This window comes from Patagioenas fasciata, chromosome 3, assembly GCF_037038585.1.
Source record: "Patagioenas fasciata isolate bPatFas1 chromosome 3, bPatFas1.hap1, whole genome shotgun sequence".
NCBI lineage: Eukaryota > Metazoa > Chordata > Aves > Columbiformes > Columbidae > Patagioenas > Patagioenas fasciata.
Window position 1 is genome coordinate 34,971,368 of NC_092522.1, and position 72,089 is coordinate 35,043,456.

The 72,089-nt window shown below is 40.8% G+C and overlaps 1 protein-coding gene and 1 long non-coding RNA gene across 2 annotated transcripts; one reads left to right on the forward strand and one right to left on the reverse strand.

Annotated features, from left to right (window-relative positions):
* The first annotated feature begins 15,140 nt into the window (after positions 1–15,140).
* LOC139827545 (uncharacterized) lies at positions 15,141–24,511 on the forward strand. The gene is made up of 2 exons (XR_011738263.1): positions 15,141–15,225; positions 22,198–24,511. It is a non-coding gene; the product is annotated as an uncharacterized lncRNA (long non-coding RNA).
* Positions 24,512–29,591: 5,080 nt separating this feature from the next.
* On the reverse strand, positions 29,592–58,936 carry PPP1CB (protein phosphatase 1 catalytic subunit beta). The gene is made up of 8 exons (XM_065833640.2): positions 58,653–58,936; positions 46,528–46,659; positions 42,859–43,089; positions 42,408–42,512; positions 37,538–37,609; positions 34,280–34,431; positions 32,565–32,699; positions 29,592–31,952 (listed from the first exon to the last, which is right to left on the reverse strand). Exons 1-8 carry the CDS (start codon positions 58,702–58,704, stop codon positions 31,848–31,850), a joined length of 984 nt encoding a protein of 327 aa, XP_065689712.1. The 5' UTR covers positions 58,705–58,936; the 3' UTR covers positions 29,592–31,847.
* Positions 58,937–72,089: the final 13,153 nt, after the last annotated feature.

The following is a 72,089-nucleotide window of genomic DNA, read 5'->3' on the forward strand; positions in this document are numbered from 1 at the left end:
TTTCACGTGAGCTTCTGGGACACTGGCTGCAGCTCAGCAGAGCAGATAGACATGTTTAACTTTAAACATGAGAACAGCCCTTGGGAATCAAAGCAGTGACATTGCCTACTCACCTACCTAAATGCTTAACTGCATCAGAGCTGATGTGACCTAGCTTTGGCTCTGGATTTAAATGCCAGAGGCTGGGTTTTTCACTTGCTGCTTTAAAGGAACATAGCAAGCCTCCTCTTTCAGATATTGAACTCCAGCATATTTAGCTAATGCCAGGGGAAATCATGAGTCTTTTGGAAGTCTTTGAAATTTAGCCATATAATGTGTAAAGGAAGATTGTACAAACAATGCAAAGTAAATTTTGGCAATAAAGCAGTCATTTGCTAAGGAAACAGCATACAGGGAAAAGGAATTAACTGGGAAGTTGTCTTTTGTAAAATTATTTGCCCAATTTCCATGTAAGCTATCAGCAAATCTCAGAGATTACCTTGGAGATTTCCAGTCACTGAAGCACTGTTGCCAGCTCTCAATTTCCATGCCACAGAGATATCAAAGACCCACTGAACAATCCTCCCCTGCTTCCACACTGCTTTTAGGCAACTTTTCCGCTGTTTTCTCTGTGGTGACGTTTTTACACAATAAGAAAGTTCCAGCTGGCATGACACACTGTCCCTCTCCCTCTTTCAATTTCTGAAGCACTGGAGGATCTGTGATTCACCATTGCTATGTGCACAGAGCAAAGAGGGGCTGCAGACTGGCTCCAGAAAAAAAAAAAAAAAAAAAGGAAGACATCCAAATCCACTACTTTGAAACGCAAAGCCAACACCAGTAGCTCTGCACAGCCATTGCAGCACACAGTCATGAAGGCTTGAAGACAGACCCTAGAAAGCTGCATTTATGCCAGTCCTCCTGAGAGTCACTGGAGCAGGATCACGAAGGTAGGTCACTATTTATTTCCACGTTAACTCCACTGAATAAGAGTGGGCCAGGGACAAGCAGTAACTCAAGAATAATCCTAGACTTTAAGCCAAGCCCTGACACTAGACAGAAGCATGAAAATGTAATAGTAAATACCTTTTTTAAAAAGGTTCCATTTCCTTTGAATATATGGATGCACTTATCTCCAGGGTTGCAGCTGTCAGCCAAAATCTATCCATCTCCAGAGATGAATAGGTAGTGAGATTATGAGATCATATCCTCTGAAATGAATTCCCTGGTATTCAGTTTCTCCAGCTTCAATTCATGAATTCTGCACAAAATGTTTCAGGGAACACAGTGCATCTCGGCTAAAGATGACTTGTTAATAAACAAGATTATTTTATGAACACAGAAATTGGAGAAGGTCAATAAACAAACCCTATTTTAATAACATCTTTTGCATTTTTCCCCAAGAGAACCAGAGCAGCAAGTGAATTTGTGTTTGTATGAAAACTCCAGCTCCACATACTCTGCTGCTGTTAATTCTTAATTGCTCTGGGGCAAGTCTGTTTGCATCAGCTGAGGATGAGGCCTCCCCTGCATTTGATTCACCATTGGGCATCAAAAATAACTATGCTAAAATGAGCAATAGTAATACTGATACCAAACCAAAATAAGGTGCAGGAGAACATGGCCCTCTCCAAAGAGTGCAGAGTGCATTTTGTGCAGGCAGGTTTTGTGGTTTTAGAATTAGGTCCTAATTAAACTATTTATCACTCAGTGGGTGAATGATCAGTTTTGGGGGTTGAGCAATAAGCAGGAGAGCTTAATAATCTGTTAAAACATCTTATCCTCTGCATGGCCATTTTCAGCCCATCTATCTATGGCCTGCCTTTTGAGGTATCACTGCATTAAAAATGTTCTTCCCTGAAGGTATTTCCACACTGCAGCAGACGTCACTGACTTGGCACTGTTTGAAGGGTCTATTAAAAGTAATGCAATTAATTACTTGGGTTGTCATCACAGCACTGCTTTTGAGATATTTAAAATGGTTTATTATTGATAGCCTGATCCTGGAAAGTGCTGAGCACCTTCACACTCAACCATGGACACGGAGACAAGGGCCAGTGTAGGCTCCAGAGTCACCGGGCATCCTCAGGTCCACTCCTGATGCTCCTGCTCTGCATCCATCCAGCACAGGGTGCAATGCCACCACTGTTAGGGGACCTGACCCAGCAGCAGGCACTGTGGCCAGCCCTGGGTATTCAGAGCACCGAATCCTGCATTAGTTGATGATTTGAGAAAGCAATATTCACTGCAGCCTGGGGAAGACCCGCACTGGAGCAGCGGAGCACGACAAGAAGGGAGCAGCAGAGAGGAGCTGCCAGGTCCTGACCATAACCCCGCTCCTTGCTGGAGGGACTGATCATAGGTAACCTGTGGTGATAACAAGGGGGTAGAGAGGAAGGTAGGGGGTAGGGAGTGAAAGAGCCAAGTTGAGCCTGGGAAAAGGAAAAGGAAAGGTGATTTCTCTAAGTGTTTTGGTTGTTCATCTTCTTGCTTTCCAATACCCAAATCAGAAATTAAATACGCAGATAGTAACTGGCAATATATTAAGCTAATTTTCCTCACGTCTAAGCCTGTTCTGCCCATGATGGTAATTGATCTCCATGTCTTCACCTCAACACATGAGCTTTCTCATTCCTGTTCTTCCTCTTCTCTCTCCCCTTCCTGCTGAGGTAAGGGAGTGAGCAAGCAGCTGGTGGGAGTTTGGCTGCCAGCCATGGCCATCCCACCCCACTTAGATATCAAACATCTCACATGAACAAATGTTAAATCACGTGCAGGGGAATGGGAACTACAGCACCTATGGAAACCCCAGTGAAAGGCAGTGGCTCCTGCTGCCCACTGAGCTCAGCCAGAGCTAGACTACTAACTTCGCTAAACTGTCTGGCTGCCTCTTATTTCTTCATGAAGAAGTGCCTCTTGGGGTCTGCTAAAATTCTGCCAACACATTTGACTTCCATCTTGGGATGGAAAACGCAATATAGCAAAGCATCCTTGAAAAATTGCTGAGCTCTGCTCTGTGGCAGTAATGACAGCATCTATTGCCAATAAAACAAAAAGGAACAAATTCTGAGAAGCAAAAAAAAAAAAAAATCTATAGGCATACAGAGGATAAGAGAAATCTACAACCTTGGTCTCTAAAGCACAAATCTTTGGTTAATTTCTGTTGCTGATATTGCTGTTGTTTGTTTCATTTTAGAGTATCACCAGTGAACAAAAAGGAAGCATCAGATACGGGGTTAGATTATAGAAGATAATTTAAACACAGCTTCCTCTCAAAATGGATTCAAACAATCTCAGATACGAGCCATGTCATGCAAACTAATATTTCTCTAAATACTGTAAACAGAGAAAGAATAAATATTAATTTGAAATATGAAAAGAGGGGTATGTCTCCAGGCATCTTTTTCAGCATCCTCAGTGATACAGAAGACAGAGTCATTGGCACATTAAAGACAGTAACATACAGTATTAAACAGGAACTTTTCTCAAGTGCTACTAAGGGCTAAGAAACACTACAAGGGAAGTAATCTAAGTGTGGTTAAAGTAAAAGGAAAATGCAGCGCAGGCAGTTTTAGGATCTCACCTGAAATCTACTGGATTCAGGGTAGAAAGCCTTTGACTCAGTGATGCTTTAGATCTTTCTTGAGTGGGAAGAATTCAAACTAGCATTTTCTCTGTAGGAAACAAAGCTGCAGATACTCCTCTAAGACCAGAGACAAATGTGGAAAGCAACAATAATGAAAGAACTAGAAGTGAAAGCAGGGGAGCTAGCTGGGTTTGACTACGTCATGCAGTTTGGTAGCTATGCAAGCTAATATATTTTGGGTTGCAAACACATACATATATGAAGTGATGCTGTGCCAAGGGACTCAAACTAGCTCTGAAAGAGGTAGTTGTGTTACCAAAACCTCTATGTCTGTGTTTGCTTGACACCCCATTTGGCCTCTGAGGAGTAGGATGAGTAGCAGGCAGCATCAGAGCAGCGCATGAGCGTGGCCAGCAGAGCTACATGCTGGCAAAACCCAGGCTGACTAATTTTCAGCTATAATGCAGGTCTCAAATCTATGGAAGTTTTCCCAGTTATTGAAAGAAGGGCTATGGGATTAAAAAAAAAAAAAAAACAAACACAAACCACAACCCACAACATGAAACCAAAAACCACACAACACCCAAGAATCATCTATACAGACCGTCACAGCTGGCTGCACTCCCTTGAAGAGCTGAAGTGTTCCTTGTAGCTGCTGGAAGATCTGTCAGAGGCTGTCCTCTGGCCATGGGAGTGTTCCCCACAGGGTGAATTCTCTCCTTTGGAATAGGAAAAGGCTGTACTTGATGCCAAAGTAGAGACTGTGGATAAACAGGTTAAAATTAACTCTGTTTGAACTCCATGAAATTACATGACAAGTTCACCATTTGAGTGCCACTCTATTCTGCAGTGATTTCTTTCCCTCCCCCTCTTTCTGTGAGTTGAAAGAAATGGATTAACTGAAATTCAGTTGACCTTCTGTTGTTTAAGACTGAATCTTAGTTGTTACGGTCATACAAGTTGGCCCAGAACTAAGCAGACATCTAACCTAGACAGGCAGGTTTTTATGTTATGTAAAGCATAAGCAGATTTCAAAGTAAAGCTACTATTAACCTCTGCCTTATTTCTTCTAAAAGGATTTTTTAGGAATTTGAAAGCGGGGCAATGTGAAAGCTGTGTTTCAGAGTAAGGCCTGTTAAGCAAAGGCCAGTGATATACTACATGACTCCAGCATTCTGCAATGCTTTCTTTCAGCTGTCTTTCCATTTAGGTTGAATCTTTTACCATCAGGTGGCCCCTCATGCTCTATATACTGCACACCTTGACACTATGAACCCTTGATCCCTGGGGCATCTCTCTATTTATGCAATAGTAATAATCATAAGTATTCTGAGATAGCAGAGGTTGTTACTCCAGGGAAGATTAGCTCATGGTGAAGGTCTTAAGAATTTACTACTTAGTTTGGGAAACATCTGCTGAATACAAAGAAGCTTTGTACTGCTACTTTCTTCTTTGTTAATCATGTGCTAGAAGCTTTCTATTAAGGATATTGAAGTGACCTGTGTGACAAATTACTCCCTCAGTGCTTCTCCTTATGGGCACTGCCACAATTGTTCTGTCACAGATCCAGCTAGTAACATTACAACCTGATCTCTGCAGGGACATTGCAGCACCCGGCCAGGAAACAGACCCGAAAATGAACTAGGACACACACTTTACTTCTCAGTTTAGTCCCCAGACAATGACACAGCCAGATACAACACCCAAATCCTTTCCATTTGTGCCCAGAAGGAGGAACCGGGTAACCACTCCTGTTTTTCCCTTGCTATTTCATTGCCTACCACTCTGACTGTGGCTCTCAGACACTGGAAACCAGAAGATGCATCAGGTAATGCATCACATCTCTTGTTTTATAACAACAGGATGATTTCTTCTAGGTTACCGTATTCTAAGCATATATAATTAAGCTAACATCATCATATTATCTGGTGCTCTAGTATTGTCAAGTTATTTTCCCTGTATTTGGATTAATCCTGTCTTTTTTGAACCCTCTTTGAACCTTTCCTCACATTTCTGTATCAGTGACAGCTGATCAAAACTCAAACCTTCCATAACGTGGGGAAGTCCAATGATGATGGAGTCCCAAGACTCTGCACTAGGATTTTTAACATTTCTAACAGCACTCTGGTTCAGATTCAGCTACAGGTTGGCAGATTGACAACAGCCATCCATTAAAGTCTGACCAAGGTTAAAACAGGTCATGCAGTTTTAGTATCTATTTTCTCTTAATTCCTGCAATCAAACTCCTCCACCATACTATGTAGGGTGCTGACTTCACATCTGCATAACATACTAACGAACCTCAGCAGCACTGACTTCAAAATAGACTTTCCATCCTCGCTGGAAGATGTCTAAATGCTCAAGTTTGATTTATAATTAAAAATACAAAAAATTGCAAAATAAAATTCTGAAATTGCCTTTCAAAGTACTTTGTACTGACTCACATCGTATGCAACATCTAAAATTATAATTGGAATGAGATGCTTTTGGTTTGTCAAATTAAAAAAAGGTTCAAAAGCTTTCCTTGAAATTTTAGACAGAATGTGTCTGTGTATGTGAAACACTTCCATTTTACTAGATCAGCAATTTCCAATACCAAACTTGTTTGCTTGGAAATTTTCAACTGTTTTGCTTTAGTAATTTTTCTCTTGTCCTCTGAACAGCTGATTATTTCCATCATTTTCTGCTAATAAGCAGCACATAGTTAAACATAAGCAAGGTACCACTGGAGCATGACTTGGTAGGAGGCAAGATACCTCACTGGTACCACGCAGCATTTGCAGGATTCTGAATTAGATAAAAATAAAGTTGTTTAGCTTTCCCCTCAAAGTTTCAGTGATTCTGGTCTCCCCTAAAAAGACATGAACAGAGCCAGTGCAGGTATTCACACCAAAAATCTGCACTGACAAAACAGAAACTTCAAATTTAAATGCAAACTTTCCCTTTAATCAGCTATGGTTTTTGTCTTTGTAGTCCTGGTACATCATACATGAGGAATCATTCTGTTCTGATGCCCACAGAAGAAAGCAGCCCTTTGACACCCATCTGCCCAAGAGGCTGGGCTGAGAACAGACTTCCATTCCAAGCTGCATTCTTCACATTTCATGGTGAAACTGATAATATACCACACAGGTCTATTTAAGGATTTCTTAAAACTGCACAGGTCTGTTTTACACCCTTTGCTGCTCCTTCAGGTTTAAGCATTGACATTTGGACATAAATATGTTTTCAATACATGTTTATCTGTCCACATGGTTATATTTTAGGGGAACAATCTTTATCTTCCTGTGTCCCAGTCATTGCACTGATATTTTGCATGGTCAATTTTCAGTGCCTTTTTTTAAATATAGTTTTGTAAAAACAATCTTTACAGCTATGCATAGTGAAACCAGTTTCTGGAAGGAATTTTGCAGGGCTATTTAGCTTTGAAAGCATAAACAGCCCGGAGAGGTGTGTGTTCCCCACCTGGTACCTAATAGACATTTCATGTATCAGAGCATCCTGGGCACAGCTCTCAGAAGTGAGCGGACATTCAGGTATTCCCCGATCCCCTGCGGCACAGCAGTGTAGCACCGAGGGGTCATCTGAACACAGAGCTGCAATAATGCAGTGCTGGAGTTATGACAATGCTGCAACATGACAAGCTGCAGACATTACCAAAGCAAAATACTTGAATAATTCATGTCCCTGACTGCCCTCCTGCTGCTTATCCTATGAGACAGTTGTCTACCCAAAATGGGACTTCACCTGGCATGGACTTAATCTGAGTAATAGGGAAAATAAGACCACCAGAACAAGATAGAAGGGATATTTGGAAGGTGCAGCTCACCTCTATTATTTCTTGCATTTCCCATCCTTGAACAGCTGTGAGCAACCATGCAGCAAGCAGCTTTCATCCTTTACAGATGGGTCTGTCTGGTCTCAGAAGCAACTCACTTTGTGAATTGCTCTGCTACGCGAGTCCTGCTTTCCACCTGTCCTTTACCAAGCATATCGGCAAATAAAGGAAGAAAAAAAAAAAAAAGACAAAAAAGAAACCAGACTCACTAGTCGTGTCTCAGTTTAAAAAAATACGAGTGCAAGAACTAGGAACTTCTACAGCCAGTCACAGTCCTAGTATCCCTATGCACAGTCTGTGTAACTCATGGTATGTTTTGTCCATCTTTCAGTAATTCCATCTGTATGTATACTATAATTACTAGAGAAGAGTTAAAAATACATCCCAGGTGTAGCAATACATAAGGCAAATCCTCACCAGTAAACTAGGAAACGAGTAAATCCCCCACTCTCCCGAACAATCCTTCACAATGACAACTTCCTCCTTCCCACACACGTACACTCACACGCCTGGAGGAGCTGGGGGTGGGGGAAAGCTGAGCTTTGCAATGTTGTCTGGAAGCTCATCAGACCCAGGCTACTTCCAATTAAAGGAAGGAAAAAGTTCAAAGCCTCTGCTGATCTCGGCTGTGAACTGGCAGTACGCTCAGAGACGACCATACTTGCTGCTGAGACATGAGTCTCCTGAGCCAGAGAAGAGCGTGTACAAGCACGTCCTCCTTCAGGAAATAAAACCAGGATGGGAGGAAACCCCCCAAACCTACTGAGGTGGCTCGTAGTACTGGAACACAAACTCGAACTGACGGGAGACAATGGCAACTAAACCCAAGTGAAGCGCAGAGGCTCCCAGGCACTGGCAGAAGATGCTGAGGGTGAGCAGAGACTAAGGAGATGAGATGTGCAGAGGGGAGGGGATTCCGGCACCAGTGACATCATCACACTGGATGATCTGCAAGGTTCCCAGCTGAAGCTGCTTTGCAGCATTGGCTTTTTCTTCCCTAAATGCTTTTAAAGTCTTCGGGTTTTAGTTCCTAGAAATTGTACTGCAAAATTAAGATACAGCCTTTCAAGGGAAGATTAAGGTATTTCAGCAACCAGCAGGAAAATGTGCTTGAGGATGAGCTGTAGTTTGTCATATCATTTCCCTTCTACCAACTGTTAAAGGATTCCGAATGGAGATAAAAATTGCCCGGTTTCTGCCATCAGCTTGGGCCTGGATTCTTTGCATCATATATCAAATCTAGAGAATCAGCTCACTGACTAGAAATGGATCTACAAACATAGATCTTGCATTCACTGTGACAAGTGCAGTGACAACAGTTGTGGCAGCTCCCCTCTATAAGCTTTATCTGGCCCTTGAATATCATTATAGCAGGGAAGAGGAGTGGGGAGAAAATACATACTCTCATGCTGGTGATAACAAAACAACTTGAAGCAGAGGTAGGTTCCTACTGCCCTCTGCTGTAACATGTTTATAAAACTTCTGAGAAGGAATCATCAAGCAAGATGGCCTGGACATTACATCCAGGCTATATTAAAACTGTGGTAAGTGAAACAAGACAACTGGAAAAAATAGTCTTTGTTTTCTTCCTGTGGGTGTTAATTCTTGAAGTGGATACACACTTCTTGTACACACACAGAAAATGGACCATAAGCTGATACAGCAAAACCTGAATAGCCTTTTCTTCCATTCATTTTCTTCTGTGTTCTCTCTCTTTACTACTCAAAACTAACAAGGCTAAATTCACTGAAGCTGGCTAAGATATCACAGAATGTCAGGGATTAGAAGGGACCTCAAAAGATCATCTAGTCCAACCCCCCCGCCAGAGCAGGAACACCTAGATGAGGTTACACAGGAAGGTGTCCAGGTGGGTTTTGAATGTCTCCAGAGAAGGAGACTCCACAACCCCCCTGGGCAGCCTGTTCCAGTGCTCTGTCACCCTCAGTGAGAAGAAGTTTCCTCTCATATTTAAGTGGAACCTCCTGTGTTGCAGTTTGAACCCATTGCCCCTTGTCCTGTCATTGGTTGTCACTGAGAAGAGCCTGGCTCCATCCTCATGACACTCACCCTTTACATATTTAAGAACATTAATGAAGTCATCCCTCAGTCTCCTCTTCTCCAAGCTAAAGTGCCCCAGCTCCCTCAGCCTTTCCTCATAAGGGAGGTGCTCCACTCCCTTAATCATCTTTGTTGCCCTGCGCAACAAAGAGTAGAGGGGAAGGAGAAACTCTCTCAACGTACTGACCAATCCCCTTCTAACACAGCCCAGGTACCATTGGCCTTCCTGGCCACAAGGGCACAGTGCTGGCTCATGGTCATCCTGCTGTCCACCAGGACCCCCAGGTCCCTTTCCCCTACACTGCTCTCTAACAGGTCATTCCCCAACTTATGCTGGAACCTGGGGTTGTTCCTGCCCAGATGCAAGACTCTACACTTGCCCTTGTTATATTTAATCAAATTTTTCCCCGCTCAATTCTCCAGCCTGTCCAGGTCTCTGGATGGCAGCACAGCCTTCTGGCGTGTCAGCCACTCCTCCCAGCTTGGTGTCATCGGCAAACTTGTACACTCTATTCCCTCATTCAAATCATTGATGATTATATTGAATAATACTGGCCCCAGTACTGATCCTTGAGGCACTCCGCTAGATACAGGCCTCCAACTGGAGTCTGCCTCATTGACCACGACTCTCTGGCTTCTTTCCTTCAGCCAGTTCACAGTCCACCTCACTACCCGATCATACAGTCCGCACTCCCTCAGTTTAGCTGTGAGGGTGCTGTGGGAGATTGTGTCAAAGGCTTTACTGAAGTCAAGGTAGACCACATCCACCGCTCTGCCATCACCTATGAACCTTGTTATGTCCTCATAAAAGTCAATGAGATTGGTCAAGCACGACTTCCCTTTGGTGAAGCCATGCTGACTTCCTCTAATGACCCTCTTATCCTTGACATGCCTTGAGATGGCACCAAGGATAAGTTGTTCCATCACCTTTCCAGGGGTGGAGGTGAGGCTGACCGGTCTATAGTTACCCGGGTCCTCCTTCTTGCCCTTTTTGAAGACTGGAGTGACATTTGCTTTCCTCCAGTCCTCAGGCACCTCTCCCGTTTCCCAAGACTTGGCAGAGATGATGGAGAGTGGTCCGGCAATGACCTCAGCCAGCTCCCTCAGCACCTGCGGGTACATCCCATCTGGACCCATGGATTTATGGACATCCAAATTGCTTAATTGCTCCCTAACCCAGCCCTCATCAACTAAGGCAAACTCCTGCATTGTTCTGACTTCCTCTGGGGCCTCAGGGGCACGGGGCTCCTCAGGACAGCCTCCTAAGTAACTCTGCCTTCTCTGTATCTCCTGTCACCGGGGCACCCATCCCATTCATCAGTGGGCCTAGATTGCCTCTAGTGTTAGTTTTATCTGCCATGTATTTGAAAAAGCTCTTTCTGTTGTCCTTGACCCCTCCCATGAAGTTACATGACCTGTAAACTCTCCTCTTCCACTTGAGCTTGCCCAGCAGTTTCCTGTTTAATCATGCAGGTCTCCTGGCTCCCTTCCTTGACTTCCTACATGTTGGCATGCTCTCTTGAGCTTGGAAGAAGCAGCCCCTGAATGCTAACCAACTATCCTGGGCCCCTTAACCTTCAAGAATCTTTTTACACATGATTTCCCCTAGCAATTGCTTGTAAAGGCCAAAGTTTGCCCTACTGAAGTCCAGGGTTGTGATTCTGCTTGGTATTCTGTTCCTGCCTCATGAGATCCTGAACTCCATCATTTCATGGTTGCTGCAGCCAAGGCAGCCCTCAACCTTTACTGCTTCAACCAGACCCTCCTTGTTAGTGAGTACGAGATCCAACAGTGCTCCTCTCCTAGTTGGCTCCTCCACCATTTTCCTTAGAAAGTTATCGTCAAGGCACTGGAGGAACCTCCTGGACTGTGGCTGGCTGGCTGAGTAGTCCTTCCAGCAAATATCAGGGAAGTTAAAATCACCCACAACAACCAGGGCCTGTGACTGTGAGGCTGCTCTCAGCTGCCTGTAGAAGGCATAGCTGTCAACGACCACATTCCAGCCATGTGTGCTGTCCCACCATGTCTCTGTAATTGCCACCAGGTCATAATCTCCTGCCCCAACACAGGTTTCTAACTCCTCCTGCTTATTCCCCATGCTACACACACTGGTGCACAGGCATTTCGGGGAGCGAGCTGAGCACACTGATTTCATCCTAGGGGTATGGGAGGCCTCCCAGTCGTTTTCAATTCTAGAGTGCTGCCTCAGTTATGCAAGCCCAGCCACAACCCCATCCCCCTTCAAATCTAGTTTAAAGCTCTCCAAATGAGCCCTGCTAATTCCTGTCCCAGCATCATAGAATGTTAGGGATTGGAAGGGCCTCAAAAGATCATCTAGTCCAATCCCCCTGCTGGAGCAGGAACATCTAGATGAGGCTACACACTAATGGGTCCAGGCAGGTTTTGAATGTCTCCAAAGTAGGAGACTCCACAAGCCCCTGGGCAGCCTGTTCCATCCTTTTGCTCCTGTGAGATAAACCTTTCCCACGTATCACTGTCCGCATTGGTGTCTTATAAAACCAACCATTATCGAAGAATCCAAATCCCTGCCTGTAGCACCAGTCTTGTAGTCAATCATTTATGGACTGAATTTTTCTATTCCATCCCACGTCATCACCTGAAAACAGAAGGAGGAAACAGAAAATAACTTGTGCCCCAGACTCTTTCACCAACCATCCCAAGGCCTTGAAATCTTTCTTCACTCCCATCAGACTATGGGATGCAGCTTCCTCCCCACCTGTCTGGAAGATCAGCAGTGGGTAGTAGTCCATTGAGTGCATCAAGTTGGGGAGTGTCCTGGTGATATCCCTGATCCGGGCTCTGGGTAGACTGCACACTTTCCTATGATGGGGGTCAACTCTACATATTGTCCCTCTCAGAAGGGAATTGCCTACTACAATTCCTTTCCTCTCCTTTTCCTTCCCCTTCCTTCCTCCTTCCCTTTCTTATCAGAGGCAGTCTGGAGGTGTGGAGTCAACTGCCTCTTCCTATGTGACCTTGTAGGTGGGCTTTGCACCACATCCTCACCTACCTCTCCTTCAAGATCCAGGGCCTCAAACCTATTACAGTGGGCCACCTGGGGAAGCAAAGCAGGTAGGGAGGGGGGTTGCCCGCGGCACTGAACTGGAACTTGCTTCCAACCCTCCTCATCTTTTTGGGCCCCTACCTCTGCCCAACAGCGACAGGGCAGGGGCTGTCTTGAGTCTCCCCACTCTGCCCAACAGGGTGGGGGGTCCATAATCTTTTGGGGGGTATCTCCCTGGGGTCTTTCTGACTGGCACACCCAGGAGTTACTCCACCAGTCAATCTCCTCCTCACACTCCCTGATGGTCCTCAGTCTCTCAACCTCCTCCTTAAGTTCCACAACCATGCTGAGCAGATCTTGCACCTGCTCACACTTCACACAGGTGGAATGCCTGCCTCCCTCCCCTGGCAGCAGCAGGCTCTGGCACTCCCTGCAGCCAGAGACCTGAACAGCCACAGTTCGGGGCAGACCCTCCATCTGGGTTGCCACAGTCTTTTTTGTGGCAAGCTCTCTGTCTGGAGGAAACCATGATCAGCTGCAGTCTGGGACACTGGCAATAGGTGAGATGGTCTAACAAGCAAGGAGTGACAACCTCTGCACCCTGCTACACAAGCTACCACACCCACTGCTGCAGTATAGTGTGGGTGGTACTCACCTGCTTTTCTCTTGCCTCTACTGTTCATGCAAATAAAATCACTTCCTATAGAAAAGAAGATATATTTAGGGGCAGTAAACCAGATGCAGCTATTCTGTTTGATTTTTTTTTTCCCCCTGAAATAAAACAGACATCACCATGATGGGAGCACTACCGTAACATGGCAATTTTAACTTGACAACATGTATGTGTGAAAGACTGCATATATAAATCACACATATAGAGGCTGCAGGTAAATATAAACAGAGGCTGAGATTCTCAGTGCTATTTGGATGTATGAGAACTCCCTATTAGGAAGCAGAGAATCTGGGCATTTAAAATCACTCTAGCAGATTTGAAGGCCTCTTCTGTGCAGAGTTTTGGATGCCAGCATTTATTCTTGCTTGCAATTTCATTCTTAAAGTCTTTTCAATACCTCTAGAAGCAGCTATGTTTAAAGAGGGAGTAGAATTCTATGGGCAAGGCTGCAACACACAGACACCGCATGGGCAAGGTTCTGACCCACAGATAAACCCACACGTGGACATATCCTTGTACAAGGCTAACAAGATTCCTTGCCTTTCTACCACTCTCCATGAACTTTGGATCAACTTTCCTATATGAGCTGCTAACACCTTCAAAGAGAGGAGGACACAACTAGAGCTCCCAAATGGCCCAAGGCATTCACTTATTTTTTTTAAGGTTGCACTCAACTTTCATATAAAGGACAAACAGTAACTAATGAGGCATCCGAGTTATGAGAAAGCCTGGGAACAAACTGCAGAACAGAGCCTGCAGGCAACTGCACAAATGTCAGTGAGATCAGCAATGTACAGAATATAATGGAAAGGGCTGCAGACACTCACCTGTAGTACACAAGATCATAAGCTTTGGAGAATATTTGATTCCTGTTTGATGTTCATTCTTAACTTGTGGTACACAAGATGGGAGAGCCTGCTATCCCTCTCTCACAAGGTATACATGATCTTAACACCAATGGCAAAGATCAGGGGATGAAATAGTAGGTCAAAAGCCACATTCTGCTTCCAAGTGCAACTATATAATTTTGCTGAGGTCAAAGAACACTTGAAAAAAAGCCAGTGTGGTTTTTTTTTTTGTTATCTTTTTTCAAAAGAGGGGAAGAGGGAAGAGGGAAGAGGGAAGAGGGAAGAGGGAAGAGGGAAGAGGGAAGAGGGAAGAGGGAAGAGGGAAGAGGGAAGAGGGAAGAGGGAAGAGGGAAGAGGGAAGAGGGAAGAGGGAAGAGGGAAGAGGGAAGAGGGAAGAGGGAAGAGGGAAGAGGGAAGAGGAGAGTGGAACATGTGACAAAACACTGCTTTGCTAAATCCTAAGGGACCAGGAAGCTTCTCAAGGAAAGATCAGACAAGTACTGGCTTAAGTTATTGACTGGAGAAAGCATCCACAAACAGGAAAAAGATGAGAAACAGCTAGGGAAAGACTGGAGGCAGCATTAATGTACTTTGCTGCCATGTCAGAGAGTCTCTGTTTATAATCCTGATCATAACTTCTGTGAAGCTCTGTGTGCAAATAATCCTAATGCTTTAAAGGGAACCACTTCTATGCTTAATTTTAAGCACACACTTAGGTGCTCCACTGAATCAGTGTTTAAAAGGATTAAGGACTGCTAATCCATGTAAAAGCTGCCTTCTACCTTACATATCTGACAAACATGATTTAATAAATTGAACTGAAGGGCTAATTTATACTACTGTTCTACGCTATATTTCAACAGCGCAAAACTGTCAAAAAATAATGCAAAACCAGCAGAACCCTAACATGAGCAAGGCCTGTGGCAGTTGCACTTTCACCCCTGAGAACTGGAGCCTTCAGTGGGGCAGTTAATGGCTCTTTTGTGGGACCCAGAGTCGGTTGACAGGGTCGTTAGCAGAGGAGGGGCCCAGAGAAGCTGAGAAGCTTCCAGAATGCCCACAACCAGATCTGACCAGACTATAAATGGGGTTCCCACTGAAGATTCCCTTTGTGTGATCTTCTCAGAGCAGCGGGTCTGTGCTGGAGCCCTCGCCTTAAGCAGGAATGCAATCTAAGAAAACTTTCCAGGACTGGGAGCACCTCACCTCCTCATTTGGGTGAGCAATGATTTACTGGATATATCGCTGAATAAGTCCTTGTCTAACCAGGCAAGTGATAGTTCACCCTGGAGTCAGAGGGCTCTGGTTTGTTTCTTGTGAGTGTGTGCATGTACACTGTGGATTCTCATTTTGCTGCACCCCAATAATCTCCTCAACTGATATCCAAACCTTTATGTTATGTTGTCAGAGTGCTAACTAATTGTATAAACCCTGTTTCTAGTCTGTTTATTGGCTGCATTTTTTCGGACAGAATAAAGTCAGTTTTAGAACTTGTTTTCCACCTAAAACTGCCTTTGGGGTGTCTCTGTGACAGGCTCATTGGCTTTAAAAGCAATCCTCAAATTACAGGAAGGTAGTGATACAGGGAATTAACAATCAGTTAATTAACTTTTAAAGACACTTAGCTAACCCTTTAACCTACATCACTATTGCCTAGCCTTGCTTAGCTTTGTGTAACTTATTGGAACTTAATGAAGAACTATCACCTTATTTCCTCTTCAGCATGAGGAAGTGTCTCTATGGGACAGCTCAGGCACTTGAAGGTAGTCAGGTTTATCTTGAGGTTTTTTTTCCTCTTCCTTAGAGAAGAGTCTCACAAGAGAGTGGCCAGTTGCCTGCTTGAGTAAGAATTCAATTTCTTAAGGCTGCACTGGATACAGGATTAGGCTTTGGGGCAACTTTCCTAGAGTTCATCTTATATAGCAATTAGATGCTGAACAGGATGACTACAGGGACAGGAACTGTTGGCAAGGGTGATTTATGACTGAACAGGTTGCATAGGTCATGTTGTGCACTTTCCTTCTGGATGCATTTCTTGGTTTTGCAGGACTCACAGACACATCCATATGAGTAAACGAGAGGGCCAGAGAAGGGGGCCAAGCACTATCATGCAGCTGCTGTACTATTTAATTTTCAGCACACACCTTGACACACTTTCACTCATGTCAAAAAGCCATTTAGAGACAACATCTGTATGTATCCTTTTCACACCACAGAAGAGAGGTTTGCAATGTACAAAAAGTTATGCTATGAGAAGGCAGAGGATTTTCATTATCTGAACCTGCTACATCTTGCTATAGATATTGTCAAGGACTCACAAAATAATGTCTAAGACAATAGAAATAGATTGAGGTGAGTGCTTGATCTGAAGAGATCTATTATGTACTAGGGACACCTATTACAGAAACCAACTAATCAGGTTAGTTTATTATTTCACTATTATGTATTATAGTAAGTGTTAAAAGTTCTTCCCTCAGGCATGCCATCTCACCAAAACCAACAGGAGGTCAATATAGGCAAGAGGATGCCTAACCTACTCCTGGTTCGCATCAGTGGAAACCTAGACAGAAAGGTGGTAAGAGCAAAGAGGTAGCTGCAGCACTGGGGGCTGCAACAGTACCTGCAGTAGAGAAGCACCTCAGAAAAAAAGATGCTATTGCCAGCACAACAGATGAGTGCAAGGGTTTTGGGCATCAACCTCTGGGCTCCCACAGAGAGTTGGGTTTTGCTCTGGCAGAGCCCAAAGAGGACAGGAGACACTACTACCATCTGTCCTCCCACAGGGTGGAACTCTTCCTCTGGGAAAGAGGGCTCAGCTGGCACAGGCAGCACAACACACATCTCAGCAGAAGCCAGACAATGTCTGTTTCTCTTTAGCAGAAATTCCAGCTGCTTCAGATATCCCGAAGATAAAGAACAAGCCAAAAGAAAGCAATCCAGATCCTATCTTGTAGCTTAGTTCCAAATTAGCAACTGTAGCCCTTTTAATTGTTGCTTTATTTGCGATCATCTATGAGAAAAAACAGTTGTTTGTCATGCTTCAATTAATACATGACTTGACACAGGTTTTCTGTTGAGATCTAACAAAAGACAGTTTGAAGATACTAATCATCAGACAAGCTCCAAATAAGACTTATGTTCAATAAAAGGTTGATTCCATGCAATAGCAGATAAACCTTGAGCCCAAATAGATGGGTTTTGTACAGTGTGAGAAGGAGCCTTTGCCCTCCTGTTTATATTTTTTTTGTTGTTGTTTTTTTTTTTTGTTTGTTTGTTTGTTTGGTTTTTTTAATTGAGTACTACTTTTTAATGATCCATGTAGGATTCTGGCCAGAAAGCTGACTCACTAGGCTGGCCTGCCTCAAAATACAACCATCACAGCACTGAAAGCTTCACACTGGGAATGGTTAACATTGAAAATGAGCTTTTTTTCAGTGCCCAGGGCACTTTGTGCAGTACTCGTTCCTGTTTTGCTGCTTTTTCAAGGCTTGCATGTACCTTCAACAGTACACTTGCTGTGTGGTAGGGATCAAGGAGAGTTCACAACTTATCTTTACTACTAGCTCTTTTCATGCAAGTGAGACTGATTCCTCATAAGTGCAAGACCGCTGTGCCTGAGGCTTCTGAAATGAGCTGGACACATATGTTCCATCTGCTTAAAAAGTAATTACAGGGATCAACATAAGCTCCTTGCTTTTTATGGAACAGCATTTGCTCTTATTAGTGAAATAGCACTTCAAGAGAGTCAATAACTACACAAACCTATTGGTTGTGGATACAGCTATATTTTGTATCTATGTCAGAGTTTTATGATTTTGAAATCAATGAACATTTAATATGGCTAACAAATCTTTTTTTTTTCTCTGAAATATCTGCTATGACAGTACTGGTTTGAGTTAATGTAGCATGTGATACAGGGAAATCTCCAAACACAAGATACCACTTGCTTAAAAAAGAAAAAATCAATTCACTGACGCTTTGTCAACAAATAGTTAAATCTCTACCTATCATACATAGGATATTGACACAGGGGATGTTCAGGAACATGGTCATATGCCCAATAGGCAACAACAGATGGTGTATGACTGCAGCTAATGTTCTAATCTACGACAGTTTGGAGTTCATAAAAAAAACAAAAAACACAACAAACCAGACAGTCTTGCATTATCCCACATCATAAGGTATGAACTGTTGAAATAGAAGCATGAGGTGGCAACACCTTAAATTAAGAGGTCACCTCTTTGGAAGGGGAAGTCAAGGAGGCTTAGAAAACGGCCAGGTTCAGAGCGCATAGACTGAACTATTTATATGTTTAGGCTTGTGGCTCAGTCCTCTGTTCTGTTCTCCCTGCAGCACCTCCATAGTTCTTAAGAACATTGCCCCAGGAGAAGAAAAGTGTGTTTGATATACAGATGACCTGCCAATGACAAAAGCCACTTTTTTTTTTTCAGATATTCATATATATACAAGCAACTATTTCTGTAAGACACTGAATTCTTGGGAGATGCTAATTATTAATAGGTCAGCATTTTACCACATTAAGTTTTTCTTGGTGGAAAATGGAGAGAGACTTTATGTAAGTTCTAGCAATCTTTGCTACAGCTTACAGAACTCAACTGAAGAATTCCTTTTAGGCAGCAACAGAAACTTCTAGAGGCTATTTTTCCAAATTACTGCAGCTCAAATGGAGTAAAGGCATATCTTGTTATCTCTTCATATGAAAAGTCACTTTGTGTCTACTCTTTTGGCCAGCAGGATCACACATTTCAAAGATGTATTTGTTCTTGGGGTTGTTCACACCAAGTTGTATCATTTATGAAGCAGTATTACTAATCATAGTCACCTCCAGCTGAGTAGCTTTAAAACAGGCAGCCTGGATACCAGTAAAACACTTGATGAAGCAGCACAAAACATGCAAACACCTCAGCAGGGCAAGTTACCTTTACTTTATGCTACTGCAATTAAACTGCTTCTATCTTTTAAATGAGCTTGGGGGTCTAGTGACATTCAGGGGTGACTGACTCTCCAACTGGCTATCCCGATTTTCACTCCAAAGAAAGGAGTCAGAAGATATATTTGAAAATGTATATATACACACCCCATCCCCACCTGTAAGAAGGGATGTCAGAAGTCACAAGCTAATAAACATGGAGCAGAGGAAACAGAAACAAAGGCAGATTTTCAGGCTGGAGAAAGTAGATACATAAAATTAAAAAAGATCACCATAACTGGGTAAGGAACTACACAAGCAGCTTATTTCCCACCAGGCCTACAATGCTTAGTACTCCCAGAATCAAAATACTAAAGCTGATTGAAGTCATATGTGGACAATTTTCTTGCAAATAGTATTACTGAAACAAGGATAAGCATCAACTGCAACACACTCCTTTCGTTTTTCCTATAGGGAAATTTTTAAGAACAATTGACTTTCAAATGTTATTTCAGAACAGAATTTTGAGTGGCTTACGATAAAAGTTAGCAGTAGGTTCAGATGCCTGCCCCAAAGCATGGGTATCATTCCAGTGCTCTCTGCTTTGAAGTTTCTCCCATAAGCTGTACAGGGTGATGTCCTACATGGACATATGTACAATGCTTTAATACCACAGGCTAATGCCATGTAAATTCAAATATACATGCTGCTTTTCTAAGAAATGGTGACATATGCAAAACAAAAGCACAACCGGGTTTTAGAGAATTACAGTCACTTGAAGTTTGTTGAAAAGAAGCATCTCATGAAACTTCCCAAGTCCAGTTCATACCTCATGGACAACATACTGACATAGGGTCTTCCACAGCTGCTGGCAGCCACAGGACACTAACAAGTGGTTCCAAAGAGAAGAATGCAGACAGACGCTTCCAACCCCAGTCTTTGCAGGAAACATCAATCAAAGCCACATGTAAGATCACCCTGGCATACCCAACAATCATCCCAACACAGCACAGGTCATCCTCTGGTATGTGCTAGTAATGAAGCTGAGCAAGGCTCATAGTTTTTATCTTGTCTCACAATGGTACTGCTGCTTTCTCTGTTGAACTGATTCTAAGAAGTGCAGGCACCAGTTCAAAATACAAACAGAAGAGATTAATGCCTAGTAGAAATCCAAGGAAGATGAGCAGCCAACAGTCTAGGGCATTCAGAATATTGCACATTAACCCTGCAGTAGGTCAGTGCTACAGCCAATATGACAACACTCCTTCATAAAGGAGGGATTGAGGGATTGCAGCTTTTCTTCAGCTCCTACTTAGAAGTGTTATTTGTGGGTTAGCAAAAACACAAGAACAAAGCAGTGTCTGACGTGTGGAGAAAATGTGGTTTGCTTTTTCCCCCCCCCTTATCGCTCATTCTTTGAAATGTTAAAATGAAGGAAGAAATTAAAAAGAAATGATGATAACACAAAGACTGAGGAAGAACCAAAGTTTTAGAAGAGCTCCAAGAAAAAAACACAGAACCCTTTATTAGGAAACTGTGGCCTGTGCTGCCAGTGTTGTACACAGAACACTTTAATTATTGCCTTTAAGTAGGAATCTAACCCTGACTGCAGGCCTGAGTCAGGAACTCTCGCATCTTCGCTCTAGTCCTCACAAGCACTCCATTGTCAAAAAGTCATTTGATATTTTTGTTTTCTACCACGATACTCATCTACAATAAAAGATTATAAATCAGATTTATTGCTTGGATCCTTGTGGATTACAGAATATTTTAACATGAAAGGGGCATAGGAACACATTATATTTGCAACATAGAGCAAACATTTCTTGTTCATAAAGCATCAATTTTGTGAACTCCAGCCACTTCAGTTTTCTTCACTTTGAAGTCTAGGACACTAAAACCAGTGACTGAGATCAGTGACCTATAAAAAAAACCCTACCTGCATAAATTGGTAACCACACAAATGCAGTTTGAGTAACTGTGTACAAAAACAAATACATCCAGTCACCCTAAAAAAATATCTGACCAGAATTGCCAGCAAATATTAGTTCTTGATTTAGACAAGTTCCATAAAAATACTACACTTCACCTACGTAACAAAGTGACTCGTACAGACACAAGTGACTAAGCAAGCACTGCAAAAATGTTCACAGTGAATCTGCCTCCTTTCAGCAACACTTTGAGATTCAAATGCTTTTTGTGGTACATTGATGCCACCTCCCGGCCACTTTGATAACTCAGACACTAAATTTTGTATCTGGTACTGATTTTTTTTTTTTAAGGGACAGACAGCAGTTCATCTGAGTGCAAAAATTACTTATTGCCATTAAAATTTATAACCAGCTTAAAAAAAACCCCTATACATCACTATATGGAAACAAACTCATGCCTGACCAGTTAAGTACGTGACAGTCAAGCTCTCGCATGATTCCTGAAGGTGCCCAACAAGGTATGCCCAAGCCCATCTCCACAAGCTGGCTGCAAGTTTCAAAGCTTCTCCATTTCCTCCCAGCCTGCTCTGTAGTCTCAGGTCAATATCTCAGAGCCCTGAGGGCATAAGTCATTATTTCTCAACTACTAGATACAACTATAAGATCTTAACATATATATTTTATAACCAAAACAGATATATGTTACTCATCCCATGTGGATGTTTGAGCCAGTAATTCAGTAGAAGGCTGAAGGCATCCATTTATTCTAAGCCTACTCTTTGCTGAAGCAGCCTTTTCAGAGTTAACACAACCTTCCAGCTTCACGCATGGCTCAGTCTGTAGCCTAGAAAACCACAGGTCAGGAAGTCAGGTAACTTAAGGTGGAAACCCAAAACTCTGAGTGGTCAGAACACTTGAGCTGAACTGGAATGGTTCAGCAAAAGTGTCCAAACAAAACTGTATTCCATGAGAAGCGGCCCATAATCCCTGTGTGGATGAGCAGAGACAGGGCTTGGGAGAACCAGTGGGGCCTAGAATTTCAGATATAGGCAAGAGACAGGAATCACCGGACCAGTATGAACTTCTCCCACGAGCTCAATGTGGCCCACTAGGGACTAATAACCCAAATATATCAGTGAGGTCTAACCAAAGGGGCAAGTATCACACCCCCAGTACTGAGGAAGGTTGGAGTTCCAGCAAGCACTCTGTATAGGGTCTGCTTCCATGCTGCATTATCTCATGCTCACCTACATGAGTGGAGAGGGTATTTGATGACCAAAGGTGTACGAAAGCTAAAAGAGCCAAGCTGACATTCCTTTCTTCCTGCAGTTGTCTCATGACTCACTGCCCAAGAGCATGATGTGGGAATTCTGGAGGGAAACCACATGCCTCTTGAAGATACTGGTCTTCCCACCATCTTCCCGGAGTCTCCTGAGATTTAATCTGGCACACAGGCTGGCCAAGAAATGCTGTCAGGCCTGCTACAAGTTCTAGGTAGCTGACCACAACTATCTCCAAGCTCTTCCTTCTCTAGTCCCTTCTCACTTTTGCCTTAGACCACAGTTGTAAACAGCACATCTTCCAGCATGGCCTCCATTTACCAACCAACCAAAATTCTTGTGACACACAAGCTTGTCTACCTCCCAGTCAGCTGCTATATATTTGCAACAAAATCACACCAGGAAGCAGGACAACACAGGCTTTTTCTCCTGCCTTGGCCTACAACCAATCCATGACTGCACATTGCCTACTGAAAGAGCAGCCCCGCACCTGACATCCAAGCCTCTGATCCTACCAAAGAGTGGAAAGAGGCATGAAACCTTCCAGGCTTGCTGGTATGCGAAAGGGAAAAAAACATTACTGCAGTGTCAGCAGGTAACTGCCTTTCATTCCACATAAACTGCCACCTCAACCAATATTTGTCATGGCTACTGTTCACAAGGTTATGTCTAGTGTTGTTAGCTCATACCCTACAGCATTTATGGAGGGGAAGAGGCTGTTTCGCCTCTTGGAAGTAGAGGATGGTTACACAAGTACATTACCCTTGTGTGCAGTTTGCTTGGTTTCTTGGACAGACCTCCCACAACAGGAAACCAGCACTTTGGGACAGAGTTGTTTCATGGTAGATTTCTCCTACAGCTCACAGCCATACGCAATTGCATTTAAAAACCTAAGACAGCCCTCCTGCTCAGACTAGTGCCTCACTGCCTCTCCACACACTTGGACCCATGCCCTAGTTCCACCTGAAGCCTCACATACCTGTTCTCCCCCTCCAGCCTAACAACACATACAAGGAAAGCAGGGCTGAATCTCAGCTGCCACAAGCACAGGAGACCCTATGCTTCCAAAGAGATCTCTACAGTACCACTACAGTAAGGACATGCTATGACACCTCAAGATCTGGTTGTTGCCCCGGTCTTCAAGATGACTTCTTCCACCTTCTTGAACTACATGCACAGCCCAATTGCTTGTCTCCTGGTAGTCAATGACTATCCAGGTACACAGCCTGCTCCTCCTGCTGCCAGGCTATCCAGCCAAACATTTCAGTCCTCTCATGACAGACTGAAAATGAGCATTTCCTTGCAGTCTAAGGTGCTACCATATCACAACACCTGGGAAGCCAGAAACCTTGACACCATTGGCTAGAAAAGCAGTCAGAAAAGAGAGAAATAAAAAAAAAAATAAATGGAGAAACAGAAGGTACAACAGAAAGAATGGAAACGATAATGAGGAAAATGTTGGGTAGACTGTGGAACAGCAGAGTAAGACTCAAGTGTGATTCTTGACAGTGTCCAAAGTGCAGATGCCAGTTACACTTTACACAGCATGGGAAGCACTGCAGTGTCACATTTTCATTTAATTCTGTCAGTGCACACATGTGTCACTCACCCTTGCTGGGGGACTTCACAGTGGTAAGGTCCACTCAGTAGTTTGGTTCATTGACACCATAGGCATACACTGGGAACAAATTTTGGATGAAACTAAACCAAAAGATCTAACTAGCATACAACAGAATGAGCTCTGCGATTCAAACCACTACGTGAGGACAATAAGGTTTCATTTCAAAAACACAGACTAACACACTACTGTAGATACAGCCTTTCAAGAGCAACTCGTAGACACCTAGGGGAACCTGGCTAAATATCAAGTGAATCCCTCAAATCAGGTTTAAACTCCCAAAATCTCTTTTCAACAGTATATGCCTGTGATACCAAGCCCGTGGGTGGAGCAGAGGAAGAACTGCTTAATTAAAAGCAACACAAATTATGTAATACATGGGAAGATAAAGGTACTCACATTTAATGCCTACTCTGATAGCATCTCTCAATTAGTTCTCAAAACCTAAGACAGAATAATTTTTTTTCTTTATAGTTATATTGTTTTATAACAAATGTAAACATACCTTGTCTTAGGTATTTTCCACTAGTCCTCCTCCAATCACTGGAAATTTATACAAAGAATCACACCTTACTTGGTTAGACTTGGGAACAGAAGATTCCAGAGTGGGGAAGAAACCTGGAAACCTTTGCCCAAGACAAAGCCTGCTTTTCATGGCAGCTTCAACATTCTTTTCCTTTGGAATCTTCAGATAACTTAAAGACCTCATGAAGTCTGCCAAATATAAATAAATTTGTACATCAAACTGAAGTAAGCCTAATTTCAATGCCACAAGTTCTGAGTTATTATGAAGCCATGCACTATGGATATATTTCAGTACTGTTCAAGGGATATGGTTTCCACATCAGATAGGGATAAACATGCAATAAAATGCCAGTTCCACACCAAGAGCTTTTCATACCCTGGCCTTCGACCACTAGATGGCATCTGCGTGCTAGACCAATTCTACCACGAAGAAAACAGTCAGCTGGGTTATATATTTTTCATTAAATGTGTTAAATTCTTGTAGAGCATTTGTATAACCAAGGCAGACCAAAGAGCATAATGTCATCTTATTCTAGGTGGTGATGGCAAGGCAAAAGCCTCTGAGACCAATATCTCAGTTGTTTGTGGTTGAACCTTTAGGTAAGAACCCTGAGTAGGAAAGAATTAAGGCTTTTGTTCTCCATCACTGCGTTAAGCAGAATGGGGCCTTAAGTCTTAGAGATCATCCTCTTAATCCAGCCTCCTGGAAACTAGACACAATCATGGTGCAATTAAGAAGTTCATTAAAATGTAATTCTCATAACATGTTCCCTCTCCCAGCATTTCAGAGAAATGAAACTGGTTCTGTCTTTGTGGAAGGTGCAAGAAACCACTCGGGAAGAGCAACCTGAAATATAAAATATTCTAGGGTAGATACTGGAAAATTACTCATTTGTATATGCCCAGAAATTCAACAAGACAATAAAGGACTTACATGAGGCACTGTAGAAATGCTGCTGGGAAGCAGAAAGAGGGAACAATGTGAAATACTTGTAACTACTTTTACATTATTACATGTATGTTGGGACTTCAATGCAAAGCCATCAAGAAGAACATTACATTGGAACATATTTACTCGCGAAGGTTGTCCTCTGCATTCTTCAATGTTGTGCACTCCTCTGCTTCATGTCATGAGCTGCACCAGTTTGTCCACAAGATAGTATCAGTTTTTGCCTGGCTAAGCCTTTTCAATAGTTAATCGGATCCATCTCCAACATCTCTCTTGCACCCTGAAGATTCAAACCTTTACAGCAACATGAGCAGATAGAACTCTGTACCATGGGGAAAATCAGTGATTCAGTTATTTTGATCTCTCCAAATATAATGTGTCATTTTTGAATAACAGCTATCTGTAAGAGATTAGAAAAAAATGTAATACAGCCTATTTTCTTAACTTCCTCCATTTAACAGCAACTCAGGTTAAAACACCGAAATTTAATACCCAGCACATCTATCATATTTCAAAAGGATTTTCAAGTGGTGCTTGTTTCCAGAGGTCCGCCTGGGAGCTTTCCTCATTTTTAACATCCTTACATCTCCACCTCAAGATACAAAATAGCTTTTACTCATCTTTATTAGTAGCTGGATCTAGTTAGCACCTGCTTTCTGATACAGTTGCTTCTAAGATCAAGTCTGCAAGAGGCTGAACAGGAAGCCTGGGCTGCAAGTTCTGTAAATAAAGCAGGAGAATCCAGGGAAGGATCCGGCCACATGCAGCACACATGCTCTATTTAAAGCTCCCTCTGTTCTGACTGCTTTGGGCAGCAACAAGAGTTTTCCCTGGGAAAGATTGCTATAGCCATGTATTGGCAAGGGCTTGCAGCAAATGGTTATTTTTAATTATGTTTTTAAATTCTCATTTCTTGGGACATACAGATGCAGAGATTAACATGAGTTCAAACAGGACACTGGGAAACAGAATTAAATTTTGTCCTTAGGAACAATTAACTTGCGACCATAAGTATTTATTTTAACAAGGCACAATAAGATACAGAACAAGTAAGCAGACAGCTTTGCTCGTTTCCAACAACTCAAGGGATCTGCAAGGAAGATCCAGAAACCTGAGAAACCAGCAGACCCATAACAATATACAGTGCCCAAACTTGTGTCTTACCTTGGTGTAACTTATTTACTGCCCCAACATAGACTTACTGTCACATGGTTTCCCAGTGTTCAGTTCAACATGGCCTGAGGTTCCTTCAGCTTTGACCATTTGATACATGCAGTGAGAATGCTTGGTTATAAGCCCATGAGTTATATGCAGCCACCTGGTTAGATGCTGTCACCAAAACCTTGATTAGCCTTTGGAATAAAGCAAGCAAAATCAATGCATGATCCAGGGAAAAAAAGGTTTAGAGCTGCACTGAGAGCAAGCTTGAAAATCCCTACTGCTGACTAGCAGAATCAAACAGATGATGACAACAAAAAAGTATCTAGGGCTATGCATAAATATCCCAAGCCTGACAGTGAATCATGGAGTTCCTTTTTATTGGTAAGAATGACTCTGTGCTTAGTGTGCAATTCTTGTGACAGTCAGGGATCTTCACGGACACATGAACTCAGTGCTGTGGAGGCTGCACCTCAAATCTTGTGTTCAGTTTTGGGCCCTTCACTACAAGGACATTGAGGTGCCAGAGAGAGTGCAGAGGAGGGTGATGAGGCTGGTGAGGGGTCTGGAGCACAAGTCTGATGAGGAACAGCTGAGGGAATTGCAGCTGTTTATCCTGGATAAAAGGAGGCTGAGGGGAGACCTTATCACTGTCTACAACTGCCTGAAAGGAGGTTGTAGCATGGAGGGTGTTGGTCTCTTCTCCCAAGTAGCAAGCAACAGGAACTAGAAGAAATGGCCTCAAGTTGCACCAGGGGAGGTTTAGATTGGATATCAGGAAGACCTTCTTCACAGAAAGGGCTGTCAGGCATTGGAACAGGCTGCCCAGGAAAGTGGTGGAGTCACCATCCCTGGAGGTGTTTAAGAGACATGCAGATGTGACACTTAGGGACACGGTTTAGTGGTAGACTTGGCTGTGTTTAGGTTTACCATTGGACTCAATCTGAAAGTCTTTTCCAACCAAAATAATTCCATGATTCTTAGAACTGGAATTTAAACATACACCAGAACATGAACTTGATCACAACTCTGTTTTGTATTAAAAACCACACTGCTCTCTAAAGCATATTACTAGCCCACATGGACTCAGACATTTGACTGTGCTGTAGCCACTTCTGCTCCAGCATAAGGAATGTTCTCTCAACCTTGCTTTTTCACCAGTTCATTTGAAGCCAAATATCCACATTTACTCTCATGTACATTACAATGCAGATGGATGCCAATCATGAGTCAAGTTACAACTCAAAAAAGTTCAAAAGCAACACAATATTGACAGTATCACTTCACCTCTGCTCTTTGCTAAGCTGTAGTGTTACCTGTCAGATTTGTATACAGTGTCATCTCCAAGAAACCTGACTGCAAGGGAAGTTCCAGAAACACCAGTCACGGATACAACACTGACAGTTTGCCCAGAAGAAATTCAACACCAGTTATAGGCTAGGTTTTTACAGTTAGCTACATAAGCCTCCATAAAGCAGATACCCATTTCTGTTAACCTTTGAGCTTTACACCAAAAGCCACACATAGGATATTTACGTTTGTCATCTACATATTCTGAAAACTCCAGCTACAGTTACTCTCAGGTCACTTTCAGTTCAACTGTATCTGACAGCAGTAGTGACTTTAATATTTCCATTATTACAGAGGAAAAAAAATGTTTACCAAGCCCAAACTAACCACATACAGCTCCACTAATTTAATCTGACAACTTCAGCAATATCCTCCTGGACTTACCAAAAGATAATCCTTAGACAGGAACACTGTCATTTAAAAGATACCTTGCTGCTCATCAACTCCTATCATCTGAAATACAGCAGAGAGGATGCCTGTCTTCAACCAACCTTAAAACAGGGATGTAGGCTACTAACAATAAAAGTAACTTCCTTCCACAGATGTGAAGAATTTCCATTAGAGTTTCCCAGGCAAGTAAGTACACAGGAATGCACCGCACTGAGGTACTACAAGCTGTGTCAGATGTACCTATTAGCTTCTCTCTCAACAGAGAATACACAACAAATGCAAACCATCTTCCTAACAGGATCATGAAGCTTGGTGACACCTACCAGCAGTACATTTGCAGTTAATTTCACAGACTTAGAAGCAAAAAGACCAACTCATACTTCAGTGGCCACAGTTACTTTGAGGTGTCCAGACATGGAAAAATGAATACAACCCACCAGTATAAGACTTGTTACAGTGTTTTCAGTGACTCTGTTTCTACAGCATTTTTTGAAACACAGATCAGATCAATACAAGCAAGTCTACCTAAACAGAAATAGTGTGCAAGGTATTAGAGCAGCACAATACCCACAGCAACATGAAACACTATTTTCTTCCTTTTTTAAAATAGCAATAAATTATGAATACTCCATGCATAGAAAACACTGACTACTACGAAGCATATAAAAAAAATAAGTGATGTAAAACAATCTCATATCAAACAACACAAAATAGACCATAGAAGCACTGCTTGTACCAATATTTTAAATTAGATTAAATCAATCATTTCTCTGGTGTTTGAGGATCACGAAGTGCCAGTCAACCCAAAAGGAACAAGACGACATTATGTGCCATGTTGCACTCTGTGAATTCAGGAATGGACATTACTGACAGATAAAAGCAGGTGAGCAGAGAATATGCAAAAATATCCCTCAAATAATGTAATGTTTTATACACCTCTTAACAGTTCAATTGATAACCCTCCTTTTAGTTCCCAGCATGCTAACACTGTGCTATTTAGCAGCATTTCAGGCTTGTATGGACAAGATGTTTACATGGAAAAAACTTATTAGCTACTAGACCACTAGAAAATTTCCATGGAAAAGTTAATTTTATCTGAGTATAATTAAATTCCGGTTCTCTTTTTTTGTACCTCTTCCAGAATGGACAGCAGTAAAAATACTAAAGATCTGTATTAACAGTGTAAACATAAGCTGAAGTGGTTAAGTTCTGTTATGTATCTGATACTCCTGACTTGCTTCTAGTATGGAATATCAATGATAACTGTAAGGGTAAGGTTATTAAATCATGTGTTTTTCCCCAATATAGGATGATGAGGGATGTTAGCAGTTGTCCCAACTCCCCAAAGCTCAGAGCAGCACTCAAATCCTTTGCAAGGCATAGCTGTTATATATAAATAACGATTCTTCAGAAACCAGATCTGGCCTTCTAGAGCCAGAAAATAAACCAAGAATTTCCTGTTTCTTTAGGACACATAAGAAGGCCTGAAGACTTTATTTTCCTTTTGACATAGCATCTGTAATACAAGCGAGCATGTTAGGTACTCACATAACATACAGCTTTACACCCAGACATTTCATGATACAGAAGACATTGTTCCAGAAACTATGGAAAAAAAATGGAAAAGTGTTAACCCAGATGTTTGGTAACATGACGCTTCTTTATGATAGAGGTTGGCACTTGGTAAAAACCCAGCATTTTCAAAACTTATAAAACTAAACCTCAAGTAAGCAATGACTTAGAGCAGGAAGTTACCCTGCCAAGGCTTAAAGAATACATGTCATCGATTACTTTATCACAAACTGAAGCTATGCTTACACAGCTCTCACCACTGACTTTCAAGAACAGGTGTCTCTGAGCAATATGAGAAGAAATCTACTTTTGCATTTTGTCCTATGCATTGAAACTCTGGTGCTTGCTTCAAGGTGGGGTAAGTTAAACCATTGTTCAAAACCACAGAGCAATCCCATATAAATCAGGAACAGATACATATGCCCTTAAGTTATTGGATTTTTTAAAAAAAGAAAAAACAAACTCCACACTTCTTGAGTAACAGTAAGGTATGTTAAAATAACCAGTCAGACTTCATTCAAATGAATTAGACAACTTTTACTAAATGAAAAAACCTACATTTAATATATGCATTTAAACCAAAATGGAATTAGAAGAGACTTAAATCCATTTTAAAGAACTTGCTCACTGTGTCAAAAATCAATATATCTCTTGCATTATATAATGTGCCAGTTCATAAAATGTAAGTTACCAGAATCCTCAATTTAACATTTTCCAAGACAATACTGAAGTCAAAGTTTTATACCTACTGATGCACATTAAGAATGGTATAAATCTGAAGCCTTCCCCCAAAGAATCTTACAAATTTGACAATATTCAATAAAAGCTTTTGTAGTTGTATCCAATAAGTATTGCATCCTAAAGCATCACAAATCTGTGCCTTTCATTTATCCTATTATAAATGTTGTATCTTTCTGTATCTTGCCATTTGCCAATGTTAACTCTTTGAAGAAAGGAGAGAACTGAAGAGAAATACTGCATAACTCTTGATCATGTACAGAAATTATTGCTACTATAGTACACTACAAAGCAGAAGTCTATACAACAGTATATGAAATTTGATCATGAAAATCCAAATGACATAATCTGACATAAGCCTTACAATCATGTTGGACATTCACACAGCATTTTCAGCTCACCACTTGCCTGTTGATGAACATCCATTTAAACACACCCTCTTCTGAAAAAGTGTCAGGTTTCAAAGGCTTAGCAAATATGGATCTTCATGTTCTGTGGAACTATGCAAGATGAACTTCGATGCAGGTAGGGAGTTACCTGGAAGCTATGCATGCCAAAGGTGTTTCATGCTAATAAAACTAAAGCCAAGGTACCACATAATCAAGTTACCAACTAATAGGCAATACCATTTTTGTCCTAAGTTAAATGAAGTGCCATAGCACAGTGTAACGTCAATAATTTAAAATAGTGTAGTGCACAAATTCATTGTGTGGCAGTTTAAATAAAAAAGACAGGTATTTCTGTCTCAATTTATGATGGCTGTCAAGCTGTCCAGTTTGGGCATTTTGAACTTAGTTTGCCTTTTAATCACTACCTTACTATAAACTTCGCATTATAATGGGGCACACACTTGGGCGGCATTATTATGAACGACAGGGAGCTAGGGGAAGGATAAGAGATCAACGGCTGTTCTAAAAAGCCCCTTATTTCAATTTTAAAGAGAGCTCGGGGAAAAAAGACTAGATACCATATTTGCATCATTCTATCTACAAAATAACCAAAGTAAAAGCAATCAAGCAACAATAGGACCACATTACACAAATGGAACATCATGCTCTCATCTGGTTTAACTATTACAGCGAGTTTTAACTGGGATGTTGGTCAACTTTAAAAACCGTGGTAAGTGTGAATATATAGTTGCAATAGTTTTTTCCTAATACTTTTTTTACTCTATGCTGGATATTAGAACTTGGAGCTATACTTGTTACAATACAGTGTCGCACATCTTTCTACTAGAAAAAATTAATAAAGATCCTTTACCCGTCTCTTTAAGTTAAACGTGTGACATCATAAAGGGTGTCAAATGGCTGGATGGTTTTACAGTGCACACTTATTATATACTGTAATATGGAGTTTTGTCCTTGACAAATCTGATGGTGTTTCTACATCATTCCTTTCTTCACCTCTTCTTCGGTGGATTAGCTGTGCGAGGTGGAGTGACTGGACGCCCAGAATTCAGTCCACCATACTGGTACTTGGCTTTCTTTTCAGATGGTTTCAATATCTTAGAGGAAATAAAGAAGTTCTTTTGAGTCAGTGGCAGCTAAGAACATTTCAAATACTGTTAAGCCAACATGAGATCTCATTCAGCAGGAAAAAAAAGGGGTGAGGGTGGGAGGGAAATCCCATCACAATCCTACAAACTTCTTTATTCTACATACAACAGTAACACTACTTCTAAATCCTTATAGATCTACCACTGCATTGGGGTGAGAAAGGGAAAGGAAAGGGACTAAAAACACACCCAGCAATGAGTAGAGCTTAAAATCTCAGAGTAATCACACCAAAAGGGTTCCAACAATGTGTTAGTCTGCAGAACCAGGTACTCTGATCACTAGGTATGACTAAAAAGAATCATCCAATTAAACTCTGAAATAAGCATCTGAATAGAGGGAATAACTTAATACGCAGGAGTGTGGAAAACAGTAGATCCCACACAACTCTCTGGAGAACAGTTGGTTTGCAGTTCTGACTGTCCACAAACACTGGCCTGCTCTGCAGTCCTTTCTGTAGCTTGAGTATATTACCCTAGACTAACCACAAGTATGTCAGCAAGCAGACTCAGTACACATAGCCCAACACCTAATGTGATACTTAATGTACAAATATGGCATACCTGAAAGGAACACATCAGAGTTTCATCCACACTCATCATGCCCCCTGCATTGTCAAACTCTCCACAATAATTTGGAGCTGAGAATAGGGTGACCAACTGCCGTTTAGCAAAGAATTCATATCCATCTTCAACCACCTGTGACACACAATCACAGAATGTTAGGGATTGGAAAGGACCTCAACACCAGAGAAATCAACAGAGCTCATATAAGAAAAAAAAAAAAAAAAACACACCAGAGAAAAGCCAGTCTTGAAGCAAACAGAACTTTAAGAGATGACAATAGCTCATCAAAAAGGTATGTATTGGCTTTCAGACAGGACAGGTTTAGTCACCTTGTCTTATCTGGACACTGAATGCCAAATCAGGTAGCTTAACCTGTCTGACATTTCCAATGTTAAATATGCATCACCTTGACTATTCAATATTTGAAGTCTGATTATGCACAGTGCTAGTTTAAGGATTCCCAGCATTTTATGGTTTATACACAGAATTTGGATGTTTGACCTGCTAGTTCCGAGCACGCAAAGTCTGGATACCATCTTCATTACAGCTGTAACTTTTAGGTTTCACTTACAGTGATGTCCATTGTACAAACCTCAAATGTAGGCCTTTCTAAAAATTTTGATGCTCTAAAAGGAAAGTGGTTCTACTGTATTTCCTCTAAGAGCATAATTCATCTTTAAAATAGCACAAGTAGTATGATGCATCAGCTAAGGATTTTCCCTCTTCCCCAAAACAGAAGCCTCATAACATAGTTAAACTAGTGCACCAACTGCTCAGTTCAGTCCAATCACCATCATCTTTTAGAAAATGTCATATTTCCTTTATAGAGAACTGATGTGACTACATGAATACAGGAAACTGGCAGAAATCTTCATGAGCAGTTAAAATCTTAATATCCATTCCATACAATGACTCTAATGTTTCAGCAGTAAAATTGCAAGGAAAATTAGTGAAGTGTTCTGATAGTATACCCAAGCCTAACAGTGACACAGAATAAAAAGCCTATTTTTGTTTCACAGCAGGAGAGAGCTTTTAAAATAGACTAAATAATGAAACTGAAATGTTATACAGGAAATTGAAACCTGGTGTCCATTTAACTAGGACACTTGAAGTAACTTAATAAAAACTGCAAAAAAGTGTACTTAAAGATTGATGATGCCAAAAATAACCTTGCTTTCTGCACATTCCAGTACGTCAATCTATGCCAAAGTTCTCTAGATAGATGAACCAAAAGGAAGGCAACAGTGAAAGCTTTTATATACAGACTGATTCGCAGAAACATTCCAAATGTATTTAATACTTTTATGAAGTGAAGCAGAGGTAGTTAAGCCACAACTGCCAGAAAAATGACTACTACTGGAATGGAAGAACCCTGAAGCTTCAGTGTAAAACTCAAATCCAAGTCACTTTGACTTTAAGCCTGGACACTTCACCTCTGATGTTCATGAACAGCAGTCTTAATAAACAGACAATACAAAAGAAAGATCAATGGGGAAATCTAGTGTTAGGATTTTACTTCACTGACATTAGACATTCAGTTCAATATGAGTCAACAGAAGGACAGAGTCTTATAGCCTCTTTACTAGGAAGTACTTTTTTGTCCTAAAAGTAACACAATGCAAAGTAAGTTTCAAATATATTCTACTGATAAGCAGCAAAGAAGAAGAAAGTCTAGGAGAAGTTTTAAGAAGCAACAGCAGCGTAAGTCATACCTGGTGAGCTCGACAGATCAAATCCAGATCATGACGATTCAGAAATTTACTGACCACATCAGCACCAAAAGTGAAAGAGACTCCACGATCATTTTCACCCCAACCTTGCACATCTTTGTCTGGGTCAGACCACAGCAGGTCACACAGCAAGCCTTTGAAAGATAATACATGTTAAGATGTTAGTCTTAGGAAGCATCATTCTATAATGTAAAATAGTTCTACTCTAATTACCATAGCATCTCTCCCAAAGAAAAGAAGCCTTAGCAACAAATACAGCAATACTTCAACTGCAACTCAGACAAAAGGTATGGTCTGTGTATGCCTGGAGATTTTGTCCCCCTTAACCACTGGTAGTACCTTGAGATGAAACAAGTAGACCCAAGTAGTTATTTGAAATAATATTTAATTGTAATATTCAGCACATTTACAGTGAACATTTTAAGAGTTTAAAATTATTGCAGTGGGTGCATTTTAAAAGACAATCAAATTCATAGCTCACCAAGAAAGCTTAGTTTGAAAGCTGCAGTAAATTTAAAAATCCTATGCAAGGCTGGTCATAAATACAACAAATAAACTTGTACAGCATGCTTCTGAACATGGAACAGCTTTGATTCTTACCTTTCTTACCACATGAAGAATCTTATGTGACTAAATCAAAATTTAATATTGCAAAATTCTGATATATTGTTTCAGGTAGCACTTTCAGTTTGCTTGACTATTGTTGACTTTTCAAAAACCTCGTGCCAACCAGTCTGTAATCCAAATTAGAACAATAAACCTCTCTGGTATTTTAGCACTGGTCAAGATCTTTTTTTCTGCTGCCAAACAAAGGCCACCTAACTCCAGAGTTAAAACCAGGTATTAAAAAAAATTCTCTAGATCAACTGCAATGTCTTTATACATAGAACTTTCAAAAAACTTTTTTCACATAAGAACCAGGCCAACTCAATTACAACACAAAGAAAATAAAAATATTTTATTTGCATTTAGAAGACAAAGAACAGCAAGTACAACTGCATTTTAGGTAAACTATCTAGGAAAAACTACTGAATATGGACAGCACATGACAAAAACTGACATTGAAATTTAGTTCTATATTGAATAACATGTTTTTCAAAACAGAATAGTTGCACTGCAATGCCTAATTGCTTCTTAACATGAACTTCCAACACATGACAGAAGTTGCATGTCTCAGCTGCTTAGGAAGCACTTCCTCTCCTATTCTCTCCCCCAAAATCAAACAATCTTTAGGGTTATGAACAATAAGAGGCAATTCTGTCCTATAATCTTTAGCAGTGGTGTAACAGAACCCTGAAACAAGTTTGCCTATACTAAACAATGCTGCCCAAGTAAGTCTGTATTTCAACATGCAATATCTACCACTGCAATAGCTCAGGCTGACCAGGAGCATACTATAACACAGCTGAAACACAGCACTCAAGATTACATGAGTTAGTTTCCTAAAAAGCAAATGGTTGCCAGTGCTTACCAAAACACAACATTTATACCTTGGCCTCATAAAATGCAAATACTCTAACAGTTACCAAAGGCAACTGATTTAAGTTGGAATACAGTATCAGATTTGAGCTAACAGTTTCCAAACCCCATAGACATGTCAACAAAATAAAGGTATTTAAATTGCAGTCAAGGTAGAAAAGGCTTTTTTTATCAATCTAGAAGAAACCATCACAATGATCTAATCTCCACACAAGCCACACTAATATCTACCAAGAATTTCTGTACCAACATTAACATCAGGGAAGTGGCATTCCTCCACAAAGGGACAGCTTTTAAAGACTTGTAAGTTTCACAGATGTGAGACCACTTTAGTTTGTTTTTCATTTTTCCACAAGATTTACTTCCTTTCTGTAATATCAGTTGCCCTAAGTAGGTCCCAAAGGCCAAGACCTTCTGTGCCACTGTACCATACACACATGCCTCCGATGGGACATTTCATCTTACCTCTGTTGGCAAATGTCCAGCTATTGCTTCTGAAAGCAAAATTAAGACTGCAAAGCGCTCTGTGGATAAATAACCTTTTTTAAAAATCTCTATACTTATTTTTAGGAGTTGCTAAGAATACATATGATTTCAGTGAAGTGTCCATGGAAACCAGAACTACATTCTGCAAGGGTATTCCTGAAGAGGGGGTGGCTCAAGAAATAGTATTAGTGTGTTGAACAGAACTAGCTTTTCTGAGAGCTCTGATAAATGTAAAGATAAACTCGTTTGTACTGACATTTATTTGGTTATGCATTGAGTGAATTCATAGCATAAATGGAAGAAAAATGTAGTAATTTGTACTACAGAAACACTTATACAACAGTGTAGTAATGCTTCTCAGTGTTGTGTGTATACACCAGCGCGCACAGAAATCCTGTTGTTTAAGGGACAGCATATATATTAGTCCAAGTCACTCCCGCGCCTCAGCACTGAGGAACATTAACCAAAGCAGAATTCTATTCCAAGGTTTAACTGTAATTGTAATTTGTGTTTCAAAAAAAAGTTTTAGATGCAGTATCTCCTCTGAAAGTTAATTTCAGATCACTGTTGAAATCAACACTGAAAAATATCCCATTGTACTGTTTGACAGTCTCTTCAATCCACTAGTAACAAAATTTGGAATAAACTGGACACTGAGGAAGATTATTAATTAAACCATTCAAAAGAATATTGTGCAGAAAGCACTGGCAATTTGCATCCAAGATCTATATTAAAGGAATATATTAGAAGAAAATTTCAGGACTAGCACATTGATACAAGCAATGAAATCCCAATTGCAGTGAAGTGGGAACTGTACTTTACACTTAAAGAGGAAGGAGACATGGACTCAAGTAGAAAGAAGCTCACATACTTTAATACTTAGCAGGCTTCAAACAGTTAGGCTCTTTGATAGGCTTATAAGGTTTGGGTGTGCCTAAACAAGGCAAAAAAAAAAAAAAAAACTAGCTGTTTAGTTTCATTTGATCTTTCATTAGATTTTTAAAGTTTGTTTTAATGCAAACATGGGTAAGGTAACCCAACCTGGATAATGTACCCTACTCTAATGACAAGCAATAACAACATGGGCAACAGCCTCTAGCATGTCAGGGAATTCAGCAATCATAAGGAACAAGACTCACGCCTTGCACAAACATACATCAAGGAATACTGTACTGTGAACAGAGGTTGTGTTAAGTCACTGCATTGCCTGTACAGAAATTGATTAAATCTGTTTCATCATTAAGACCTATTTACCGCAAATTCCACATCACTCACCTGTGTCAGGAACATCTGTAGGTCTCATAATTCGCCGGATCTGCTCCATTGACTGGAGGTCTGGAGACAGACCTGTAAGTACAAGAAAACAAGTGACTTATCTCTGTATTTTACCTGTAAAAAGGGTTCCAGAGAACACACAATTAGAGGTTCAAAGTCATACAGCATCCATTGTTTCCGCTGTAACAAACAAAAGACAGTTTTCTATAAGACAATTGAGGTCCTGAACAGAAGGACAGAGAACATCACAAGTGAAATTAGTAAGTGGTTTTAACTGTTTTCCTACCATCCTTGTAGCCACACAGCACAGAACTCTACAGTTAAGTATGTTCTCTTGAACAGTTTACCAGAGATAACCAGTGAAGGAAGGCATTATCTAACACTGGATGCTGATGACCTTCTTTACAATCACCTTACTTTACAAAAGCTAAAGGAAAATGCCTACCCAGCTTTAAAAGACCACAAGCCAAAACAGCCTGCAGGTAGGACTGGAATCATATGTCACATCACTGTATTTCAATGTTTAACCACACATCAGCTGAGCAGAAATCACTGAGTGCTATAAACAAATAGTAGACTGTGCAACTGCAATAGTTAAGGAGCACAGATGTAGTCATCTCCTATAGCTCAGCTGCTTGGTCATTTAAAAAAAGAGTACCTTGATTACTCAAAACCTCATCACAAAGACACAGCTCTTTTTGTAGTTTTGCCACATTAACATGTAATTACAGCCAAAGCATGGGATTCCAAAGTCACCCTTTGAACAGTTAAAGTACCCACTCTAGAGCTTCTCTACTTGAGGCATAAGGCATGAAAGAGAGCCTAATACATGCTCTAGCATCTAAATATATCCTTAAGTCAGAGTCCTAAAGTGACTTAAATGATTATTAATAAAGTTGCAAATTTGGACATAGAAAAGGAAGATCTAATTTGTGATTAGACACAGTTCACATTAGCAAGCCATACCCATTTGACTCAGTCCAGAACTTTGAATATGATAGAAGAAAATACATCATTGGAAAGGAGTCACCATGTAAAATCATTTCAGCCGATATCAGAGTTTGCACAGTTGCAATGCAGGTGTTACAGGAACAAAGACTCCAATGCATTTGATACAGACATGAGGAACTTTTCTTCAAGTGTTAAGATTTAAGATTGTTGAAGCAGTCTTATGATAAGTGTTCTATCCTCATCAGCTTGTTAAAGCAGTCTTCACAATATTACCTTGAGGTTGTGAAGGATGGTAGAAGTCTTACATTAAATAGCATATCAAAGGATGTTTCGTCAATTCTACTTACACAACAATACATGGATACTAATACAAATTCATGCAGATAATCAGCTTTTCCAATTTGACCAGCCTACCTCTTCCCCTTCCCCAGAACTGATCTATTTGCATGCAGATGACATTAGCACAAGGCTTGTGGATTCTGCTCTGATTCTACTCAGCACCACACCTCAAGACAGTAAAGGACAATCTCAGTGAAATAAGCACAACCAGTCTGTGAACTTCTGTGAGGTTACAGCTCTGCATTTCGGGCTGCACCCAGAACATAAAGTTCTTAAAAGAAAACATGCTATTTTAGCAACCATGTCTCAACCCTGTAGCTGTTAATTTTTATGCTATTTTATACCACTGTAAAATGGCAGAACCCCAAAGAACTGCCTGCATATTTGCAGACCTCTTTGTAACCAAAGAGGTCATTTTTTCCCAAAATAACTTCTGAGCTTATATCTCAAATTCAGATGTACAGACAAAAGTTCTACAAGATCAGCACTATATAAAGGAAATAAGAATGCAAACAAAGTCTTCTCAAGCTCACTGTCAGGCTGCTGCCACTAGTGATCACTGCAGCTGATTGCATACTGAAAAAAAACTGAAAAGTATAAAATTGCATTAAGCTGTCTTGTCACATAATGACAGCTAAGCACAGAAAAAGTATCTTTCAGCATATCATCTTCTTGAAGCATAAGAGCACCCCTTCCCTAAGGGAAACAAAAAAATGAATTGTCATTACTCCTGGCAGGCTCATCAGATCCAGGCTCTAGGTTTGAACCCCTTCCTGATCAGGTGGAACTGATAAAGAGTGATAGTTATTTATTTTTATAGTGTAATCCAGGAAGCTCATCAGGTCTCTTTGGACACTATGTAAGATTATCAAGTAGACTTCACCTTCAACATACATTTCATTGTCATTTATGTCACTACAAAGCAGAATTTCAGAGCTTGAAAATATTACGTATATCCAGTATTCTACTAAACTAACATGACTTCTATCTCAGAGCTTAAGTCCAATGTGATAAGACCTATGTGTTCCATCAACATGACACCACAACATGGACGTAATTTACAGAAACTTGAGAGTAATCACATAAGGTCTATAAACATTAGAATGAGAGTGGTGTCATAGATAAGAGGACAATATTGTACAGAAAACAAAGCAGAGCAAAAGGGTGAAGTTGGGAATGGTTATGGAATAAGCTTTAACAAAGCAAGATAACGAGCAAAGTCAGAAGTTGAGAGAACAACCTTAAAAAAAGGCCAAAATACGACTTGTTATGTGCCATGTGGAAGGACTGGGAAAAGAGAAGGAGGTGATGGGAAGGATACAATGAAAAATCCTTTCAGCAGCATGAACATTCGGAGACATGAATGGCAAGAGAGGTTTGATTTATATTGTGAGACAGAACTCAGAACAGCAGATGTCCAGAAAAACCCAGGTAAGAAAGCTGACTCAAGATTTTCAGCTATTGTATATAGCCTACTGGGGTAAGTTAGGTGCCTTTTGTTTTACTATGTTATGCGGTTTTGCAAAGTTTTATTATATATCCCAGAGGACAATTTTTTTTTAAAATAAACTATGCAAAAATGCGCAATATAGTAAAAAAGGCACCTACCTTATATCTACATGCTAGCTTCAACCTCCAGCAGAGTTGAATGGTTTGTGTTGCTGCCTCAATGTTTATTACAGTAGTAACATCATGAAAAGGCGTTGACAGTCCATGACTTCATGGGATCTGGAATGCAGTTTGGATAGAATTGGAGAAAAGCAGAAAAAGGACAAAATTGATATATGTGCTGAATGTCCACTTCCATTTATTAGGAGCCCACAGCACATTTAGTAATCTTTTTCACTTTATTTCACAGCTGCAGATCAATTGTGACAGTAATTTCAGTTACAGATGAAGCCTGTACAAGTTTAAGGGACAATTAGCATTCAATAAAGTAAATATTGCTTTTTGTAAGAGGATCCTGAAAGAGCACTGCACAAAATCAGTTTTCCTACTTGAGTAAACAAGAGATTAATCCCCCCAATACATTTATAATAAAACTTTATTTTTTTTTCTTGAAAAATAGCTTTCTAGGCTTTTTAGATATAAGTCAAGTCTCAAGTACATATACACACAAAACTATCAGTTTTGTCTCAGAACATAGTATTATACTGCACCTGCTAAGCTTCCTTGATTACCTTCTACCACCCACCTAAACTTAATTGTTTGCCTGAAACACCACTATTTTGTCACCATTCATTCTTTACTGTTTCCCAAATAAAATTCATAAAATACAATGCTACTAAAAGAGTAGTTCCTTTCCCAGGTTTTTTGGAAACAAATGTATTGGACAGCCACTGATAACTCACTCACTCAGTGCAGAAGTACTTTTGTAGCTCACATTCTTAAAATCATGCAATCTAGCTCATAAGATAGGTACCAGCTCTTAAAAAAGAAAGACACCACACTGATTGAGAATGAGATGAAAAGATGACCTGTGAGACAACATGTACTTCCTCTAATACGTCAGTGCTACCTGGAGACTAGCACAGACTCAACTGTCTATCATTGCATTATTGCTGTATTTACAGAGACATGACAGTACCTCAGAGCATACTATGTATAAGACTGATACCTTATACAAGCAGGCACTGAAGGCAGAACCTTTCAACACAAGGTTCAGAAAGAGCCAGGATAATTTTTACCACACATTCCACAGAGGCAGAGCTCTTGCAGAGATACCTGTAATTAATAAATGCAGGATGGTAGCCATCAATATCACTTCGCAAAGCCTGTAAGAGTCTTTCTCAGTGATTTTGGGTGCCTGTTATTTCTAATTCCAAATGGAGCTGTTCAAACTAGAGGTTTCCACAGTGCTCTCACTTCCACTAGTCTCTATCTCACTGGCAATGCAGGTGTGACACCAACCAGACCATCTCTGGATCACTCAGTGCAAGGCATCAAGTTGCTCAGTAATGGAGGTAGTTGCAAAAACAGCTGCAAAGAGGCAGGGATGGCTCTTACTACAAGTAATTTTAAATTGTTCTAAGTTGTTCGTGTTCTTGTGACTCTGCAAGATCCCAAAAACCTGTAAGCCATGGCTGATGTGCTCTAATGTTAACAACTGCCTTACTTCAAGCAGCAGGCTTGACTATGTGACCTCAGACATCCATTCCACCAACATCTTATGAAACGAGTTTAAGAGACCAAGACTAAAACGCTGGGGTTACTTGGGAAAGTTTTTCTTTCACTCCACTGCCAGGGATGACAGTTAATGCTGCATCAACAGATAGTAACAGCAACAAGTCATGTGGCTAATTAGACAAGAATTCTAGCATTCAATATCCTTCAGACAGGGACAACTAGATATGTGCTTGCCCCTCAGGCACAGAGGACCATGTAAAGTATCAGGTAAGGATGATATCTGTTTACTGTCATGTGCATAGAAAAGCACAAGGTATAACAGCAACCTTTGCAGACAATAAAAGGTTAAACATATCCAGCTAAATATCAGGTATGCACATCCGCACTCCATTTGCTATAGCATTGACTCAAAGATCAATTTAGACACAACCTTTAAAAGTGGTCATCAGCTTACCTCCATGACAACAGAAGATCTTCTCATCCACAATGGCTGCAATAGGCAGACAGTTAAAACAGTCTGTGAAGGTCTTCCACAGCTTGATGTTAAATCTCCGTTTGCCTATAAGAACAGTGAATGACATTAGAAAGAGAAGGCTGTTTTAAGGTCAAGCTGCAATACATGTCACAACCTGACCAAAAACGTTAGCAAACTGTCTTTACAGGCCTTTATTTCCATTAGTGTACTTAGGTTTCAATCTCTTGCAAAAGCATTTCAATGACAGCAGAAGAGCCAATAATAAGTCTCTAAGTGACTTTAACCTTGGTTTGAAATGTACTTTTAGAAAGTTCCAAAGCAGGTTCACAGAGCATTGAAATCTTTGCAGTACTAGAGTCACTACTAGAAGAGTATCCAAAACACAGGATCAGTCTGAAACAGTCTTTCGAAAAAAATAGGTTTTGCTTACATTCATCATAGAATCCATAGATCCGATTGATGCTAGCACACTCGTGATTTCCTCTTAAGAGAAAGAAGTTTTCTGGGTACTTGATTTTATATGCCAGTAGCAGGCAAATTGTTTCCAAAGACTGTTTGCCTCTGTCTACATAATCTCCAAGGAAAAGATAATTAGCTTCTGGTGGGAATCCTCCATATTCAAATAATCGAAGCAAGTCTGTATACTGACCATGAATATCACCTGGATAAGAAAATGTTTACCAAGGATTAGTGCAACAAAGAACACAGAAATCAAGAACTTATGTCAGCTAATCACTTTTAATTAATTGATTTTAAAGAAAACCATTATTATTTCCTTTAAAAACAGTCAGCAATAAGTATCAGGTGAGAACCACATTAATATTAGAAACTGAAGTACTCACTACATGTAAATAACCCATAGTATTTGCAGAACAGCTATGTCAGTTATGAAAACAATCTGAAAACCAAAAGCTACAGAAGTCTTCAAGTTTACACTTCCTAACCAAACTCTAATTTGCTCAAATTTAAACAAGGTCAGAAAGACAGTCTTGAATTGAACAGTTACAGCCAGGAAGCCAATGTATTGAGGAAAAGCTGTCACATTATTTACTGCACAAACAGATTGGTAAAGAATCTAGATAGACTGCAGAGAAACTGAACATTGTGCTGGCAGAGAGCACTTCAAAAGTCAACTGCTTGTCATCCTGTAACACTGCAGAACTGGGATTCCCATTCCCCCGCATTTAGGGTAACTCCTCCTTGCATACAGTTATTAATATATAAACAGTACAGAGACTCAAAGACTGATATCCCTTACAAGATATTCAATACTGCAGGTATATCTTTGGAAAAATAACTGTCATGGTATTCATCGCACTGCCAGCTTTAAAATTTCCATGAAACAGCTCTGTGTGGCAATTACACCACCATAGTGCATCGTATCAGACTAGCCAAAGCTAACTATCTGTGAGCTCCCCATAAGGCCAAAGAAGACACCAAAGCTGCTCTGCAGTAACTTTTAGAATACAGATGTACTCCAGCTGGTTGTAGAATTCATTACCGAAGTGACGGAATGCAAAAAAAAGCTATGCAAGAAGCCTTCAGTACCTGCTGTATGCTGTTTAAACTTAGTACCTCCTGGTCCTTTACACTAAGCATTCCATGAATACATTTTCGCTTCTGCTGCTTTTCCAGTGTCAAAATCCCCACCTCATAAAGCACAGTTACCCTCCAGTAGAGTGCTAACTACTATGGTTTCAAAAAAAAAAAAAAAAGCAAAAATTGCAACACACATCTCTCTGCAACTTTTTTTATGATCTTAAAGAAAAAAAGGTTCCCAAGCCTATATGCTCTCCAGTTCAATTCCTAAAGCATACAGTGGTGAGTAGAGTATACAGCTATATTTCTCTTTACTATTTCAATGAGAAATGCTATACTACTTCCTTTAGGCAGCATTCTTCCATAACTATTCTGAACTCAGGGAAAGGAATCACTTCCCACCTTTCTTCTAATAGTTGGGAACATCCTCCACTATCCAATTCCAGACTCAATCTAAGCTTCACTGGCTAAAATTATCTAAACATGTGTTGCAATGATTCCTACTCGATATTTAGAAATCTCCAGGTCACAACCAGAAAAAAAACACAGAAGACTCTTCAAGATGTCCTTGCTATGCTGAGTCTAGTACTCCAGAACCACACTACTAACACACTCTCCAAACACCACTAGAATTAACTACCAAGTAAACATACTAAAAAAATATTATAAATGTGTTCATTGACTAAAATTACTTTAAGTTACACACATGAGCCAGAGGGACCAAAGCACTTTGAGAGTAAAGGAACATTTTATAGAAACAATTTTGTAAATGAACCAAAGCATTTAATATTTCATTAAAGGCACTTGGCATTTTAAAAATACAGCTTCACATGGGCACAAGTTGAAGTCTAACAGATACAGCACCTTACAGTAAAAACTGCACCTATTTTAAAATGAATGTTTACATAAGGATATCTTTCATCTTACATTAAAACACACCCATTAAAGATGTAAAAGCTTCTTTTGAACTGACTTGATTACAGGAGAAAACAATCCTATAATGGTTCCTCAGGCAATGCCAGAGCAGACTACAATAGTAGTTCAAAGCAGTACAGCTGCATATTTTGCTTTTGGTGAAAGCGATCACCTTTCTTTTGCTTTTATCTAAACGCATCTTTGACAATTGCTCTAATATTAAATTTAGATGCACCTGACACTTCCTGGTGCTATCGTGGTGTTTGGAATGCAATTTAAAACTAACAAATGCCTTTTTAAACTGTACATTTGCTAGCCTACTATTGCGCACCTAACAGTCCCTTCAACCACCTCGATTTAAGCAAATTAGAAAGTAACTCTGAAGGAGGCTAATTATACTTTGTAGACGTTGACTTGTGTGCAATCTAAATATTTGAGTTTTCATTTCTTATTTATCTAGGAATATGATGAGACTGTTGTATTCTTTCCAGTGTATCGTAAACATAACAAGGTAAAGCTGGATTTTAATTTCAACTTTATGCCATTATGCAAGCTGGTCTACTTTTTCTTCCCTACCCTACAAAGCAATTGGTCATTTAAAAATGACTTGGCCATGAGTGTGTTGGGGTTTTTTTTTAATTGGTAATATCCTATCTTGATGCAAGAAACATTGCTACACTAGGTCTGCCAGGAAGAAGCCTAGGAAGAACCTGACCTATCTTTGAGCATATTAGTTACAACAAAATCAAAGACTGCTTCAATTTTAATACTAATACAGTTTAAGAAGCCTAATTTCATAAATTTAGTGCTTTCTAAGACTGCATCTGCTTTTAATAACTTGAAAGATGATTACAAGCCAGTATTTACAATACTTTTGCAAAAGATTTTTAAAAGCTTGCATACCTATAACAACAGCATACTTTTGAAGAAGTCTAGAATCCTATAAAGCTTTAAAGAGGTAAAGAACACACATTCTAGTTTTATCCATGTATTTGTCAGCAATAACAGTGTTTGTTAAAATTTGCTATAAAGGTCAAGGAACTTATTACATGGTAACTAAGCCTAACTTAACAGTCTGCATCCAGTGTGGTGTTTCGGTTTTTTGTTGTTTTTGTTTGTTTGTTTTTTGTTTTGTTTGTTTTTTGTGCATTTTTTAACTGAAAGACTAACAATGCTTTCTTCAACATTATTTTTGAAAGTCTTCCACTTCTCAACAGGTAAAAATCTTTGTTTTGCTTATGCTTTGAAGAAAGCAACTACAACATTAAACATTCGCTATTTTTAAAGAAGCCAAGTGCTTTTTGAAATAGCAATTGAAAGAGTAGCAGCTCTGTGCAAGCAGTCTCTAGGGAAGTAAAAGGCACAGGTTGCAAAATCTATACTAGACAAGGGCACAAGCAGTTCTGATTGCCAACAGTACTTGCTCCTAAGTAGTAATGGAAGCATCCACAACCTACTGTTAGCTGCCTTCTCTCAACTTAATCCAATCCAGGTTGAAAATTACATTTAAGATTGTGAAGACCTCACTCTAATCCATATCACCCAAGTCAAGGTCACTTGCTTATCTTGGTATCCTTCCAATCCACCTAGCAAACAACGAGGTTAAAACACCTACATAAAATACATACATATGAAGTTCACATACCACAAATTTTCAGAGGTGCCTCTAGTTCCAGAAGAATAGGCTGGCTAAGAAATATTTCCCGTGATTTTATGCACAAGCCTCGAACTTCTGCTTCGGTCATCTGAACGATCTTCCCAGGACGACATCCTCGTACTGAAATGAGATTGGTTAACAACTGAAGGTAGCTGTCACACAGATACACAACAATAGGTAAGTGCAGATGAGCTGTATTTGAAATCTATATTTGACAAAAAGCTGTCAGCACACATCTACCAAACGTGTTGGAATTATATATTCAATGAATTCTAAAATTTATCTCTGCTACTGTGGTAATCTATGCTTGAAGGTCTGTGTACATTCCTGTTAAATCAGGGTCTCAGAAGAGAACAATTTAAGCCTTGCTTTTGTCCACACTTGGACAAATAGCAACTTCAAGAAATGTTTAATTTAACAATCCCATCATGCTTGTGCATTCAAAATAGGCAAAAAAATCCTGAGAATGAAAATCCTGAAAACACTCTCACATTAGCACAAAATAAACTTCTTTAGGACTATTAAGTTAAATGGGGTTAGCTAAATACAAAGAAGAAAATACAGGCATGTTTACACTTCCAGCAGCTGAAATTGCCGTATTAGGAACTTCACACTAAAATCCATGGAAGTCTGATGAAACCTTCATTCATATAAAACGGCTTTTGAGTTATTAGAACCTTTATGTCCAAAGACATTCTAATTAGAATTAAATCGAATTCCTAACCCAATAAGTCAGGTACTCATACCTATATTTAGCACTAAGTTTTCAAAAGCATTCATGTGTCATTGCATGCAAACCAACATCCTCTGGCAAGTTTATCTGCAGCTGTTTCTTTCCACAAATATCTACATTATTCCTCTGTCAAAGGCTTTAATGAGGCAGCAACACAGAATAAACGTGTTTGCGTTTTGGCTGATCCAGTTCAGTCTTGCATGTCAACATAAACCGAACTTCAAACTAAGAAGTCAGAATGTATCAGTGTCAACAACAGGCGAACATCCTGTTCTGCCACCTGCTGTAAATGGGAAGCAACATTCAGAGTTCGACTGCGGTGGTACCTACAAGACAAGGTGGTACAAAACTTTAGCAGTTTAAATCCAAATACTTTCAAACTCACACACAAGATATTACTTGGTAAAAATTTTAGCTGCAACTTCAGGAAATATAATGTTTGAAAAGAGAAGAGCAAAAATTAGTTCATCATAAAATATACTTGAGTTCCCTGTTTCCACTCTCCAAAAAGATTAAGCTTGGAACTTTTTTTTCCATAAAATATAACGCCCTTTTCTTTTTATTCCTGCTTAGCTCCTAGAAAAAAATACTTTGCAGAGGAGATCAGTATCACCATCTACATTGTGCAACTGGGAAAAAATAGATGTGAGGGGAAATAAGCTTGTCCTAGGTCACCTAGTGTTACAGTCCAAAGTGTTAAGCTCAAAAATATCTACTCTAGTTATCACTGCATACTTCTGTCCCACTCTAACTGCACATCTGAACCATTCCAACACTGTGCTATGAATTTTTATTTTTTATTATAAATAAATGCCAGACACTTGTTGAAATGAGGTTAGGAAGCAGCCACAGGAAACGTGAAAAGGCAGAAAAAGAATTATGTTCTCAAGCACGGAAAAGAATATGTGAAACATGATGCTGGGACAGCCAGTTTGAGTGCCAAAATAGCAAGAGAGTTAGCGTATCTGCAGTGAGGACACACTGGAAATACTTCACTCATTAGAAGCCCACAGAACAAGGCTGTCACATACAGGACTTCTTTCAGTAAAACTCTGAATCAGTACCAGGTGATATTTACCATATGGTTAAAGTCACATTCCTTTTGCTAATTAAGATTGCAACTATATTTGAGAAAGCAAATAGCTTTTTAGTAACACTTTTTTCTTATTCTTCATGTATGAAAATGTTGCCTTATCTATTAAAAGAAAACAAAGGTAGACATTAGAAAAAATCAAGGTGACTAGAAAACAAATGCCTACAGGCTTCCGTTTCATCACATCTCAAACATCTACAAAGTGATGCACTTGTAGATGCATCTTCAGCCCCATGGAGACCATTAGCAAAAAAAAAGTCAGGCTTGATAGCTTTGCACAGGACTTGAGTATCCAATTTTGCGAGGTACAAAAATGCTTCAGTAATCTCCTTTTCAGATGCTTACATTCTGGTAGCTTATAATGTTCCCTTTCATAGAGCAGAAACTTATTTTGATAGGCACAATAAACTGTCATTATAGATAAAGCACACACCTGAAAGCACAAAGTCTCAATATCACAGTCATTATTATTTTCCTCTACAAACCGTGCATTCTTTTAACCTGTTTTGATAAGCAATTACATTTTCCTCTGTATTTAACTACTTTCATAATGTTTTACAACACCAGAATTAAGCCAAGAAGTGACTTAACTGCACACTTTTTCACATACACTCTAGTTTTGATACTCAGAAAAGCCCACCACACACAATGTTACCCTAGGTAGCTCCAGACCAAGCACAGAGTCCAAAATTGAGACAGCAGTTCAAAGGGACACTCATAATACTTAAAATAACTTTGATCCAATCAATATTTCTTAGAACATCAGCCTTTAGCTCCCCCTGAAACTCACATGGAGGTTTAAACTTGGAACAATTGCTTTATGGGATTGAGGCTTTAAGTGCTGCTGGATTTTTGTGCTGAAAGACACAGAGAACATGCAGTTCCTGACTTCGAAATTAACTAACTGCCAGTCAGTGCATCCAGTGTCTTCATATTAGTTCTTTATTTTTTACAACAGAGCCTTAAATGTTGCAAGCCTGTAAGAGACAAACCAACAAACAGGGCAGTGACTTATTACCACACTTGCGATTCTCCAGATAACAGAAGTTTCTACAACTATGGCAAGTATGTCACTCTCAGAGGAGGAGGCAACACACACCTAATGATTGCAGTTACTTCCAGCCCTTTGGAAGGATACAAATCTGGGCCACCGTACCTTTGCAAAGGCACCTTTCCCTCACCCATCCCAACAGTCAGCATGCTCCACACAGCAAACTTGTAAGCTCAGTTACATTTGAAGAAATAGGAAGCCTGAGGTTTCATGAGCAAGAATCATCAATAGAGTTTTCTCCCACAATCCCTCGATCATCAATAAGGGTACTACATATTGAAAAATAAGAAGCTACAGTGACGCTGGAAACCTCAGCCCTTTACTAGATTCACAAAGGTACTGAAAGGTTTGCCAAGCTGGCAAAATTCTCACCTAAAACAAGTGTGCCACAGCTGTGGTACAAGAACATAAGCAAGAACAAGCAAATATTTCACCAGCTTACACTACGACTAGAATTTTGTAGAACTTGACTCAGCTGAGCACTGTATCGATTGTAAACAAGAACATCTCTCACCACATCTGGTTTTTCAAAAATCAAATCTCCAAGAACAGATTTTAAAGGAGGTTAAGAGAAGATAGTGTGATTTTTTCAGACTCATTTACAAATTACTGTTTCTATCTATTCTTAAAACATACAAGCCATAGCTTCATGCATTGTAGAATCTGTACCTCACAAAAAGCCTTTAAGAGCACTGGGAAAACCATCTCTTTAATGGCTGTCATTCACCCAGAGCAGAAACAGCATCTCAACATTAGATGTAAATTAATTCTCTTTAATCTAAGACACAGATGCAGCAAACAAGCTTTGATTTACATAAAAGCCTTTCATAGGGACAGCAATTCCTATTGTAATACACAATCCCATGTGCATAGTGCTATGTCAGAACAAACCTTTGCTGCAAGGAGCTTAAAGCAGAGTGACATAGCAAGGAATAAAGAGAATTAAAAGCAACTATATTCATTGTACTGTCAGGCCATTATTTTAGCATAACAGATCCTATAGTAATCCAAAAGCTGCTCTAATCAATACTAAAAACATGTTCTGCACCTACACAAGCTTTGATAAGCAACCACAGCAAGTCTACTAATAGCAATTAGTAATCAGAGACATGAGTTGCACAGTGGTAGGACAGAAAAATTTCAGCAAAAAGAATCTATTTTTTTTTTAATCCCTCCAAATTCATGCCAGGGAGTAGTAGATAATGTAAGGCAATACTGGAGAGGAAGAAAAATAAATAACAGTAAGGAAAGTGGGTCAAGAATGGACTGTTGGAAGTCCTATGAGCATCACTTTTTGCCATACTTTTATGAACTGGAGAAAATAAATTTAACTTATTCTTTCACACTGCTCCTGGTGTGCCTCTCACTAAGTAACTAAGCTGTTCATTTTGTGGAATCACGAATAGAAGTTTCTTCAACTACTAATCAGCTGTTGTATGCATAGCTGTCCTAAACATTTATACATTTATATTCTCTGATATCACACATGTCCTATTTACTGGACAAAACACTCACGGTTTTAGCGCAACATGAAAACCTAGACAGACTTCTAATTCTCATTAAAAATTGGGACAGCATTACTGCTAAGAAGCCTCCTTCTTTCCCTGCTCTTTTGCAGGCATATGCATTTGTGTGGCTGCACAGTAAACTGCATCAGTGAACTGATCTTTTCTTCATAGTACAAAGATGCAACAAAACAAAGACATAATCTAGATAGTTCGCTGAGCTGGAGAATACCTCCCCACTGTGAACTTGGGCTAGGACTAGTGAAAGAAGCAGCAGTTGGTTCTGCTTCTTTTCACAGTAGCTCCAGCCAAGCATATTTCTGAAATTATGGCTTTAGAGATCTATTTTGTCAGAGTATATCTAAAAAAATCCCCAAACTACAACACAAGACTGCAAGCATGCAATTTTACAAATTGCACACAAGCTTATGCTCCCTCCCCAACTTTCTGTGGAATGTTTAATGTTTGGTGATTAGCAACTATGACATTTAACTATTTCTTGTACTTCAAAGTACTTTGGCATATTTGATGAATCCTTAACAGCTGCTCAGCAGCAGAAGCAGAATGGATTTGGAAGCCAAGAGTGGCATTAGCAATGACTTGGAAAAAAACAATTCTTACACCAATTTTGGAAACATGTTCTGAAGTTATCAACTCCCAGCATTTTTAAATCCAAGTAATGTATATTTGTGGTTTTAAGTCAGGAATCCTACACTGGGTTTAAAAAGTGTCTTTCATTTTGGAAAGCGAAACTTCTGCTTCCTTTGTTATTTAAATTATTCAGCTGTCATCCAGAAGTAACCACTCCCTATCTTGCAGCAAAACATTTGAGAGTTAATTCAGCATTGCTGTAACAGAATTGAGCTTAGAATGGCTTTCATTTATGTGTTACATGGCTGGACAGCAATAATATAAATTAAGCCCTGCTAGAACTTCGCTCAATACAGTAAGTAGCCTATTGCTGAATACACAGCTCCTCTGCATGGTGTATGCAGCCAAGGCTTGTACCTTTCATAGGGTACATCATCTAAACTTTCCACTAAAAATAGAAGAATCAGCCTTCTACAGAGTTTTTTCCTGAAGAACTGTGCTTTTTATATCCAAGTACTCCTAAAATCTTATTAAATTAACCTTCATAGGATGCCCTTGATATTAAGTATTTTGCTGAAGAACAGAGTGATTGCTTGTGAACTCATTTTAGTAGAACTTATTTAACAAAAAAAAAAAATTCACTGCAGTGCAAGAGACTGCCCAAGTCTATCATTTCTAAGCAGGAAAATAACTACACAAAGTGTTGTTCTTCTACTCAAACTTGAATTTACATTCTTAAAATACATACTATCCAGCAGAATTAATGCTCATGGAGAAGGAGATTTGTTAGAAACTAATATCTAAAGTTACTTCAGGGGATACCCAAATAAGGCCATGAAAAGACAATTTTCCCTGCATCAGCCTCACCCATTATATTTGCTTTTCATGGACCACTTGCTTCCTTACACAGAGGTTCTATAAACTAATTTATGGTCTCATTCTGGACCATGCACAGTTGCAAGAATTGCTGAATTCAAGGTTGAAAGACAAGATCACATTAGTTACTCCACCCTGTAAGCAAAATGTGTAACCTTAATGCTTGTTATCAGTCTATATTTACTGTTTGCTTAACTACATTTGAACCTCAAACTCACACAACTATAGCAAAGCATGAGGTAGAAGGCTCTCACTATGCTGGATTATGCGGCAGCAGCAATTCCTGTTCTAGTCCACAGGGAAGGCTAACCTAGCATAAAAATCTCATGAAACAACAAATTTTAGCTTCTTTCTCAAGTTTGACTTTTACTCTAAAGCAGTGCTAATGGCATTCCTAAAACTTGAGGAAAGTAGAGGCAAATTACAAAGTTACTTCATAACTCCTGAAGAGTACCAAGGAAAGAAGCTAAATACTTAATACAAAAAGCTAGGGTTTAACATTAGTTTTCCACTTCTTCAATTTCTCAGGTATTTAACTAATACGGTTATGTGGCATATACACACAAAAGCTTTGCATCAACCTTTATATTAAAAAACCCCACACAGAGGATGGTGCTATGAAACTAAGATGACCTAGCCAATATACTAGACAGATCATACAGCAGTAAGAGAAGACAGTAAACAGGTTCATTTCTATGTTAAAGTTATGAAGCAGATGCACATCACATTAGAGGCACCTCAGGTTGTAGCAATGAGTAGATTCCCCTGTACACACATCCCCTTCACCGAGTACAGCATCTCACCTTACTGATTAATAGCCATACATAGGTATGCTTGACTTCACAGTGCTAAACCATATATTGTGTTCTGGTGGGTTTCTTTTTTTCACCCCCAAAACTGACATACCTACATTTGTAGTGGTCACTAATGAGTACTTAATTATTGCAGCCACCAAGTATTACAAATCCTCATATCTACATTAAACAAAAACAGGGTTTTTTTTCCCTTTTATACTATGATTTAGCTGTGCTCTGAGCAAGACACTGAATGAGTCAAGTAAAAACTATTCTGTAGAATATCTAAATGAAACAGTTACTGAATCATTTAGGCTTCAAGCCACAAAATAGCCAGCCAGAATAAAGGAACACCAGCATACTTTGCCTGACGCTGGGTTCTTGGCCTTCAGTGCAATCTTTCAAGCCAACTATCCCATTCGGCATGCACTTATAAAGCTAAAGATGAACTGACTGATACCTGCACCGCTGTACAAACCCAGAAACAAATATCCTTCTTTCTGTCCCTTCTCCCTGTTTAATACAATACCTATCCTGCTTGGAACATTAAAACTGTCTGTTTTCTTTCTCTCTAAAGCTTATTTCAACAATACAACCTTTGTAAGAAACTTACTAAATTGTCCTTGTTTATTTTTCTAATAACAGATTATCCAGTGATTTCAAACCAGGTAATAACCCTTGTTTATTCAAGCTTCACCTCAATGGTTTGTTTATATTGTTCTGCAACAGATCAATAAAGTCTATTTTTTTTTCCCCTACAACTGCCTCTCTTTTTCAGTATCAGTTACTGTGCCTGTGGAACTGCACGCACTACTGCTGTATCACACCACACTGCCAGGCTGGCCACACAGCTTAATCAGCTAAGACACTAATCAAACAAGAAAGACATTGTTGACCATAATACATCAGCACAGTAGAACTACAGCATTTAAAACTAATAAGGTAAATCTTTATTATTTCATAGGCATTTAAAATCCAACTTCCATTTGAAAAACTGAATAACATTAAAATTTCTATTTTTATCACAACATGCAAGACCTCTGAAATCAGAATGAAGTTAAGGTTGCGGCTTTCTTAGAGGACATCACATGACACAGTAAGAAGACTACAGAATCAGCTTTTACAAGGCAATCATAGAAATCACACTTTGAGCTGAACATTGAAGCAATAATCATTCTTCAGGTCTTCTTGGATAAACATTTCCCAGCTTTCTTGGTGGGTCGGTACTATCAGAACTAGCAGCCCTCCTAACCTCACCAAAAAGAATTTTACTTCAGAGCAGATTCACATTAAGCTCCATCAAGTGAATTCAACTTGTTAATTTGAAATAGGTTAGCCATATTTAGGCAAGCAAGAGGTCTTGCCTAGACAAGGTAAATTTGTTTGTACAGCTATATAAATAAACATTCCTCACAGAAATCCAGCTTGTATTTACAGCTACTACATGTCCGGGTTTCCCCTACTACATTCTCTCTTCCATATGGTAAATTCCTCAGTGTTTACCGAGACAGATACACATATATTTGAAACTGCAGAAAGTCCAGTCCAGCTGAGTTGCCTTATATTCAGTCTATAAGCAACATATATAGCGCAGAAACAGGAAGCCCAACACCAGGACAGAAATATGGCAGTCTCACTTAACACCATGCACAGCACTCCGTACAAGTAAGGTCACACCTATTCCAGCACCCTTGCTTTGATACAGATGGAACTTTTGCATACATCACCAAAGCTTAAATTAGCTTAGAGCCTGTCTTAAATATAAGCCTAGTGTAACAATTTAGTGTAGCATTTTTTGCAAATTTCAGGGCATTTCCCACAGAGGGATACATGGTATGCTCAGATGGGCAAAACACAACATATTCCACATCTGCTGTAGTCATGACTGTCCTGTGTATGTGCACACTCCTGTGCTGTTCACAGCTAGAAAGGACTGGAAACATCTATCCACCAGGTGGCATAGCTGGGAAAGTAGGAAGAATAATGATAAAAAAATAATAATAAAAAACAAAACAACACACAAACCAACGAAAAAACCCACAACCCGCAAACACAACAAGAAGAAAAAAAGTCAGGACACTGAAGCAAAAATGAGAGGATCACCTTCCTGTGTGCCATAGTGTGACTAAGTCTGACCCATGACTAGAATTTTGAATACCAGTGCAAAAAGGAAACAGCCTTAACACTAATTTGGCTCATTCACTTTCATGGCTACACATTAGTCAAAGTGTTTTAGTGAACTATGGAATTTTGTGTTTAAATGACCTATAAATCTTTGGAGATTCACTTACAAGCGATTTATTTATCAAAAATATTACAATAAAGCTAAATGTATCACCAACATCAGTCAGTCACACACCTAAGAGCATTAGCATTAGCCTCATTTGTCTAGTAAAGAAAGAGGAATAGGATGAAACCATATACTAGACATATTGAAAGAGAATTCAAAACAAGCTCTTATTCTTAAATTCACTAGTTAGTGATACTTTTCTCCAAATAGAATTAATTTATAAGGTAAAACTACAGTGTATACTGTATGCATCAAGTCTGAATGTAGCAATGCCTTCTCTTATTTGCTCTACCTCCCATTCCTCCATGGGAAGAAAAAAAAGAATAAGAACACAGTATATACAAAAACACATGGAAATTGAAAGCTAATGTCGTAGAAGACTATCACCATGCATTAACACTACAGTTCAGTTGAGTCTTTCTGAAAACGATCCCAAATTTAACTAAAGAATTAATCAATCTGACTCTCAACACTCAAAAGATCTCTGAAGTACGCACGCATACAGGCTAGCATACATGCACACATCTTGAGGGCTGGGAAGATGTTCTTGATGAATTCTCCCAAGCAGCCTGGCTACATCTCACACTGACAGCTCAAAGAAAAGAAAACAAAACAACAAACGACAGCACATGGAGGGTAAGATGATCTAAGTAGGTAATTCCAATCAAAGGCAAGTTAATTTGTCATATACCCAAAAGATAAGTAGACTTGAACAAAGGTAAAATCAGTTAGAGTAACCTAATTAAAGTAAGAGCAAGAACTCATGACAACTAATATCACAGGCTAGAAACAGGTGTCACCAACCCACAATCCAATGACAGCAGGAAAAGTTTCCTGTTGCTGTGGCTTTTGGTATGTATTTGCTACCCTTTAAAATGTACATGCAGTAGCCACCTAGAGACAATTGTAGACTGCTATCAACACCATCCATTTCACTCCATGTAACTAAAAGGACTAAATACGTGTCTCATGACATTTCATAAAAATCTCTTTTGATTATTTTAATGTGCATTTTTACAACTCAAAAGCCATGTTTCCTTGCGCTTTAAGTCAAAGTTGAAGTGTAATGGAGAAAAAAAATGCTATAAACTCATTAATTGCTGCAGAGATAACAGTCAATAGAAATTTTTCTGCGCAAGCAGCACAGGAAAGGATCCATATTCACTTTACCAGAACAGGTCAGCTACGCAATAGCAGGAGTTCCGAATGTGAGCTACCAATTGTACAAAAAAAAAACTTCATTGTGAAACACTACTATCCAAATCACAGCTTAAAATATTATACACTAGCAGTATCACAAACACCATGTGTAAAATGGAAGCAAAAATAATACACAATGCATTATTTAAGTTGTTGTTCATTTGTTGTTTTTTTTCCAAACAGAACCTGCAAAAACCTATTCCCCTTCAGACACAAGATGATGTACAAGGCACTCCTACTACTGTTTGTAGGTAACAAGCAGTGAAAAACCACCCAATTTCCCTTAAAAATCTTCCTCATCTCTGTTCAGAGGGAGAAACAAACCGAGAAACAGCGATGAAAAATTAGGAGCAAAGCTTGGTTCAGAAGTTGCCATACACAACCCTAAAGATTAAAGTACTATGGAATACAAAGCACAGATTAAGTTGCTCAAACACAAGGCACCCAACCATAACCCAAAAAGGCAGAAAGTTGCAACACAAGTATTTATGGCACACATAAAAGGTATGAAACATTTGAAAGTTCTTATTTTAAAAAGATAAGTAGAGTAATATTTAAAACAACCCACCAAGTTGCATACCAAAACATGACAGAATCCCTTCTTCTTAAAGGAATCTGTGTTTAAGTAACTACACTAACGAGCAATGAGCAAAAGTATCAAACATGTTTTTAAGTGTCTCTCAAAAAATCCCACCACCACAAATATACATGCATTTTAATGTCCCCAAAACTGCACTGCGAAGTCAACTTTTAGTAGGTTACTACTTGGTTTGTCTTAAAAACCTACGTACTAATCTGGGTTTCAACATCCGGAAAAAGGGAGTTTTATCAGTATTAGTGATCACATATAAACATCAACTGATGATACCTGCAGTTTCTACATACTATACTACACTGTATACCTTAAATCACGAACATAAGCACAACTGCCCAAAGTCTTTATGTATTTTAAAACACTGGTTTTATTGTTCATAATTAAGTTTCACATCTACAAAGAAAAGATAGGAATTACTAAAAAAAAAATCCTCAAAGCCCTAAAAACTCTGCTTTGTAGTAACTCAGCTGCACAAAACTTTCAGACTTACAAAGCTTGTTTCACTTCCAGAACTGTACATGCTCCAGAAATTCCTTTCCATAAAGCCTCCTGCAAAGCGATCCAACGACCCACGAAGTACAGCAGCCAAGCGAACAGCACATACCCATGCATGTACTCTCATCTCCAGCATACCAGATATTTGTTGAATGTGCAATGAAAGATTAATGTGAGAAGAGGCCTAAGAAGACTAAATATGCGAGACATAAATAAAAAGAAAACGCTTGGAATAATTCCTCAGCTTCTCCAAAAGCAAGGAGTCAGCTTCCTCGTTCTTTAAAGGAAAGACTCGCTATTTAATACACACAAAACCCTTCACAGCGTTTATCAGCCACCCGTGAGAGTCACTTTCGGAGACTGTCCCGCAGGCGGGCAGAGGAATGTCAGGCCACCAAACCTCTTTGCTTCCACTGACACGTTCATACAACCCCACACCTAACACACAGTTTTAAACACGGGAGACTGCCACCAACCAAGCCGGAGAAAGGGACCAGGCCGCTCACAGCCGCGCTAGCGAGGCTTCTCTAGCTCGCCCCTCAGCCAGGCAGCTGCAACACGGGAAAACGAAGACGGAAAGCAAGGCTTTTTTTTTTTTTTTTTAATAGGAAAGCAGCCACTGCACGCAGGGCCTGGCCCGGGGCTGTGGCGCGGCACTCCAACCCCCTTCCGGCTGCCACCGCGGGCCGAGCGGCGCGGAGCAGGCGATGCCCCGGCTCCCCGGCCGCGGAGCGGGACCGGCCCGGCCCGCCCGCTTCCCCCTCACGCCGCCGGCAGTCCCGTCTCCCGCGGGGAGCCTGGGGGGAGGCACGGCACCCTCTCGCCCCCCCTTCCCGGTGTGCGCAGGGGGCGGCGGGCGGGCGGGCGGGGCTGCCCGGCGTCTCGCTTACCTTCCAGCAGCCGGGTGATGAGGCTGTCCACGTTCAGCTCCCCGTCCGCCATTTTGTGGCCACCAGACTCGGTCCCGGGCGGGGAGAGGGCGGGGTGGAGGGCGCTTCACAGAGGAGGAGGAGCAGGGAGCGGTGGCCGCAACTACGCTGGCTCCCCCCACCCCCCTCCGGCAGTCCCCTGCGGCCGCCCGGCTTCTCCCGCGCTGGCAGCCAAAAGCGCAGCGCTCGCTCCCTCACCACTAAATGGGGGGACGCGGCCACCCCTCCTCCCTGCGCCTCCTCCCCGCCTCAGGAGCCGCCAGCGCGCATGCGCCCCCTCCTGCCCACCGCCCCGCGCTCCAGGCGCCGCGCAGGCGCCCAAGGTGCTGGCGGGCTCCGGGGCGCATGCGCGGAGCCTCAGACGCTCGCTTGCCCGCGTCCCTGCGGGTCTCCAGATTGAGGTGCGAGAGCGCGGTGCTGCGGGATGGGACGGGCACACCGTCACCTGCCGGTCTCTATGAGGCTGGCAGGGCCGGGGACCTCGCGAGGCGTCCTCTGGGGGAACGGCCTCCGCAGAGTGCGGGGTGAGGAGCCCTTTCCTGTCACGACGCCAGTGCCGAATCACAGAATCACAGAATGTCAGGGATTGGAAGGGACCTCGGAAGATCATCTAGTCCAATCCCCCCGCCGGAGCAGGAACACCTAGATGAGGTTACACAGGAATGTGCCCAGGTGGGTTTGAATGTCTCCAGAGAAGGAGACTCCACAACCTCCCTGGGCAGCCTGTTCCAGTGTCTGTCACCCTCACTGAGAAGTTTCTTCTCATATTTAAGTGAAACCTCCTGTGTTGCAGTTTGAACCCATTACCCCTTGTCCTATCATTGGTTGTCACCAAGAAGAGCCTGGCTCCATCCTCGTGACACTCACCCTTTACATATTTATAAACATTAATGAGATCACCCCTCAGTCTCCTCCAAACTAAAGAGCCCCAGCTCCCTCAGCCTTTCCTCATAAGGAAGATGCTCCACTCCATCATCTTTGTTGCCCTGCGCTGGACTCTCTCCAGCAGTTCCCTGTCCTTCTTGAACTGAGGGGCCCAGAACTGGACACAATATTCCAGATGTGGTCTCACCAGGGCAGAGTAGAGGGAAAGGAGAACCTCTCTCAACTTACTAACCACCCCCCTTCTAATACACCCTAGGCTGAGGGGTCAGGCAGCTCCACCGGCTGACTCACATTTGGGGAGCAGCTCCAAGGACTTCACCATGGGTGTGGGGACACCTGGCACCTCTGGTGGTGCCCAACCTCCTCATAACGGGCTGCTGCAGGAGAAAGGTGGCTTTGCCTTTAGTTGACAGCCATCAGTTATGTACAAAAGACAAGAAAATGAGGCCTAGTAGGCTGCATTTAACCTGTGTGTCACCCTTTCTGCTGAAGCTGCACCTGTGAAAGCTCACAGTTTATTTAAAAAACACCAAACTGTCAAAACTGGAATGACAAGTATAGCCCAACTCTAACACGCTTGTCAGAAAAACCTCTCAACCAGTGTGGTTTAGGTTTCATTGCGGCTGGACCTGCTCAGAGTAACAACAGATGCTTGCCTTGGATGGACAAAGAAGTGCTTTAAAATGTGGGTGGTGAAAACGTTCTGTGAACTGGGATAGCAGACAAATACATGTATGTTGACAAAATAACAAAGTGCAGATGTTCTAGAAAAAACAGGCCGCTTATTTATATGCCTAGGCGTAGATGGTGATGGAGAAACTTATTTCTGTGACCTCAAACTTGAATTTTTCCATTAGTCTGTACAAGCCAGAAAAATGCTGTTACCTTGAATAATTTCAAAATCCAGTTTTTTTATCTCGAGTATGAGCAAAACTAAAGCAATTAAGACAAGGTGGGGCAATGATTAGGCGTCAGATGGTCCTAGGTGTCCAGACAGGTGGGTAAAAGAACACTCTTTTGAAATACCTGTGCAATGATAATAAAGATTCACTTGATGCACTGAAGAAAGAGGAAGAAACTCCAAAGAAAATTGATTTTGTATCTCCATTTATGGGCAGCATATTTGGAAATGTAATTCCAACTCATCTGCTGAACATACAGCTGTCTTTTTTGTTTTTCAAATTCTTCTAGTAGTGAATTTTTTTTTTTTTTGTGAAACAAGGGAAAATAAATATTCAGCTTTTAAAAGGATCTACCTTATCCCAATTACTTTATTGTTGCTAAAACTAATAGATCTACAGCCCTTCTTGAGCTTTTAGGAATTGTCCCAGTTTCATTTCTCACAACCTAACTGCCCTGAAGGTTGTTTTAAGCCATCACAACATTGGGTTCAGACATAATAATATTGTATTATCACGGAGCATTCTGCATTGACAACAAAATGGGGATATGAAATTATCTTTCACTGTGGCATAAAGATACAATTAATTTGTCTTCTGAAACTCCAGAAGCTACTAAACTTTCAGATAAACTGAAGAAAACAATTTTATAACAACCGTTTTTACTAGGCATGGCAGCATGTTCCAGAAACAATGCAGCAGCGTATTATAATAGCAAAATAATTTAATAAGTGGAGATGCTGTGGAACAGAACAAGCTGCAAAAAATACCTCGCTTCTTTCCATGTAGATGATGTGCCAGTGTCTTACTTTATTTCACCACGTCACATCTGAACCCACATTGACCTGTGTAAATCATGCCATTGCATTGCTGAGGATCTCTGGTAAATATGTTAGGCTTGTTTTTCCTACTCCATTTCACTGCTTCTCTGTTTTCTCAAGGGGCTGACGGACAGCTGGGTCACACGATGAGGAAAGCCCGCTGGTGCTGCCCTTGACGTCAGAAGGATGACACCTCACCGGATACTTCTCAGTTCCCATCACGGCTGCATCCCAGCTTGCACACCACGGCCACCTTCCCACCCTCTGCAGCAGCATCTCTGGGTGACAGGGTCACTCCCTGCCTGTACGTGGGTTGTCAGACGGGAGGGTGGCCGCCTCACCGGGCTGCATAGCCCTGTAAAGTTTGCTCCCCCCATGCCCTCTCCAACCTTACTTCATAGCAGGGAAACAAGTACATGAGTTTCCCCCTCAGTGGGTAAGACTTGACAGGACCTGTGGTTTACGTTGGTGTAATCCCAGTACAGCAAACAGAAATAAAAGATCAGACAATGAAGCCTCTTCTGTGATACAGAAAGAAATAGTTTATGTGGACTGAATGTGTTTTCCTTGATCAAGGGAAGATTGGTAATTTTTGGGCGTTACAGCATACACAGGTACAGGCCAAAGATACCTAACTGGTGATTTAAGCAGCAGGAGAAGCTGAACATTGCTGATGCCTGTGACAGATTCCCATTAATAATGCTCAACTTTCTAAACTTCCTTTCAGTTATTTTGAAATTTCCTCTTACGTCCACCAACACAATTTTGCATCTAACTTTCCCCTACTTGATCTCAGTGTCATTTGCCCCAAATGCCCCATTTGTCAACTTCTCTCTCCTTGTCTGCACACCATCTCAAGGTGTCCTTTAATTTGTACTGCTCTTCTGCTGAATTTATGAGATCTGAAGGACAGAAATTTCCAAAGAAGGTGGCAAAAAAATTATATGTTTTTAAGTGTCATTCCCTAAACTGTGGCTCTCTAGACATGAGTTTTCACGCTGCTGCTGAGACAATGATACGGTTGCAGCCCAGCTGCACAACACCATCTCAGCATCTCCAATGTTCCCCACTCTTTCCTAGTGACCTTGTGTTGGTTCAGCCAGTACATCCATGTCATTGTCCTTCAACGTTATTTACTATGCCATCATAACTGCTGCTTTCAAAAACCATGGCCCCAACTACACTGCCCTCCTAGGTCTGTCTTCAGTTACCTGCTAGACAGCACACAGACATGTTTTGCAGCATTATCTCACCCGTATAGCTTGTTTCTAGTGTACTCTGTCACCTTTGCCGACTGTAACTCCGGGCTGGCTTGCAGCTGTTATGTGGATGGGAGGAGAAAGCCGAGAGGAGCCATGTGGTTCGATTTCCAGCATGTAATTAGGAGCATATTCTCCCTGGGCAGTGATAGCTGAAAAACCGCTGCCTCCTCTACGGCTGCCTTCAGTTTCTGACTTGAAACAGAAATTGGTGATCCATATCAGCAATGCATTTTCTTAGCATAGTTTGTTTACAAAATATTCACAGGTCCCAGTTTCTTTAGTCAGGAAGTGGCAAGGAACTGTATCAAAGTAATCCCAAAATATACAAAGGCTGCAGATAAATTATCACTGTTTTTGTCCCAAAAGTTTAGATTCGGAGACAGGTGCAGGAAACCAAACAGGTGCCACTCCTTAGCACTGTATGACCCTTTTTTGTTTCTCAATATTTGTACTAAAGCTGGGAAAATAGCAGATTTAATTGTATCCTTTTAAGATAAAAAAAAAAAACCAAACTACTTTTCTACACTGAGCTAAAACCAAGACTTTTTCAACCTTCCTGAAAAATTAGAGAAGGAGAGTCCCAAACTAGCCAGTGGTTTGGGAGCACATACCTAGGACATGAAAACCTCTTCTCTGAACTGCTGCATCCAAGGCAGGTCTCTTGGTATCACTGGCTGGAACTGCAAAACATTTTATCAATAATTAAACTGGGGCATCGGCTTGAGTCTGGGTCTGTGTTGGGTGAATGCCCCAATCATTCCACGATAGAGCTGGTCCATCTCTTTTGATGTAGGTATTATAGTTCATAGAAATAGCTGAATATTAATCCAACCAAAGAGGTAGGGTATCATTAATGCTATAACTATTCTACATACATTTTACACTTATTCTTTCCACTTCAAAGAAGTAATAGGTAAGTCAGATTCAGCCTCCCCAGATTCTTGTCATACATTTGCTCATCATCGCCTGGGCAACTTTGGTGAGCTCTCAATTTTAATTCCCACATTTATAATGGGATTAGTAGCATATGTGAACTTCTCTAGGGAGTGAAGAGACACAACTGAAATATTTGAAACACATGAGGAGATGTTTGATTGATACATGAATGTGTTTGCTATGATCATCAAAGCTTTAGCAATAGTATTTTTTTAAGAATGAGGGGTTTTTTGTATATTAATACTGACTCTTGATTCTTGTGTGCATAGTTGTGTTCTAATTGCCCTTTATGCATACTTAAAAGGCAGGGCAGGTCTAGATGTTCCCTTATTTTCTCTGGAATTAAAACAAGAAAACAGATTGTCGATGTCAAGAACCAATATTGAAACAGTTGGGAAAAAAAATGCAAATTTCAATCCAGTACACATGGCTTGAAAGCCTTATTATGAAGAGAGCAGCTACCTCTGCCCTGTCCCCATAGCTGGGGTAGAGCGCCTGGGCAGGATAAGCCCTGCCTTGAAGGCATGAGGGAGCCTCCCGGGAGCCCATGCAGAACCAGGACAAGGTGAGGCATATCCAGGGGTAGCTGTCACAGATTACTTGATCTCTCAGTGTCAGAACTATTTAGAAGTGTGAGGAGCTTTTTTATTAGTATTATATTTATTAGCATATGATACAATCTCAATTCCCCTAGCAGCATGTCCTACTGCCCACAAACTCTCAGAAATACACAACACCTGCTGTGGCGTTATTCCCCAAGTGAGGAAGGGGGAAGGACTTCTGAAGCAAAACAAGGCAAATAATTTGGGCTTGCAGGATCTGCAGTTTCTGGAATGTCAATCAAGCTTACTATTCCTCTGCTTAGGAGAGAAAAATGTTCTTCTCCTCCTGTTTCCCAGGAAGGAACAGCTGTGAGAACTGAAAATGTCTGCATCCATTTTCCTAAGTAAACAAGGGAATATTTAGTTTCAGCAAAACCAGATGGTTTATGCCCTGTGAATATGCTGGCATTTGACACTAGCAGCCGGAGTTTCACAAAATGTGTGTGCAGAGCATTAAAAAGCACTCCTTTAAACTCAGGGACCCAACACAAGAAATTAAAGCTATGAAGGCAATAAGAATAGACTTACAAAAACCCACAAGCTTTATCCAGGGATCTCCAAGTGCTCTCTAAATATTACTAATCAGACTACATAACAGTCCATGAAGTAATTAAATTTTGATACGCATTTCACATTACACTAAAGACGAGAAGGTAAATGAGCTCCTCCGTGTTATGCAGTGAGTCACGGTCTAGTCTCCTGCGTGCTCTGGCCATCCACATGTCCCTTTGCTTGCTAATGCCTCTCCAGTGTGCTGTGTCCTCAGCCACACTCCCAGGACACGATTTTAAAATGTGAAGCCATTACTGTTAATAGCACAGGGACTGGATTGCGGTGTATGCAGCACGCATCACCATAGCTGGGACATGAGTGCTCTGTGGGGAATTTATAATATGCTAAAGAGATTTGTGAGCAGCCCTCAAACCCCCTGCTAATGGCAGTTGCAATGGGTGTTGAGCGTCTGAAGATGCTTAATTATTTGGTGATTTTTATTGATTTGCGTTGTTGCTGCTTAACATAGTTCTGTAGTAACAAGGCATCTCTTTTCTACCGATCTGAAAGTGGTTTTTGACCGCTCAGTAATTGTGCTGTGTGACTGACAGGTACACTCTTGTGCTGGCTGCTGGGAGGCTGATGTGGGTTGCTCAAGATTACTCACGGTTTGGAGAAGGTGGCTCGGGGGCTCCGGGACTCGTGGTCACTGACGGCTGCAGCGTGTGTTCCTGAGCCAAATCCAACCCTGCTGACTCCCCGTCATCTGCTGCCTGTAAAAATAGGCTTGGGAAGGATTTCTTATTCACAATTTCTGGGTGAACCTGCCCACAAAAGCCAGCAGTTTTCTGGCTCACTGCAATGCATATTTATTGTGAATCACTACGAACATCTTCAAAGTTCGACAGTTGTGAACCCTCAAGTGTGTCCTGGTTGCAGAGCACAGCAGAAGTCCAAAACGTCTCCTTAGGTGCTGGTTTCCCTCGGTTTCCAGAAGAGAAGCTGCATTGTGCTCTGGTTTACCCCATCGTCTGCGCAGCAGAGGGTGTGCCACTGAGCACACCTGCCCTGCAGTTGAGGCAATGCTATAATTTAATATACTTCATGATCAGCATTTTAAGAGTTTGAATTTGCTATTTCTCCATTATGTAATTACCTAATAATAATAATTTAACTAATGCAGTGTACGTGGAGTTTTGCTGTTGCATTTTATGTAAATCAGAGATATGTAGCAACATATTACAAAATGAGTACATGTATTTCAGAGGGAGACGTAAGAGGTTACTTTGATTCAGAAAAAAATAAATAGGAGCTGTTGGGAAAACCTATTTTGTAAAGAAAGAACAGTTTAGCTATAAATCTTCATCCCGTGGCTCATTCATTAACATGGAAACTGCAGCGCTTCAAGGTGTTTAAATTAAAACAAACTCCACCATATTTTCTGCTTTTTTAGAGAAATACTAAATTTAGATCAAAAAACTAAACTGATATATTAATACAAGTGAGGAATTTGAGGCTGAATTTAAACAAAGTAATGTGAATCACTAACAAAACATTGAAGAAATAGATAATCTTTAAGTATAAAAGAACATTCATTGTAGTTGTTAATCTGCTCGTAAGAAGCAGATACTCTCTGTGTTCAAAGTACACTTCAGAAGAATTAAAAAGAAATTTAAGATACCAAAACCTGCCAGATACCTTGATTTCTACTAAATCTTAATACATGCTGCTCATTCCTATTAACTTGTGTTGTATTTTTATTATCTATCAAGGAACGTGATTTATCCTCCTTGTTCTAAAAATAGTTCACCTGCATACAGTGTGGCTCAGAAGGGCAGAAGCTGGGAGTCACATCACTGTGACTAGCAGCAATGAGTCACACTGACAGATTTAAGCCTGAAGTCAGCAAAACCTAGATTTACTCTAAAAGCCTGGATGGGCTTGGCTAAGAGTAGGCCATTTGCTGTCGTAAGTGGATTTTGAGGGGTGTGCATTGTGGCCCCCCGCTAAAAGCGTGTCCTGGGTTGGTGGAGCACACGTGGCCGGGGCTGGGTACGTAACACATTCTCGGTGGTGGCAGCACTGACTGCAGGTGGTGTCTCCAAGCTCCCGCTGTCCCGCCCTGCTGGGATTTGCCATCCCTGCTGGTGTCTTTGCGGGACTGCCCTGCAAGCCAGATGCTCACAGTCATCCAGATGAATAACAGCTCCCTCTGGCTCTCTGGAAAGCACCAGCTTCAATTCATGTTGCTGGTGTAGAGCACATCTCTCAAACATGTGTCTCAGCCCAGATAAGGAGCCCAAGGACTGTGGCATGAGGATGAAATGGGCAGTGGCAAACCGTGGAGGGGGACAGGCTGAGCAGCTTCCCAAAACCGATGGTGTGACGTACCTGTACCCCACCAGTGGGGACCTGCAGCCCTGAGCTGCTGCTCTCACAACCTACTGAGTCATCCCTGACTTCAGTTAAGCCACATGCTTCATCCTGCCTCAGCCTGCCATCTGTAAATCAGTGATAACAAAATTTAAATAATTCAGAAGAATGTAGCAAGGCTTAATTTCGTTTTGTAATATGTTTTTGATTCTTTACATGCTACGGTAATGCAACATTTAAGATATTGTTGTTATGGAGCATGTTGCTGTTAGTGCTGTTGTCCCTTAATATTCTCTCCAAACCTGCACTCTTCCTATTTCCATTATCAGCACTCGGCTTTAGTGTCATTGTGTTGCTTGGACACCTTCTAATTTAAATTTCATATTTTGATTCCTGGGTGATAATTACAAACACCAATTTTCTTCTGCTATGCTATACAGCGTTTTTCTCATTTTAATGAAACCTAGCAACCGTAATGTAAATTGGAAATAACTACAGCCCATTAGACTATTGAAATCCCTGAAGATTTGAATTATTCGCTATTAACAGAACTTGTATAATTATAGGCTAAGATATCACTTAGGCATTTAGCATACATCAGCTCTGCTGCTAATTTTTAGCTCTTGATCTGTATTAGTAACCTCAGCTTGCTAAATTAAAGGATATGCCTTCAATTAGCCTAAATTTAACATTCAAGAACACATCTCTGGTGGGATGACGCTTATAAATTTAGAACGTCCAGGCAGTTTCAGCTGAACTACTGAGGCTCTATCACAAGTGGAAAACAGTTTCTTATAAACACTTCCATGACTTTCACAGGGGCGGAATAAAAGGACAAAGCAGCATTTTGCGTAAAGCCCAAAGCCAAAAGGGTTGCGGGAGCTGTGGTGTTCTGCCTCTGTAGCAACCCCAAAAAAAGGCTGTACCCAGTGCAGAGGCAGTTTTGTCATTGAATTAGACCCCCAGAAACCAAAATACTGAGTCCAGAGCTGCCTGACTCAGTCGACAAGAAGATATTGAGATACATGGGAAGGGAAGGGAAGGGAAGGGAAGGGAAGGGAAGGGAAGGGAAGGGAAGGGAAGGGAAGGGAAGGGAAGGGAAGGGAAGGGAAGGGAAGGGAAGGGAAGGGAAGGGAAGGGAAGGGAAGGGAAGACAGCTGATACAGTTAGCAAAAAAAAAAAAAAGGCCCGAAGGCCCTGCCCATGTTTAGCATGGCAGGGCTGGGTAGCACACTTCTGTTTGTAGGCAGCGTGTGGCACACATGTACGACAGGGCAGAAAATCAGGGTGCCTGTGCGATGAATGGTCCTTGCAGAGTTCGGTGACTTATAAACAACCTTCTTCACAAGTTTCAGAGATAAGCAGTGTAAATCTCTCATTTGAAGCTGAGCTCCTTTTTGGGGCTGTCCCCAGTAATTTAAAAAATTAATGACTTTCTTGAGCATCTTCTTTCTAATTATATGACAAGAAAAGTTTGTGTGACAGATTGGAATTAAAAGCTAAAATTTCACATACTCATCCGTTAAAGTATGGGCACTTCCTAGTCAGCATAAACTTTAATTGGCTAGTTAGTGATCTTGACAACAGGCTTTCAGCAAAGACTGGGCAGTTTTAACTCTTTCCTGGGGGATCAGAAATACTATCGCTGTACCTTTGATTAAAACTGAGCATTTGTCTTTTTCTTCTGAGAGCAGCCAGTGACTTTCTGTTTGCTAAAGTATAAACCAGCTCTTGTGTTTTCTCTCCTATTCCACTAAGAAGAAAAGATTCCCAGGAATCATCTGGATATTTTTTATACTGTTTAATACCTGGTTTAGATGATTATTTCACTCTGCATAATCCTAGGTAATCCCACTTTCACTTGTGGCAAGCCCTTTTAAAATATGTAGCTAGGAAAGAGTTGAGGCTTTTGTGCAGATGATTATGAGCCCATTCCCACATGCTGGTCAGAAGTTGGACTGTAAACTTAAAGCTTTTTGATCTTGGCCAGCACTGAGAAAAGATACAGTTTTTGACAGTGTCCTCTCGCATGTGCATAAATTCAACACAATAAATTTCAGTAAACATCAGTGAGCTTGTTAATGAAGAGAAATGCAGTACACTTGGTAGCCATGTAATAGTGTCACAAGTTTAATTCAAAAAATGTTTGCTACTGTTGCTGAGTGCTAGGAAAGCTTTGGGTGGTAAGAAATCCTCTTGCTGGGAAATCTTACAAATTTATAATGGCAACTGTTACAAAGAAGGGAGAAGGCACTGAACTGGAAAATGCTATTAATACTAAAAAATTGTAGTAGAATCCAAATTGTACAAAGCTTAGTCATGACTCTCATACAGCAAAGCTTGTTGCAAAGTATGGATTTTTGTTGGAAACAGTTGGAATGCAAAGATTACATGACTAGTACCTGACTTCTTGTATCCAGAAAAAATAAAAGAAAAAGGAACATTTTCAGTTCACAGTGCACTGAGGATTTTTGCAGTTTTCTTTCATCTAGGAGATTGAACTCTATCATATAAAGCTTTTTGTCATGTTAAACGGTCATTGTAGTGCGTATATCTTTATAGTTAGACCTCCAAAAATATGCAGGTGCCTCGGTCTTAAACAGTTCCTTCTTCCCATGCCAAATCCCCAAACCAGGATGCTCATAGACTCCCCATCAGCCTCTGAGTGAAGGCTTCGGTTGGTAAATCTTAAATTTGTGAGTTCCTCCATGTGTTTGCAGCCCTGTTTCTGAGCAGGTTCAGAGATGTTTCAGCATGGACAGTACTGATACCTCAACAACTCTATTTCATGAGGATCCATGAACTTACTGTTCCTTTGTCTGTGTTGCTTGTCCCTGATGCCAGGATTATTTATGTCCTATATAAAGACGATGCTATGTAATATAAAACCCATTAGTAGCTCTGAAAGTAAGGACCAGAGCTTACGTGCCCCACTGCATGGCAGGTGGCCCTAACCTCTTGTCTAAGCCCGTGATGCTGGCAGCCCAGCTGCCTATAGGCCAGCTTTTCTAGCAAAAGGAAAGGTTTCCCTCTTTCCCAGACCGTGCCATAGGTCAAGGATTACAGCGCGCCCTGGGCAGTGTCAGGTGTCTTGATCCCAAACCCCATTTCCTGGGCACACACTTTAGCTGACAGGCCATTCTGCAAAGCTGGCCATTGCCATCACAGCCTTGTTTCAAAGAGTAAATCCTCCTCCTGCTAACGATTAAGCTAAGGTGAGGAATCTATGACCAGCATGCAAAGGGGGTGAGACCCCACAACCTCCTGAGCAGGATGAGAATTCAGCAAGGTGCCAGGTACCTGATTCAAACAGGCCGTGTTTTGAGCTGGGTAGGTGGACCCAGTGACCCCCAGATCCCGTCCAGCCTATATTGCTCTCTGAACACCCCTGCACAGTTCTACCTGCAGACTGATTTACAGCACATCCCTGTTTGGCATGTGGGATTTTTTGCCGTTCTTCGGAGGAGGCTTATTCTACTCCTTGGTTGTAGAGGGTATCTGTATGCCCATCTCTGGTCCTTTGAGTCACGCTGGATGGGCAGGGACCCACTTCTCAGCCCTTGCAGTGCCTCAGCAGAGCTGCATAAGCAGGCAGTCTGGCTTAATCCTCTGCATCTCCTTGTTTAGCTGTGAATCCTTGCAGATTTCTCTTTAGAGCTGTCAAATATTCAAGGAGTTCCGTTTTCTCTCATCTACTCTGGAATTTTACCTTTAATTACCTAGAACAAAGACTTTTCCCACTCTAATTAAACACCTTTTGCCTCAAGTGTTGACTATCTCTGTCTTTGCATGATCATTTACTTTAAAGATTATGACAGCATTTTCCCTTGCACACTCCAGATGACTTGCTAGTGACATCAGTCACACATTTAGCTGTCTTCTCTCATTAAGCCTGTGGATTTCCAAAATATTAATGGATAAATCTTACTGATTTATCTTTTTTTTCTCCTTGCCCTTTTCAACCCAAATATCAGAAAAAGTATAAAACAGACGTTCCCATGTCTGACTTGCATTTTTTTGGCTAGGGGTAGATTGGAAGGAGTAAAGGTAGAGCTCATTAAAAGTGATGGCAACAGTCAGAAATACAATAGGTAGGAACTGTGCAAGCTCTATTGCCCAGTTGCTGTAATTCTTCAAATCTGACCTTCTCCCCGCAGTCTTCCTGCAGGCACAAGGTCCTTCTGATGTCTGCATTGTGAATTGGAGGAATGAGCCAAGCTACCAACAGCCTGAGCTGGTAATGTGTCCTCACACAGCATCACATAGATGCAGTCTGGCCAAGCCAGCCTGCCCTCAGGTGAGAAAAAAGGTTTCCTATTCCTGGAACCAGCAGCTGTATCGCACAAAGGAGAACCTGGTCTGTGCAGAGCACAGTCTGCCTGGTGCCCAGTGTACACCTCAGGCTGTTGTCTTAAATCCCTTTTGTCCCAGGGCCACCCATACACTGATTAATAAGGAGTTTAGAGCTGGTACAAGTTACACAGGGAAGCATGAGAAGTCATATGAATGTGTAAGTAAAAGTAGGACAAGGACTAATTTTTTAATTTCTTTTTTTTTTTACTTCTCAGGTGTTGTTTTTCTCTTCATGCCACCCTCTGCTAGCGGGTGAATGGTGTCGACGCAGTCATTCTCCAAAGGACAGGGCCCGATTCTGCCTCTCTGATGGGCTGGTGTCCTGCTGCTGGCTACTGAACAGGGTGAGAGTCAGACCCAGTGTGTGGCTGGGGAAGGAGAGGTTTTGGAAAACAAATTATACTTTGTCAAGTGGTTAGAAGACACACTGACTTAAATAAGCACCTAGCTCCTGTTTACAGTTGAAAGTTTTGTCATGCTGTGTAGCTATGCCCCTAAACTCCTCCTACGTAATTAAAGTGCTTTTTGCCTGTAAAACGCACTCCAGTTTGGCAAGCGATCTGAGCCATAACATCAAACCTACTTTTTTTTTTCCTGGTATAATTGTGTGTACACTACGGCTTTTGTTGAAGCTGTTATGTCATAAAAATCACCCTACACAACACAAAGCCTTCAAGTGTAAACCAAAACCTTAAACCTTGTCTACCCAGGCAGATGTTACTGTGCTTCAATACAGCTATGGAAAATGAAGGTAGATTTCTTAGAATGTGCTGAC

What these genes read in the sequence shown, in the direction of transcription:
- PPP1CB (XM_065833640.2), bottom strand. Translation starts at nt 58,704, where the DNA reads ATGGCGGACGGGGAGCTGAACGTGGACAGCCTCATCACCCGGCTGCTG. An exon ending in CTATGGATTCTATGATGAAT is followed by an intron (nt 42,513 to 42,858) that starts GTAAGCAAAACC and finishes CTGTTCTTATAG; the next exon opens with GCAAACGGAGATTTAACATC. An exon ending in TGATCTGTCGAGCTCACCAG is followed by an intron (nt 32,700 to 34,279) that starts GTATGACTTACG and finishes TGTGTGTCACAG; the next exon opens with GTGGTTGAAGATGGATATGA.